The 71,216-nt window shown below is 42.2% G+C and overlaps 6 protein-coding genes across 7 annotated transcripts in view; 2 read left to right on the top strand and 4 right to left on the bottom strand.

Moving 5' to 3' along the window:
* jakmip1 (janus kinase and microtubule interacting protein 1) overlaps nt 1-1,517 on the bottom strand; it is a gene marked incomplete at both ends in the record, with an annotated part of 14,298 nt that extends 12,781 nt beyond the window's left edge. Inside the window, 3 exons of the mRNA XM_083891305.1 lie at nt 1-19; nt 583-915; nt 1,362-1,517. The exon at nt 1-19 is cut by the window's left edge and continues 143 nt beyond it. Of these exons, the coding sequence (XP_083747431.1) occupies nt 1-19; nt 583-915; nt 1,362-1,517 (508 nt within the window). The remainder of the gene's footprint in view (nt 20-582; nt 916-1,361) is intronic.
* Nucleotides 1,518-13,518: 12,001 nt separating this feature from the next.
* Nucleotides 13,519-21,144, top strand: wfs1b (Wolfram syndrome 1b (wolframin)). The gene is made up of 10 exons (XM_083891054.1): nt 13,519-13,664; nt 14,870-15,232; nt 16,866-16,942; nt 17,051-17,195; nt 17,287-17,460; nt 17,569-17,649; nt 17,746-17,906; nt 18,181-18,417; nt 18,505-18,623; nt 18,734-21,144. The coding sequence occupies exons 2-10, from the start codon at nt 14,872-14,874 to the stop codon at nt 20,277-20,279; spliced, it is 2,901 nt and encodes a 966-aa protein (XP_083747180.1). The 5' UTR covers nt 13,519-13,664; nt 14,870-14,871; the 3' UTR covers nt 20,280-21,144.
* Nucleotides 21,145-23,310: 2,166 nt separating this feature from the next.
* Nucleotides 23,311-42,752, bottom strand: LOC310929003 (serine/threonine-protein phosphatase 2A 55 kDa regulatory subunit B gamma isoform; the record flags this gene model as incomplete). 2 transcript variants are annotated; one of them, XM_083891696.1, is made up of 9 exons in its annotated part: nt 23,311-23,605; nt 24,806-24,897; nt 28,937-29,106; nt 30,819-30,983; nt 31,563-31,740; nt 32,491-32,603; nt 33,150-33,315; nt 33,529-33,626; nt 42,677-42,752. In XM_083891696.1, 9 exons carry the CDS (start codon nt 42,750-42,752, stop codon nt 23,311-23,313), a joined length of 1,353 nt encoding a protein of 450 aa, XP_083747822.1. The 2 variants fall into 2 exon arrangements, with proteins under 2 accessions (XP_083747822.1, XP_083747821.1); XM_083891695.1 differs by lacking the exon at nt 42,677-42,752 and adding an exon at nt 39,429-39,510.
* A 12,338-nt stretch (nt 42,753-55,090) lies between these two features.
* Nucleotides 55,091-60,270, bottom strand: LOC310928665 (zinc finger Y-chromosomal protein-like). The gene is made up of 5 exons (XM_083891299.1): nt 60,147-60,270; nt 58,788-59,159; nt 58,232-58,365; nt 57,258-57,318; nt 55,091-56,710 (listed from the first exon to the last, which is right to left on the bottom strand). Exons 2-5 carry the CDS (start codon nt 59,074-59,076, stop codon nt 55,467-55,469), a joined length of 1,728 nt encoding a protein of 575 aa, XP_083747425.1. The 5' UTR covers nt 59,077-59,159; nt 60,147-60,270; the 3' UTR covers nt 55,091-55,466.
* A 1,076-nt stretch (nt 60,271-61,346) lies between these two features.
* mif (macrophage migration inhibitory factor) lies at nt 61,347-63,285 on the bottom strand. The gene is made up of 3 exons (XM_083890618.1): nt 63,080-63,285; nt 61,643-61,815; nt 61,347-61,547 (listed from the first exon to the last, which is right to left on the bottom strand). The coding sequence occupies exons 1-3, from the start codon at nt 63,185-63,187 to the stop codon at nt 61,481-61,483; spliced, it is 348 nt and encodes a 115-aa protein (XP_083746744.1). The 5' UTR covers nt 63,188-63,285; the 3' UTR covers nt 61,347-61,480.
* A 909-nt stretch (nt 63,286-64,194) lies between these two features.
* LOC310929012 (uncharacterized protein) lies at nt 64,195-70,025 on the top strand. The gene is made up of 5 exons (XM_083891706.1): nt 64,195-64,344; nt 64,794-65,140; nt 66,345-66,640; nt 68,501-68,612; nt 68,695-70,025. Exons 2-5 carry the CDS (start codon nt 64,828-64,830, stop codon nt 69,723-69,725), a joined length of 1,752 nt encoding a protein of 583 aa, XP_083747832.1. The 5' UTR covers nt 64,195-64,344; nt 64,794-64,827; the 3' UTR covers nt 69,726-70,025.
* Nucleotides 70,026-71,216: the final 1,191 nt, after the last annotated feature.

Here is a 71,216-nt window from a genome sequence, read left to right as displayed (position 1 = left end):
CCGTCTTCTGTTCCTGGATCTAAAAACACCCCACACACACACACACACACACACACACACACACACACACACACACACACACACACACACACACACACACACACACACACACACACACACACACAGCAACAATATGAATACACAGAAAAACAACAAAGAGAGTGACACTTCATAAACACATGTTCTATCTCATTAAACAGTTGTGGTGATAGATGCTCCGTTTGTGCAGAGAACCACAACGAAACAATGGCTTGGCAACATGCTTTTCCACCCTACTTCCTGTTTTTCAGCAAGAACATTTCAAAGGTTTACCCAGTCTTGTATCTGCACAGACACACAATATACACAAACACAAAATGGCTTCCCTATTCTAAAGCTCCCAGTGGCCTCAGGACAATGGTCAACTTTTAGCACTCAATGAACACATGTTTTATGAGAGTATAACTTTAGAATAATAAAACCCAAAGGCAGCCAATGCAAATGAGAGTTAATGCAAATATTCAAGTTATTCCAATATTGAAGTGTGGCTACTGACACAGGCTGAGCTCTAATTTATGCAGTTGCAAAAATGCTACAACCTACCTCCTGCTGTAGCTTAATCCTCTCCCCATCGAATGCCCTCCTGGCCTCCTCCCGAGCTTCTAGAAGAAGAGCATTTTTCAGCTTGTCTGCAGCTCCGTCTCGCAGCGCGTTCACGAGCCCCTGAAGTCTCTGCACCTCCGTGTCTCGGATCTTGATGGCCCGCGCAAGCTCGACTTCGTGCTGCCGCGCCAGGGACTCGCGCGCGTTCCCTATCTCTCTGAGCTTTTCTTCGTGGAGTTTGGCGCGCAGGTCGGTGAGCGCCACTGCGTGTTTGTGCTGCTCGAGCTCCCGAGCCTGCCGCTGCTCCTGGAGACGCTCACGCAGCTTACACACCTGGAAAAAGAAGCAATACGTAAATCTACTCCTGTCGTACTGTCATCAGGGCAGGACAATCTGTTAATCCATTTGCCTAAAGTATGAAGTGCTCAGAAACTTTAACTCCTAACAGTCCAAAACAAACTACACAAAAAGCAAATAAGTGAAGATTTATTCTGGCTAATCTTTACTACATCTTACCTTGAATGTTTAAATGAACAGATGCTTTTACAAATTACAGTGCAAATATGTTCAGTTTTCCTCTGAAACAGTGAAACTTGATCCAGCTCTTGTGGCGTTACAGTGACGCGCTGACATGTTCATCATCATTATTTACACAGGAGGTAAATGATCTTGTTCCTCAGCCTCTATTGTAATGATTTACAGGTAACTTCCTCTCAAATTTCACTCCCATTATTTTTGTGCACAAAGCCTCCATCTCTTCTTTCTCCTCTGCCTCTCACCTTGCTCCGCTCCTGATGCAGCTCGATTTGGATGTCCATGATTTTGCTCCTCAGCTCCTCATTGGTGGTTTGCACCGACTCGGCCATCACCTCCGACTTCTCCGGCTTCCGTCCCTTCTTAAGGGGCGGGGCCGCAGGAGGTGTGGCTGATGACATAGCACTCTGGCCTCCCAATCAGGATGGACATAGAGTGCCAGGTGTGGAGAACTGGAAGAGTGTTAGGTCACTGGTCCCCCCTCCCTGCAAGACCCTGCATCACCATCACCATCAGTATGTGGTTGGCAAGTCTACATCATTGCTGGAGGATGCTGAGGGTTTCTGTTGGAGAGAGAAAGGGACACAAAGGTGAAGAAAAGATTAGAGATAGACCGATAGGGTTTTTCCAGGCCGATACCGATTATTAGTAGTCAAGGAGGCCGATAACCGCAATATTCGGAGCCGATATTCATTTTCAGTAAAAGTTAAAATATGGGCGTCAAAATGTTGAATAATACAAACACCTGCAATTAACTTTGTTTAAACGCCTTGAAGCATATGTTTATTAAACAGCTTTTCAGATTTGAAACACATTAAAGGTTTTTTTTTATATCTTAGACAATAGACATCTTTGTTTTAAAAAATGTGCAGGAAGCTCCCAGGACCAGCAGCATGTCTTATAAAGTTAAATGAAAACTTCAACAAATAAATAGCTCCCTAAAGTTTACTAATTTCAATATAAATGAAATGTTATTTTAGCTTTCACTTATCTTTGTTCAAACAAAAACAAAAAGGGAGGGAGTTCCCAGGGTTAGCAGGATCTATTATAAAGTTAACTGAAATGTTAAATAAATAAATTGATCTCTTATCAGCCATCGAATTTAAAAAAGGCCTATATATGTCAAAATGCCAAATATCGGCGCCGATAATAATCAGCCCCTGTCGATAATCGGTCTATCCCTAGAAAAGATGAAAAAAGTGGGTTACACTAAAGTACTTTGCAAAATACTCAGCCTGGGGAAAAACATACTATTTTTGGGTTTAACATTTACCCTCTCCTCTGTCACCCAATTCTTTCTCACATATACACGTGGTGGCTCATTTATCATTATCCTATTTCAGTCCCTGGGTTGTACCTTAAAGCTCCACAGTGCATGAAAATGTGCCTGACCTCCATCGTTGTGATCCCTGGCCTCTAACATCTCACTGGCCCATCTCTCACTCTGCATCCTTTTACTCTGATGCACCCTGACATCCCACAAACCCACAGATCCTAACGTGTCACTGTCCTGCTAAACATACAGAACACAGGGCGAGCATCAAATGTTCGACGGAACCACACACAAACCACGGCAAATAGGAGAGGATTTAACGTAATCGCTGCTGCTTTTGCGATGCAAAGCTGCGGTTTGTTAAAGCGGCGTCTTCAACTATTTCTATTGGCTGTGGTGGAACAGACACGTCGCTACAGTGACACACATTCACTCAGTTTGAAAGCAGATTCCTCTAATCTCTTCCTGGAATGAATTGTAACCCAATAACCTTCAATGCCTTTCGGCTGTTCATTAAATAAATAATGCAATGATGAGAGAGTTGAAGCATTTAGACTGCAGGCAGGCACCTCTCGTTTTTTCTACACACACACACACACACACATTATCGGCCATTCATACAACATACACAGATGGCAGCCATAGTTGCCAAGGCAACCCTTGCTCTCAAAAACTCTATTCCTCTTGTCGCAAAGGATGATGGGAAGGAGGAGCGTGATGCTGGATTTGAAACACACACACACAGACATGGCGTGCACATCGTAAAGAGAGGCTTCTCATGTATAAAGACATTTTTAAAAATGCTCATGAGTAGAACCTGCATGCACGACGCTGTTATCCAGTGTCATCTCTGAGACGAGGTTGACTGAGAGACAGAAATGCAACGATGCTGGGGGGCAACCAACCTTTCCTGCACACGGATATTCACAGCTAGAAAACCAGTGGAGACCGGAGAGAAAACAAATCAGACAGAGGAAATTAGCCCTTAAAGAGAAAAGAGTAACCGAGAGAATCAATGATTCCCACCCTCTCTAACCTCGGCACATTCCTTCACCCTCTCTTGCTGGCATGGTGATGTTAGCGAGCAGAAGCAATTGCTGATGTCACTGTCATTCATAGAGAAAGAGAGAGGAGGGGAAGGGGAGATTCACACTGAAAGCTCCGACACAAGCACATGTTCTCCGAGTCTTCCACAGACACAAACAGTAGATGCCAAAGCTGTCTTTGCTTCCAATAATAGATGAACGTGTTCATTTACAAGACGTCAATAAACCTATTGTGAAATCCCGGTACAGGGGGGTTTGCTTTGCACGTACATTAACAGGAACAAAATGTTTTCTGCACACTCTGCTCACCGTCACTGTTTCAGCGTGTTAATGCATGTCTGTGTCATTACCTGATACCAGGTGTACCCAAGCTGAAGTGTCTGACAGTCATGACAAATGGTTTCGCTCATTTTTCCTTCACAGGGGAAAGACAACGTCTGAATGCAACACAGTGACCAAAATCTGTCACATGATGCTTTTTTGTTCCTTTTCAGTGCAATAAGTCCAGAATTTGCCTACAATCGACATATGTTCAGCCTCAATCCCTAATTGCCATCTACCCCTACACAGTTCCCATGAAATGGAGCCACATGCTCCAAAGCTGCAGGGCAGGGAAGCTGATGCTTGACTTTTACGGCTCATGGAAAACCTGAAATGTTATACAGGAAACTGGAACCGTTTTATAGGGGCACCGAGAAGTTAACAAGCACCTTTGATGCTCGCAGAAGTAAATTTAAGCAAACAAAAGCGAGCACAAACCTTAAACTACTTAAACTGCCTTATCCACTACAAGCATAAACAGACAGTGCAGTCAAAAAAGGCTTAAAGTGCAAGTAAAATAGACAAACCTCTCAGCTATTGATCATTCCTGACATCGACCACATATACAACTCCACGTTGTATATAAATCATGACTCATTTAAATCAATCACAGGTAGAGCTAAACCATTTTACTACAAGACGGAAATGCTTAATAAATGCTCTAGCTGCAGAGAAGCTGCTTGAGAACTATTCTTCTTCTCCTTCAGCACCACTGTGTCATAATTATACATCGATCTAATATAACCAAGGCTCCTTAGGCCTGATCGTACTTTTCTTCTGTGAAAACAGACAACATAGAGTGACTCAGGAAGTCTGTTGTTCAGAATATTACACTGGTTGTTGGGTGTCTCAGTGTTTCCCTTTTAGTGGGTGGGTTTAAATGTGGAATATAAAACATTTTTTCTCATAATTTATGAAATAAATGTGGAAAACATGTGCACTGTAACACAAACAGCTGATGAATGATGCCCCCTGACTAAAAAAAATGCATACCACACACACACACACACAGCCATAAAACCTCATTGCCTTTTATTGTTTTTTGCACGTCTGAATTTAATTGTTTCTAGGACGTGTGGCGGCAGAGACAGGGAAAACTGGTGGCCTGTTTTTTTCAGCAGCCAAATACAGTATATACTACTATACTCCTAATATATATACTACTAAACTACTAATTGTGTAAGATGAGATATTCTTACGAAGACATTCTTATTAATGCAAAGCTGATTTATTGATTTATCAAATTATCATCTGATGCCCGTCTGTGATAATTAAAGTGTCACAAGTGCAATAATAAACCTGTTCTGTGTCTATAAACAGATACTGTGAATGTCCTTGTTTGAAATCACTGACATTGCGATAAACCATTCATACGGACTAATCCCTTCTGTATTGCGACTGCATCAGTAATGCAAAATATATAAATAATGTACTCGTTTTTAATTAGGTTATTGCAGGCTATAAATTAAATACTAAATAAAGTGATGGCTAGACAAAATACATGCCTGAACCCCCACATACACAGAGAGAGAGAGAGTGTTAACCATTAACTAGACACATTGACCCAATAAACACATAGCAGAGGTGCACATAGGAACTTAAACAAAGACTTCTCACTTCTCTGTGCAGGGTTGTAAATCAGCAGCGAGGGTGTGGACACAGGCAGACATCTACCTGTTTTTTATTGCACATGCTTGACACAGTTTTAACACAAAGTCAGGGACACATTATGAAACACACCTTATCAGAGGGAACTGGCCTGGCCACTCTTCAGACATCACTATACAAACACAGAGATACACTCAAGACACTGTAAAGATCCCTGGGTTATCCAGCCAAGTGTAACACAAGGAGAGTATATGACCTAAAATGTACTATGCCAGCAGAATGACTGCGAGTCAGTGACCCCGATGACTAGTCAACCCAGACAAATAAACAATAACACTCTATCTATCGCTCTATCTCACTGTGTGTAAGTGTGTTACACATAGCACTATTCATTTGTGCCGTTTACTTTACTGTAGCTTTAAAAATGAACCAAATTATATCTGAGTTTGTACATAATAAATGTGTGTATGCATGTATGCTTTTGTATGCATGGGTGCACTTCAGTGTGTGTGTGCAGTGATGGCTGCTCCCTTCTCTGAAGGACGTGATAGTACAGTGAGTAATGTGATTATCCTCATCGCTCTCTCTCTCTCTCCCTGTCCGACTACAGAAAACACCGGTCACTCACTCCTGGGTGGCTGCTATTTAACCCTCTTTACACCATAACCATCAATGCACTTGCTAAATCTGTTTGACTGCAGACTCGTCTCACCCCTCCCTCACACAAACCCCATCAGGAAACGTCAGTGGCTAACCAGAGAGGATGTTGTTTGCATAAGCTTCTGCTTCACATCGACGTTGTGTTGGCAGCACAAGATGGCAGCCTCCATGAAACAAGGTCTTTACCTAAAGTACAAGTAAAAGACTTATATTAAGGTGACAGAAACCAAACTATTTTATTTTAATGCAGTTATATAACTAACTTATGGGTAGCATATTCAATTTGTGTCAGTAACTCACCTAAATGTGAGCCACTGGACCTCTAAAAAAAAGATTTACCACACTGTTTTGCTACCAACCAAAGCAAAAGAGAGGAATGGGTTTAAGCCAGTGGGATCACACTGTCACTCAGTGCAGAATAAATTGGATACCTTACGTGAAAGATATGAGAGTGGTGAATGGCAGGGTAATGGAGGATGAACATGAACACATTAACTGGAGGGAACACAACATAACACTGAAATTTAAGGGGTGAGGACTAAGTGACAACCCGTCATAACGTCACTCACGGGATTATGAGGCCTCAATTTAGTTGCTGCCATGTTGACGTCCTGCAACCGGACGTTCACACTGGCATCACCTGCTGCAACCAGGCCGACTGTACGACAGCGGCTGTCAATCACGCTTAAATGTGCAAAAACGTTATTATCTATTTTCCACTAAACAAGGAACAAAATCAACAAACTTGACATTACAAAAACTGCAAATAGAGGAGCCCCTGGTTGCCGTCAAATTCTAACTTCCTATTTGGCTTCAGGAGGAACCCAGAGAAATATGTCCATATTTTATATAGGGATGGGAATCGGTATCAGTCAAAATGTAAAATCTGGTACAATCCAAAACTCCCGATATATATCACATGCTTCACTATACACAGACAGCAAAAGCATTTTAGCTGAGTCATGTTTGTTTATTTATTGACTTAACAGCTTCATAAATGGTCTTAAATCAGGCTAAAATCGGTATCGGTGGATACTCAAGTTTGTAATATCGGTATCGGACACACAAAAAAGTGGTATCGTCCCATCCCTAACTTTAAATACAGTCCGTAATGAGGATGAGGGGGACATTGAATGTAGTGAATGTAATTTAAGGCCATAATTAGTGGGGCTGATCAAACAGGAGCGTGCAGTGAAACACATGTTTGCTGTCCACTGGCTCACATTCATCAGTCTCCAGTGGCGCCTGCTTCAGAGCAGCAGAGCTGTGGTGACAGACAAGGAGTCTCTGCTCAGGAAGCGACACAGGAAGAGCATATAAGCTGGAGATATAAGGATGTGGCAATGAATGGGAGGTTAGAGGGTAGTAGACAGTGGTGGTGTCCGTCTGTCTGTCTGTCTGTCTGTCTGTCTGCCTGTCTGTCTGTCTGTCTGTCTGTCCAGTGTGCCAACCAACCACACCCCACGGCGACATGATATGTGTGGGGCCGCTGCAGCCGCATCACCATCATCATCAGCAGCATCATCATCATCATACTCCAGCCACAGAGGTCGGATGTCCTTGCATTCTGACGCTAATACTGTCACTATACAGCAGACGCTCCATGGTCACGGATGTCAAGCCTCCTAACGTAATGTAGGAGGTCGAGGAGCTCCTTGTGCATCCCACATGGATGTAGTCACATCTCAGTGTCGGTGGATGTGGGGCTCGGTGCCTGCTCACACACACAGGGAGCTTCTCGACTCTCGCCGAAAGCCCAGACATGATGAAGGCGGGTCGGTGGCTCGTTACTGCGCCTTTTTAACGCATGAAAACGGTTGTTTCACGCGTGCAGCGTTTAAATCCACATTAGAAGTTGCTCGAAAGAGGCGGGGGGGTGGGGGGGGGTGGACTTACCCGAAATGGATGCCCGGTCCGGTCTGGTCCGGTCCGGTGTGCTCGCACAACCGTTGCCGCTTCACATCCAGGAAGCTGCTCGAGCTTCAACCTTCTTCTGCGCGGAAAAGACGCAGCGCTACCGCTGACTTTGACAAACAGCGAGCCGCGAACAACTTTATCCGCCTTCAGTTCTCACCACAGCAGCTGGAGTTGTATTTCCCCCCCGCGTTAGCAGCGTGGTATTCTCCCGCTACACACACACACACACACACACACATACACGCAGCTCCAGGCTATCTTCTCCTCCGTCCGCCGCACGCTGACATTTTCCTCCACGCCCACACACACAAACGCACGCGCGCACACATACTGGAGTGCACGCGCGACGTCATCAGTTCCCTTACGTTTTCGTCCACAAAAAAAAACAAAAAGGTAAATAAATAAATAAATAAATAAATAAATAAATGAGCACCGAGCATCGACGGGCGGGACGGCGGGCGTCGCCGGTAGCGTGATAGAAGCGCGACACCTGACTGCGTGTTCAAGAATGACTCCGCGCGCGGTAAATGCGTGGACATCACGCACGCCGGCGAGAAAAAAAACGTGCAACGTCAGTGCGTGCGTAGAGTCAGAGTGGCACACACACACACACATACATGATGTCAACACAAATGTAGGACACACACATGTGTTTCTTATGTGAGGAGAGAGTCCCACTTTATGAACAAGAGAAAGGAAATAAGATAATTAAATTTAAATAACAACAACAATGCAATGATAATAATAGGTTCTAGCATTCTGAAGATTGATTATCAATGTATATGTTGCCATGTGATTACATCATTCTCTCACATCTTTACTTTTTATGTTGTTTTTAATTAGGTGCTTTATTAGTTAATTATTCTGAATAATTATTGAGATAATTCTATATCATAGTGCATAATATGTCTTAATGCTCTTTGGGTTGTTATTAAAGTAACATCACTACAGAAGAGAGAGAGTGGGGATATATGTACATTTATTTTATTTCAGCAAACCCATTTGTTAAATGAAGATAAAAACTATATATGAGCTTCTTCCAAAGAGAAAACAGAATCTGTTCACAACCAGAGAGAGTCAACATCAACTCAGACGAAATTAAACAGCATTTAGTTATAAACTGAATGTCAGTGAAGCGTGTGGATCTATGGAACAGCTGCACAGAGGAATTAAAGTCACCTATAACTTAACATTTAAAACCTTGACTATAAACAGGTAAATGAAGACAAGATACATGTGGTTGGGCTGCTATTTCACTTATTCTTATAAATGTGTTTAATATGTGCCAACACAAAAATGTATCTGCATTTATTTGTGTACCTGTGACCAAAATAAACTAACTAAATATAATTTCTCTTGATCTTGCTCTTGATGATGATAGTGGTGGTGCTGCGTTCTGTATTCGCAGGTACAGCAAAAGCAGGGGAATCGTCTGACAATATGAAAGTGGTGTGAAACCAGTTTGACCCAGATTCTGGGAGATGCAGTACTTAAACACATCTGTGTGTGTCCCTGACTCTGTCTGTCTGTGTGCCACTAACAAGATGCACTCTATCACCACAGCATATGCAGCACGTTGCCTTAGGGCTGGGTTTACATAAGTAAGGCGTGTGACAAGATGAGCTCACAGTCAGGGAGGTGAGACTCAATAAATCCAAATGATATCATGTTCAATGTCCACTCCTGCAGTGGTCGTTTACTCAAGCAGAGGTGGAGTCCCAGTTATTTACATGCACGGGACATTTCTGAGTGAGATAAAACAGACAAGCAGAGGGCTGAGTTTGTTTCGTATTCATTTGCAGATCCATTCGGTTTCCTGCCAAGGCCGGCAAGAGATGGAGTGATATTAAGTGAAAAATGTTGTGGCTGGAGATGGAGAGTGAGGGAGGGAGTGTGTCCTGTATTAGTTTCTCAAGAATTTACTCAGAGAGCGAATGTGTGTCAGGAATAAGAGAGTTGGGGTCATGAATGTTTCTGTTAAGGTGTTTCTTTTCTGTTCCAGCCTGTGTGGTGGTTTGTGAGTGGTTGCTTCTAAAATAAAAGTGGGACAACAGTTGATTTAATCGAAAACAAATAAAGAAAAGTGTTGCAACATTTTGCATCACAGTAACCTTGTGATCGGGCTTGTGATACCTCATGCACATAAAGGAACACCTCAGGATGTTATTGGATTCAGTGGAAAATAATCCTGTATTTTGTGTCAAAGACTTAGTTCACAGTTCTTCTCTATACGTTTGTATATCTCTGTTATTGTCTGTGCATAGTCAGCCTATACCAAATATTTTGCTAAGCTGTAAGATGCAAACGTATATGGAGTTTTTATTCACTTAACATAATCATCTTATGTTTTCAGCATTTCCATGCCAACGATCTGTAATAAGCTTAACATATTCATGATGGCTGGCAGTTTAAACTTGTTATATAGCTTTTAAAGGTAGCCTTTGGTATTCATGCCATTCACACAATGTGGAATGGCACATTTTAGGAAATTTCCAAACTGAGCTGTTTTCCAAAATGTAAAGCCGGGTTTAGGCTGGAGGCGTAATGACGTAATATTTTCATATGAGGATAATTAGGTTTCCTGGGACATTACTCACCACTATTACTCACTGAAAATTCTGAGTCTGATGTTCCATGTCCTTGACCAAACCCTCCATTCACAACAAGACCACAACCTCATGTGTAACAGTGGAAACTGGTCTTTTTGAAGCTGCATTGATTACTGAAGCACAGTCACATAAATCTGTCTCTGTTTCTGACTGAACAGACACACAGGAGGTATTTCATGTCAATTCACTGGTTCAACAGCAGTTGCACAGACAGTTTTCTGCCCACAACTAGAATAATGATACACTAAAAAAGAATAAAGACTGTTATGTCAGCATTGTTTCCAGCAGCTGAAAATGCAATCACAATTTGCAAACGGATCATATGGCATGATTTGATATTACAGTATATCTTATTTACACAACTTAAGTGAGCTTATGAACAATGGGGCTTTCCTGTCTACAGCTATGCTGCTCTTGTTGAATAACTTCATTTCTCTTTTCTCTGCACACTTTCCACAAAGATCTCAAAATAGCAGCAGATCAATACAAAGAGTGTTGGCAGCTGAAGAAGAGACAAACCCACAGAAGGAGCTGAGTTTTACTGTACCTGAAATTTAGAACAAGGTGCCATTCATTGATGTTCCAGATCAGCTATGACAGATTTATATTAAAATAGTTCATGTTCAGTAATTATGAGTTGCTGACTAAAAGCTGGCCACAGTTCATTCAGAAATAGTGGACCGATCAGGGATGGGCAGTATTTCTGGGATGATGAAAATGTACCAAAAGTATCAAAATACTTCAATGCTGCATATTATTTTTATTATAATGTGTACAATATTTTCTTCGACACAATATGATGACATCATAAGGACAAGAAACATGAGGTGCTGCTGCTGCTGCAGACTTGACTGCACGGTGCTTTCATTTGCCCGGACTTGTTAAAATCACACATATCAACACATTGACTAAGTCACAGCCACACTTGAGTTTGCCTATTTTTTAATTGATGTATTTTTTGTTCTCCATTTATTCACTGGAGTTATAATAATTCAATGTTCTCAATCCTTCAGCAAGATCACTTCCTACCTCAAAGTGTTTGTTGCGCATTTGTGACAAAAATACAGTATTTTATTTTGATACATGGTGTGGCTTCTGTATTAAGTATACTTTTGTGACATGTATTAGTTGGGTATTTGCTATTTTATATTAAAACTACATTTTTGGTAGGTCTGTTATATGGAGGACCAGACCTGACGTAACAATAAATAAATAAATAAATAAATGCATGAATAAATGTAGGTGAACAGAAATGTAGAAATAAATGTATAGCATTTATTTATTTATTTTTTTGTCAGATTTCGTCCTCCATACTGTATACAGCAGCTTTTAATTACAGGTAATGATGGGGAAGTGTTAACACATATAACAAAAAAGTAAAATTAGAAAAGATAAACAAAAGTCTCCATCACTTGAGTCTCAACTCGTGAATTCCAGAGACAAGAAACTGAGACTGAGTGATTAAAAAGTGATTCCAGATTTTGGAAGGGGAGGGGGGGGGGGCGCACAGCTCTAATCAAATCTTTGGATTTGCATAATCAAGAGCTTTGGACTCAAAACAAGCTCATTAAGTCAAATGACCTCGTATGACCTTGACCTTGCATAATTTAGAAGAAAATTGTATCTGAGAGAGCATGTGTGTCTGAATCCATTTGAAAGACAGAGCAGACATTGAACGTGTGCTCGTGAACCAGTAAAACCAGTAAAGCCGCCGTGCTTATCTTCACAACTCGATTGCACTAATCTACTTATCTTGGTGCCATTTACATAAGTGCTTCAATAAAACAGCAGTTAAGCAATTACTGACCCCATTTCCTTCTTTCCCACAATGTGCAAACTACAGTATATGCCCTCGTGCTTCTCTTTTTGGGTAATTTGTTGTCTGCTCTTTTTTATCATTATTTCTGGCCACCTCTTCAAAACTTTAAATACATATGGATATTTCACTTTATGTGTTTTTTTTTCTCCTGGTAATATAATCAAGCATGTTTATTTATTTGCGTAAAGATGTCATTTTACAACACAAAATGGATGAACTGCTTTCCAAACAAGGTACATAGATAGAGAATGTCAAATGTCAAAAATCCTAATAATGAAAATCATATGGAAATTTTAAGGAAATTGTAAGAAATCATGTGATTGTAAACAAGATCCTTTACTGACATCTGCTGGTGGAAAACTACTTTTACTCTATTGCAAACATAAACGTAGTGATCAAAGCAAATAAAGTGTAAAGATCAAGTATCTTTCCAGAAAATGACTTTGGTAGAAGTTGAAGTCACATTTTTTATAATATACTTCAAGTAAAAGTCAAAGTGTATGACATTTATGACATGTATCCAAACTAATATTCTGATATAAAATGTACTTAACATTAAGAAGTAAAAAATAAAAGTATTAAAAAGTGAGGAGCTATGATTGAGCCATGGGAGCTCAGTGGTAGGGCGAGTTGTCTTTCAAATTGAAGGTTGTGGGTTCAATTCCTGTGTCCTTGAGCAAGACACTTAACCCCATGTTGCAGCATGGGTGTTAAAGATGGACGAATGGGTACTACTATTATTACTGTTATTATTACTAGTTAGTAAAAGCTCTATATAAATACAGATCATTACCTCTAGCTCTTCTTCTTCAGAGTAACAAATATAGATAGATTAAATTAAAAAGTGAAGATTTGAATTTTGTACACAACAGTAACTAAGTATTTTATACTTTATTACATTACAACACTGATAGTAACTATTGTGTTGTAACACTTTGTGAAACGTGAAATCTTTTCGGTAGTCGATGTGTCATGACTGAGGACAATATGTTCACACGCTCGCCGTGACTCCAGCCAATCAAATCGGGTTTAGTAGAACGAGTCCTCCATCTTGTCCAATCACAGCACGTAAAACAGAAAGTGGGCGTGGCCCGCGGAGCAGCTGTCTCGCAGTGCATCAGTTGGTTTATGTTTGGAGTTTGACCGCAGGAAGAAAGAATTTGTCCAGGCTGACTCCGTCAAAGCGAAAGGAAAGAATGACTCGGGACAACGAATAATAAATAAACGGAGATTTTTTTCCCCGAAGACATTTTAAAGTGGAGGACACAAATGACTCTGGTGTTTTCGTGGTAGAGGTGAGTAAGCAGCGATGTTAGCTTTAGCAAAAAAACACCATTCTTTTAGCAGCCTCTTATGTCGGCTGCTGTTTACACACTGCGTTATTATTGTGGTATAAACTGTGGTTTAAATTCAATAACATCACAGTTATTTACATTATTTACATGTTCACTTACTCGGTTAAACTAGTGTCATTGGAGGCTCTTGAAGGTGCTGTGAGGGGGGTTTCCCTTCCTAAAATCTGCAACAGGACTAATCCAGTTTCCAGTGTCATTGGATATCACTCTCTCCATGTGGCCGCCGGCTCTCAATTAACAATATAGTGTGAAATAAGTTTAATATATTACACTAAACAATAATGAATCATACAAGTAGATGTGCAGCAGAGGCAGAGTAACGTGCTGTTTCAGCCTGGTTTTCAAACTACTTATCCATCATGTGTGTGATTGTTAGAATAAAAAGCAGCTGTGGTTGAATTATGACTATGAATTATGTTAATCCTCACTGTTTTTTTATTTTTAATGATAAAGGTTTTGTACTGTGGGTGTATACTTTAAGTATATCACAGTTTATTTTCTGTTCAGCAAGCTGACATTCCTTCTATCATAGGGTAAGGGTTACCCTAACCCTAGAGTTTAAAAATAACAGTTTATAAATGGACATTCATCACTACTTTGTAATTAATTGTTCATACACGATATTATGCTTATTTCACTACCTAACATTATTCTCTGGTCAGGTAGTGGACATGTGTTGAGAACTTTCACAATATCATAATCTTGATCACTTATGTCCCATAAGGAATGTCCCCTGTCTTCTATCCATTTTGCTTTTCACACACGTCCACCTGTTATTAGCACTGAACAATGCATTATTTTTTAAGTTGAAATTGCAGTTTGAAACAACACAAATCCTAATCCTAGTCCTTTTAATGGCTGAAACTTATTTACAAGTAGTTACACTATTACAAGTAACTCAGTTACTATTTTATAAACAAAAATAAATGTTGGAAACACATGATATCTTTAAGTTATCTTCCTTGCATTTTAGAGTAGCTCCATCTTGTTTTAAATCTGTAACAGCGACAGTTATATCGCGATTCAAATCACATTTGGATGTTTTTAATAGTTCAGCCAAATCTGTTACTTTGCTGACTCCCGTTCATAGATAGTAGTTTCTCTGACACATTCAATCCTGATTTCCTGTCTGATGTCGGTTGCAGCTATGGAACCATCGCTAACTGGCAACTTATCCAGCCCCTTGACTCCCGCCTCCCTCAGAGTGGCTCCCTCTTCATCCAGCTCTTCTGCTACCACTTCTACGTCAACCTCAGGCCGACCTCGGCATAAAGTCGCCATGCCAACCCCTCCGGGCACCCCCACATCTTTTCCCTCTGTCGCCTCCCCTCGGACACCTTCAGGTCTTTCCTCCCGCTCCTCTTCTCTGTCCACGCCACCTGCCTCACCGCTCCGCCAGCCCATCAGAACTCCCTCTCAGGTGGGGAGATCTCAGCTCAACGCAGCGTCTACAGCGTTTCCTCTAGCAGGATCCTCAGCTGCTCAGCCTCCTCCAACATCTGAACATGGTGAGTCAAACTCTGACCTTTGAGCGTTTACACTTTCAATCCGGAAAAAAATACTTCACAGTTTCACCTTCCTCTACTTCAGCAATCAGTGCAGCAAACACTCCCGGTGTTGCCGTGTGTATTATAATGTCTCCATGACAACTGTAGAAATTGACCACATCATGTAAAGCAGCCTCTCCCATTTTGCTGACCCGGGTAGAAAAGCCTGTCTCAGTCACCCCTGTCTTTCCTTACACTGCTCCAACTCAGCTGTTTAGTTTCCACTGACCAAATCCACTAAAGTCCAGATAATAAGAGCGCTCTTGTTCTCCTGGGGACATCAAGTGCTCAGTTATTGCATGGCTTTACAGTGATGTGACGTGATGTAACGTGTTAATATAGAGTATTACTGCAAAGTGTGACATCTTAGTCTTAGTCACACCACAGTTTAATAGAAGTTGTCTCCATGCACTTTGTGTCTGGTTCTCCAGAGCTGAACAGATAATCATGTAGCTCGTGTAGATACACGACAGTTTGTGTTATAATAGTGTAAGTTAACAGCTGCTGTTTACTGTGGTTCACATTTATTTTAGGACTAAGTGGTGCCTCTGACGGTATTTGCTGATTCAAACATTGAACAAAAAAAAAAAAAAAGTTTCCACATTTCGTTTCCTCTCTCCGTGTCTTTAGAAAGATGTGTCATTTATTTTAAGCGCAGCAGAAGTGACGGCTTCAGCTCTAAGTGAGGAACTGGGATTTGGGAGCAGCCAAAATTATCAGCTGAAGGGAGATGATAATTAAAGTGCTCGGGTTCAGTGGGACAGTCTTATCAGGACGGAAGCTGTTTATCTCACGTCACGTCACGTGAAGCTGGTCTGTTGCCACATGTATTTGTACACGTGTGGACTATGTATACAGAGTAAAAAAAAACAATATTGAGGAGAGAAAACCAAATATATTGTATTGATGAAATTATGACCCAATTTTTAAGTTGTTCAAATAAATATTCATAAATATTCTGTACCTACAGAGCCCCAGACATGACATGGGAAAAAATTTTGATTAGTTCCGATGAAATAGGAAAAACATGTGCACAAAGTACTAATTTGTTCCCACGAAGTAGGTATAATGTGCGCACAAACTAATAATAATATCATTCCTGGACAGCTGGGTAAGCAAATTGAGCGCACCTTCTCTAAGGTCTCAGGGAGAGGTAGAGGGGCTACAGTTACATGATGGAAAGGGAAAACGTTTGTGTGATTGAATTTTATTTTAGTCTGGGAATGAGCTCCAAAGATATTCTGAAAAGCCTGGCATTGCAAGGAACCATTATTACCAAGAGGCATTTAAACAGAATATTGAGAGCCAGGTTGTTTTACTGGCGGAGGTACGACTTGGACGCTATTGATTATTGGTGTTTCTGGAGAAGGTGCACTCCATTTGCTTACCCAGCTGTCCAGGAATTATATTAATATTATCAAGTGGTATTTCGTGCGCACATTATACCTACTTCGTGGCAACAAATTAGTATTTTGTGCGCACGTTGTACTTATTTTGTACTATTTTACTATTTTACACACATATTTGTTGCCTTAATATAATATATTCATTAAATGTACTGACTGCACTGCACATTTCTTTCTCTTTCATTTAGAGGAGCCAGAGGAGGAGGTGAGTTTTGAGGATTTTGAGGAGAGAGCAAAGTCGGGAGACCCTAAAGCACAGATCAAGGTCAGTGACAGTGAATACTCCACGCACAAACATGACACTGGTGACTTTAAGGGCCATATGGTGGACTAAAATACCCTGTATCAATGTCTTATTTGTCTGGGTGTCCAGATGGGGCGTTACTTTCTCGCCTTAGCGGAAGAAAGGGATGAAGAGCTGAATAATTGTACGGCGGTCACATGGTTGGTCCAGGCTGCAAAACAAGGTCGCAGGGATGCTGTCAAACTGCTGCAGCAGTGCTTCGCCTCCAGGAAAGGTATACACGTATGTGATGTAAACATTATGGCTTTCTGTTATTGAGGTATTGTTATCAACACATAATATTTGTCCTCTTTTTTGCTTTTCAGGCATCACTTCAGAAAACTGCGAGGAGGTCAAGAAGTTGTGTACGGAATCACGTTTCGAGAGAGGCGTCAGGAAAGCGGCTCTGCTCATGTACTGGAAGTTAAATCCAGAGAAGAAGAAGTCGGTGGCTATTTCTGAGATGCTAGAGAACGTTGAACATGTCCACACAGATCCAGGTAAACATGGAAATGCACTTTACGCACCAACATGCTACAGGTTCTATGGAACCTTTAGTATAGTATTGTAAGCTATACCATCTCATATGAGCTTTTCTCCATCTACAGGGAAACCGTTTTCTCCTGGCCCACTTAACAGTTCTGCCAAGAAACAAAGGAGAGTCCTGGAGACGATGGTCTCCAACGAGGGTACGCTTTTTGGTCCAAACATATTCTTTTTTTATCCCTTTAAACGTAATAAAGCTGAATAAAACTTACATTGTTTTGTGTCGTCTGTCTGTGTAGCCACTTCCCACGTGGGCCTCGACGATTTCGTGGAGATGACTAAGAAGTACGCTCAGGGCATCGCACCGTCACCCGTCATGGCCGCTGCGGGAGACGACGACGAAGACGAGATCGACGGTGTCGTGGTGAAGAATCCAGATGAGTTGCCCCTGCACCAAAAGGTGAGCGTCTCTCACCTCATGTCTCAAAGCTCCGGCAGCCACTGAAAAAACAAGCCACAGCATATTTTTTTTTTCAAATTAGAAAGAGGAAAAAGAGAAGAAAGCTTTTTGTTTATTGTGTTGAAACCAATGAATGTAAAGGAAATGGCTGTTTTTAAAACAATAGGCACCATGGACGCCATGCTATGTTTCACACAATAAAAATGTAAACAATGGAAGCTACTGCCTCAAAAAAATGCCTTAATAGTGATAAATTCTCTTATTTTTCCTGCAGCTACTGAAGTTCCCTCTGTACGCTCTGTTGGAGATCAAGGAGCACCTCATTGACTGGGCGTCCCGGGCCGGCATGCAGTGGCTCAGCGCTCTGATCCCCACCCACCACGTCAACGCGCTCGTCTTCTTCTTTATTATCTCCAACCTCACAATCGAGTTCTTCATCTTCCTCATCCCACTGCTGGTTTTCTACCTCTCCTTCTTTTCCATGGTCATCTGCACACTGCGCGTGTTTCAGGTTAGTGAATTACACTCTTTTGTTTTCCTCTGTTTCAGTCAGATTCAGGCAGCAGCAGAAAATGAATACAGCTCTCTCTTTGTGCAGAATTCCAAAGCTTGGGAAAACTTCCGGGCACTGACGGACTTGCTGGCTCACTTTGAACCTGGTCTTGATGTGGAGCAGGCTGAGACCAACTTTGGATGGACACACTTGGAGCCCTATCTGTGAGTTTCTTCACACAACTAACAACTAAGAGTTTATTCAGTTTAGCTTTGGGCAGGTTTGGCTGCAACGTTTCAGTTTAAGATTGAACTTAATCTTTTTGTGTCCGTAGGTACTTCCTCCTCTCTGTTGTCTTTGTGGTTTTCTCCTTCCCTGTGGCTGATAAGGCGTGGATCCCCTGCTCAGAGCTGGCTGCCATCGCTCTCTTCTTCACCGTCACCGCCATCCTCAGCCTTCACGCCTCTGCTCAGCTCTTTGCTCGTAAAGCCCTCCTCACAGAGTTCCTCTCTGGTGCCTGCTCCCTCACTCATCTCCTGCCAGACTCCCTGTGGTTCCTCAGGGTCTTTGGTGTGACTTTCTTCACTGTGCCTTTCGGCGACTTTTTCGTGTTAAACCTGGGGGTGCCGTGTCTGTTATATGGGCACCTTTTCTATCTCTTCTTCCGTATGGCACAGTTGAGAGGTTTCAAGGGAACCTACCTTTGCCTGGTGCCTTATCTAGTCTGCTTTACCTGGTGTGAGCTCTGCTTGGTGTTCCTCAATAACGCCACCGCGATTGGACTCATCCGCACCTGCGTGGGCTACTTCCTCTTCCTGTTTGCTCTTCCCGTTCTCTCACTGGGCCTGGCAGCAATGCTCATCATCCAGTTACTCCAGTGGTTCCTCGCTCTGGAGATGACCAAGATAGTCGTCACGTTGACGGTGTGCTTCGTGCCGGTCGTGTTGAGGCTCTGGACTCGCTTCAGCCTCAACCCCATTGTGGTTTTTCGCTCTGTGACACGGAGCAGTGTTGTCAAGCTCATCCTGGTGTGGCTCAGTGCCATGGTGCTTTTCTGCTGGATGTACGTGTACAGGTCCGAAGGCATGAAGGTTTATAACTCCACCCTGTCGTGGCCTGAGTACAGCAACATCTGTGGCCCTATGGCCTGGAGGGACTCTAACATGGCCCAGACTCAGATACTATGCTCTCATCTGGAAGGACACCGTGTCACCTGGACGGGGCGCTTCAAATACGTCCGAGTGACTGACATTGAGAATGGGCCACAGTCGGTTATCAACCTGCTACCCGTGTTTGTGGGGAACTGGATGCGTTGCCTGTACGGTGATCCATATCCTTCATGCGAGGAGGGTAAAAAGGCCACACAGGCGGAGCCTCAGCCCGCCCCGGCTCCTTCTCCAGAAGACCCTCTCTGTAAACTCAAAAAACTGGCCAAGCATGAATGCCACATCAAAAGATTTGATCGATACAAGTTTGAAGTGACGATGGGCATGCCGCTGGAGAGGAAGGCCAAGAACGGGACGATCGTCGAGGACGAGGACGCGACGAAGGACATCGTTCTGCGAGCGAGTAGCGAGTTCAAGTCCGTGCTGTTGCACTTGAACACGGGAAGTTTGCTGGAGTTCAGCACCATCCTGGAGGGCCGCTTGGGCTCCAAATGGCCAGTGTTCGAACTCAAAGCCATTCACTGCAAGTCGTGCGGCGGAGCCAGCATTCCCAGACGCAGGCAATACAAGATCGAACACGACTGGAGGCGCACGGCTCAGAGCGCCCTGCAGTTTGGCTTCGACTTCTTCTTCAACCCGTTCCTGACCGCTCAGCTGGAGCAACACACGGACGCAGAGACTGACGCAGAGAGCGTGACAGAGGAGAGCGGATAGATGACACACATACACTTGTGCACCTTTGGGAGAAAATGTAAAAATGACGTTACATATAATGAGAAATCTAACTACCTGTAGAAGAGAGATACTCAAATATTCACCATGTCTGAATGGAGTGTGTTTGCGTTTGCATCCTTAGCGTTTAAGCCAAAATGTGAGAATTTCCCTTTTTTGTAGTAAGTCGATGCTTAACACTAAAGTAAGAAAAACTGTTCAGATGGTGTCTGTCGTGCATTTCATAGCATTTAAGCTGCAGGTAATTGTTAATATGTTTTTATTTTGTTCGTATACTATAAAAAAAACACTCAGTCTGTTCTATGTCTCGTTGTTGAACTGAAAGTTATTTTTTTCAGCACCTTACTTTAACGAGAACACACTGAAATAATGTTAACCCTGTAAACTGCTAAAATCATCCGCATACAGTACATCTTTATTTATTACAGCACAAGTTACACGTGTGTTTTCTTCCCCTCCCTCGTTTGTGTCCATCTCTGCTGTGCAGCGATGACTTAAAACACAATGTCAGTGCTGTTTCATTCACTGTGATCCATAAATATGATGGAAAATGATTTGCTGCTCTGCTGTTTTCTTATCAATAATTGCATTTCTCAGTTAATAAGTGGCAACTAGAAAATGATACGAGTTCCTGAAAAAGCAGAGAAAAGTGGAAGCTTTTCTCCCTTTAATTTGTATGAAGACGTTGGTTTGGCGGCAGTAAGAGTTCTAAAACTAGAACCTTCTAGGTGTGTTCTTTTTCCAGGTTGAGTAGGGGAAAAAAAAAATGTTGCATGGCTCGAGAAAATTAACAAAATTAAAAGTAAACATACTGAGCCTCTTTGTGTGTCCCCAGGTACTTTCTGCTCTCTGTGATCTTTGTGCTTCTCGAGTCAAAGAACTGGAATCAAACCTGAAATAAACTGAAGGCAAAGGAAATAAGTATTATTATAGTATTATTAATACTAATGTGTGCTCCCCTCTAAAAAAAACAAACAACAACAACGTTTTCTGCCCATACAATTCTCACAAATGCCCCAAATTCAGAGCCAGTGTCTGGATTACAACTCAGGTTATCAAACATTATTGGCTACGCTGATATATAATATTTCACCTTTAAATTAGATATTTTAGTTAGGATGTATTATTCAAAATGTATTCTATTATTAAGAGATTTGTGAGCAGTTGAAAGTTTCAGCTTCCACATGGAGGTGTGGCAGGTAAAGGGATTGTGAAACCTGGAGTGTAATAAGTGTGTGAGTCCACTAGGTGGCGCCTGTGGCCACATTTCTATTACTGTCATAATGAGTCCTGATAGGCCCATATAAATCGCAGCTATAAAAGTGCAGCACATTGAGATAATGGCAATATGACCAACTCTAATTAAATAGCAATAAAACGCAGATGTACCCTCAGTGGATGCAAATTTGTTGAAATCTTTAATCAGAAAAAACATTAACAGTATAACTGTCCATTTAACAAGTTTGTCAACAACAACAAAAATATGTGAATTGACATTAGTTTGGTCGGAAACGTGGAGTAAAACTTAAAACGGTTCCCAAAATAAGAACTAAAAGAATAAAGTGTTCTCTAAAAAATAAAAGCTTCTGCAGGTCAGCAAAGTAATCAGTGAGGAAGGTCGAGGAGATCAAACCATCATCATCTCTCTCTTTCTCTGCTGTAGCTGTGGAGGCCATCATCGTTACAGATGACGGCGTCCGCAGTCTGTTTGTAGATTATTTAAAAAAGGAAAGAAAAGCAAAAACCTCATACATTATGTTCAAAAAAGAGCTGATATATACAGACACCGTGTAGGCCTTCTGATGTTCTTCTGGTTTTTCTGGTTAACGTCTTGCCTCCTCAGAAACTTGCGATTATTGGAACAGCTTCATTCAAAAATGCACACGTGTATGACCCGAACAAACTGGTAAACATGCTTCAGTGTCTGAAGACACAAATAAAGGTCGGAGAGCTCGGTCATCTGGTTTGCTCGTGCTGCACGGGAGCCCAGGAGCCCCCTGAAGCCTTTGTACAGCTGGGTCTAAAATGGTTAAGAAGGCAGCCAAGTCAGTCAGTCAGTCAATTTTATAAACACCTATAGGCTAAAATCTGTTTGACATGCAGCATCTTTTTTTTTCTTCTTTTTTTTTGCTTCGTAGTTTAAATAATTTTTTTTTTTCCTTTCTTTCTTTCGTTTTTGATTTGAGTTTTATTCAGCGGCAGCTTAGCACACGTGAGACACAGTCCTGGAGCAGAAGCAGAATCAACAATGAACTTGTTTTTTGATGATTGAAACACACTGTGTGGAGCAGCAGGTGTGAGTGTGTGTCCTTACGTTAGCCTGAATTCTGCTTCTCTCTGGAGGACCATGAGGGGTTTTTCAGAGACTTCTGGGTGCACTTAGGTTCAAATTCGTCCTATTACGTCGCACATATCCGATCAAATCGTCATTGTTATGACATCATTGAGCAAATTACAGGAACAAAAGTGTGTGTGTGTGTGGGGGTTACTGATCTGAAATCAAACAAACAACTGATTACATAAAGTAAAGGCCCCATTTTTCATCCACGCCGCTGGTAGACAACATAACAGTGGGCGAGGGATAAGAATAGGCTTCACTCAAGCACACAAATATAGAGAGGTGGAGGAGGAAGAGGAAGAAGAAGGAGGAAAAAAAAAAGGATAAACATGTAAACATCTCTCCAGTCTGAAGCTGATGTAGCAATCATCACGCCATCAAGCACAATCCAGAGCTTAACAATCAACAAATCCACAGTTTGGACATGTTTTTGTTCCAACCCATAATCCATCATGTAATCCAGCCTGTTCCCTTCTTAGCCCTCTCTAGGTCCTTTCAGTTCTGGGAGGCTGGACAGGAAGTGAACAAAGTGTGGTCACAGACATGTGTTTCGTGATTATATATGTGTGTGTGTGTGCGTGTGTGTGTGAGTTAGGCATATTCCTGGGTGTGTCATGTTCAAAGAGTACATTCTGGCATAGTTGTTGTGTTTCGGGCGTAAGCTCATCCCAGTTGTTAATGCATCTCAGAGTTGAGTTTGTCCTGGAAGATGTACAGGTTGTTGGTGGCCGCGATGGCTATGATGTTCTCGGTGGGGTGCCACGCCGTGTGGAGGATCTTCTTGGTGAAGTCCAGGCTGTCCACGCTGATGTCGTCCTTCCGGCGCTTCCCTCCGGCGGCGCAGACCCTCCGCGGCTTCAGCACGGCCCGGGGTTTGCTGCTCTCTCTGGACGCCTCCAGCGTCACGTCGCGCTTGGTGTTCCGGTCAAACATGCGGAAGAAGTTGTTGTAGGCGCCGGTCATGATCACGCTGGACAAAGAGAGGGAGAGAGAGAAGATGTTATATTCTTAATTTGTGTTCAAAACATGAAATATCCTGCACAACAGTACGGTCGACCAAATTCAACATTTAAAAAGACAAATTATTCAACTATGTAGCAATAAAGGTGCATTATGTAATAAATCTAAAGCAACTGGCCATAAAATCCTCCTTATATGTCACAGAGACTCAGGAATAATGTTCATATAACAAACTGAACTCGCCAACAACAACAGTACAGCCAAAATATTTGCATTAAAAAAATATTTTTTGCAAACTGTAAATCATGTTTTGGCATGTGGCGCCACCTACCGCCATCTACCAATCATTGCAGTTAGTAGAGTCTCAGTTACGTCTGAGCTACAACGGCGGAGAAACCCTAACCTAAAATGATCTCGGTATTTTGAATTTGAGTGTAGTAACCGTCTTTGGCCACATTCTTACATATGGCGCCTTTAAAAATAGTTTGGAAAAACAATTTTAAGCTAAGTCTTAAGTGTTTACGCTCAATAAAAACAGGGAAACCTAACATTATACACTACCAGTCAAACGTTTGGGGTCACTTTTTTTCAATGAATATAACTTTAAATGAATCAGAAATACACTATACATTGTTAATGTGGTAAACGACTATTCTAGCTGCGAACGTCTGTTTTTTTTATGTACATAGATGTATAGAGGCCCATTTCCAGTGTTCTAATGGTACATTGTGTTTGCTAATGGCGTTAGAAGGCTATTGGATGATTAGAAAACCCTTGTGCAATGATGTTAGCACAGCTGAAAACAGTTTTGCTGGTTCTTTGACGACCGCAAAAAAATATTATTTGGAATAAAAATCATTATTTCTAATCTTGTCAATGTCTTGACTATATTTTATATTTGTGTTGCAACTTTCTTGATGAATAAAAGTGTGACTTTTAATGGAAAACACAACAAAAATTGCATAGTGTAAATAGTCCTGAAAATAAAGAAAAAACATTAAAATGAGTCGGTGTGGCCAAACTTTTGACTGGTAGAGTCTGCTGAAACTATATCATCCCTAGTTGGAGCCTGGATTAAAAAAAAGTAAGTAATTTCTCTCTATTTCTCGTCTTTGTGAAGTTACCATAAACCATAAAGTGAACTGATCCTACAGAAAAAAAACATCACACATTTCTACACTGACGAAAAACAAGAAGACAAACACCGTACCTGTCCGAGCCGTTCCAGGCACACTCGAATTTATCAAAGATGCAGTCGTTTTCATAAAGGGAACACAACTTGCTGCGGAGGTAATCATGAACCTGGAGTGGAAAAAGAAAAACATGCATGCACAGATGTGATTAAACAGCTGCTCCGTTCCCAATGCAAACTGTAAATCCATGCATGTGCAGAAGGAAAAAAGGGGCACACGCGAGTACAAATCTCTGCGTCGACAAAACACATTATAATGTGGGCAAAACCTCCCTGAAGGAAACTCTAATGAGACGCAGCTCTCTGCAATATAGGAGCGAGGAGTATGTTTAAATCTAAGATCCTTCTGCATATCAGGATATTCATTAACATTCAGCTCCATTATTACACACACACACAGAGACAGATTCCCCCTAATAACTCTTTCTTTGGCACGGTCTGTGTCATCACTCAGTGATGCAAGGCTTTGAAATCTAAACCTTTGCATAAGTCCCCCTGTTATTTGTGGGTGTGTGTGTTTTTTTTTACATTCTGCATAAAGTCAGCAGTCAACAGCCGCCTCACAATCAATAAACGGTCAAGCTGAGGTCAGCACATGGTTGTACATCAAACCTGGTGACGTTTTTGTTTTTCCCCTATGGGTTCTCTCTGCATCAGGAGAAATGATACTGTGTCAGCTGTAGCTCCACATGCAGCCCTTTTCCCTCCCCAGTCTGTATGATTTAAAGCACAATATCACTCATCTCTCGTGGATTTATGCATATTTTTCCAGCTCGGGGAATAAGAGTCTACATTTACCTAATCAGTTGTTCAGTTTTGTACCGTATATCTTTTTTTAATAAAAGGCAGGATGGGATGGTGGTGTGTAGAATGAGTATGGAAACCAAAAATAGAGGAAGTGAGTGAAGGATTAAATGATGGAAGCTGGGAAAAAAGGAAGAATGTTGTGCAGAGTTAATAATTATAATAATAGACAGATCACAAAAGCTTTGGCACATTCATGCTGATTATTCTCTACAACCGTCTGCTGTTCCCTAGATTTTAATTTTCTGCCAATGTTACGTTGAAAACATGTATTACATCAGTTCTCTGCTGAGTAGTTTTACTTAAAGGTGCCATATGTAAGAATGTGGCCAAACATGGTTACTACATTCAAATTCAAAATACCAAGGTCTTATAGGTTTCGTTTACTGACGTAACTGGCAACCCTTGGTTGCTCAGCAGCTGAGACTCTACTAACTGCAATGATTGGTAGATGCCAAAACATGATTTCAAAACATAAACATGATTTGCGGTCTGCAAATATTTTGGCTGTACTGTTGTTGTTGGTGAGTTCAGTTTGTTCCTGAGTCTCTGTGAAATGTTAGGAGGATTTTATGGCCAGTTGCTTTAGATTTATTACATAATGCACCTTTAACAAGACATCGAGTAAATGAGCTCATTGTGGAAGTCATTGTATGTATAACATGTCGAGTTTCTCTGTCGAATCTTGGCGCGTTAATAAAAGGGAACGTGTGAGGCATCAGATAGATCAATGAACCAGGAGGTGTCTAAATTCAGCGATCCTGCTCTGTGCTGTAATCCTGTGAATTAACTCTAATTCTTACGGTTTGTGAAACCTGAGATGTTGCAGGTCAAAGCCAACATCGTGGTTATTACAGTAATTTCACTCGTGCTGTTGCAGGAAGCTGACGAATCAGCGTCTTTGACACCAGAGAGAAGAGAGTTGGAAAACACTCTCCGTTTTTGGACACTGAGACTTGACCAAATTAAATGTTATGTACTGTTCAAATTCATGTACTACTATAGCGGGTTTTCTTCATTTTAAATTGTTAATACACTATTTTAAAGCAGTACATTGTAAATAACTGACAGATATTGACATTTATTCTGGAAATGGGCAAAAACACATACTCACAGGGCATTTTCTGTCCCTGTTGTGGTTAAAATAAGCAAAACAAGGACATTTTGAGGCTAAGGTGTGATAACAAATTGCATCCCATCTTTTGCTATCCATCTCCATCATCAACAGTAATGAACGGATATAATGTGTCATGTGACTTGGACCTTTTCAGTTTGAGCCATTGTTTACTTAACCCTATAACGCCAAACGTATCATATGTGATACATGAGTTTTTGAGAACCTCCACATGAGCAGTGTGACAATTTTTTCCCCTGAAAAACCTGATGTATAAAATTATGGGAAACCCCACAGAGATGCAAACACTGCTAGGCTAATGTGTACTGTGAGAAATGCAGAGTGCATCTTTGTCTGAACAACTGTTTTCAAGCCTACCATCACTCTCAGATTTAAAAGGTTGTGAACTGCAAAATGAGTAAAAATAACTGAAATGTGATGTTCCATTGCTGCATTGTTTTTGTTGGATTTGTTTGTGTATTTTTTGAGAATCTTTGAGAATTGTGATCCGCTGTATCAAATATGATACAAATGAAAACTCCTATATGGAAATTGATATTTGATTTGTTTGTTTGTTTGTTTGTTCAGAATGACCAATAAAGGCTCCAGTTTCAAAGAATTGGTTTGGGCTTTACAGGGATAAAAAACAATCATGTGAAAATCAATGAACATGTGACATTCATTATGTGCTGCTGTTTGTACCAACTGTTTTCCAAGAAATGCACTTCCTGTTTTGCAAAACGCCAATTGATTTAAGAGAACGGACCACAGCGCTTTTAAGGATACCTGAACGCATGGAAACCGTGTTTCTCTCACTTTCACTTCGTTCACCCACAACGACTGCAATCTCACCCACATCCATCCCTCTATCCTCCCATTCACAAACTCTCCTCCTCTCTTCTTCCCGTCATCACACCATCCAAACACCACCTCCCACCAAACCAAACCACTCCTCTCCTCCTCCTCTCACTCCCTCCCTCCCTCCCTCCCTCTCCATGCTGCATTGCAGATCTAGGTGTCAGGGGCTGTGTAAGGTATCCCTCCTTCCCGCTTCAGTTTGTAAGTGGAGGCTCTGCAGCTTATAAATAGCTCCAGTGCGTCTTAGCCTCCCACTCCTGGTTGCCTCATAGTCCCCGACACGTCAGGAAGACAAACACAAACACACTTTTCCACCAAACACGCCCACGGTAGGAATATTAAACACACACCGAGAAAACACTGAACACTAAAAGCAAAGTCCATGATACAACGATAACACACACACACACACAGACGCGCATCCAGAGATAAAAATCCCCCAAAATTAAAAACTCAGCAAGACTCCCACTGATGAGGAGAGGTGCATTATCTGGCACGGAGTCAATCCAATTACCCTTAAAAGGTTTGGGGGAAATGTAATCATCAGTAAGTAGTGATACAGAGTCAACGCTGTCCCCGTGATTCATCTCCGTCTCTAATTGTGCACATTTTCCACCTCACAAAGTGGACAATCGGTGCATAAGATAATACGCGTCGAGGAAGAGTGAGAGACTTGCAGCTGAAATTCTACTTGAAGAAACGAAAAAAAGACGTTTTAGACGTGCATGTTTGAGAAATCAATGAACAAACCCAAGATGAATTGTCTAACTGAGATAAAATAAAGTATTTATATAGCACTTTTCTTAATGTTATAGTCAAATCGAACCTAATCAAATAATTCAAGGCAGAGAAAGAAAGAAACCAGGCAGATCACACAATGAGCGGAGAGAGGAAGAAATCTCTGACAGAACCAGACTCAAAGCCGACATTAATCTGCCACAAATGCAGATTAATGTCAGGTTACAAGGAAATTCTCCATTTGCCCTTTTTAATTTGGCCCTATTGTACCTGGCTAAGGTTTATCCAGCGCTCACTGAAATCTTTTAAAGGATAAGCAGCAGATAATGGATGGATGTTATGGGTGTATATGATGAAACGGTCAATGTATGAGTCAGTGATCATGAGCAAAGAACCCAACAGGAGAAGATGAGCATAGACGATCATATCTGCAAACTTCACACTGTATCGTCTTTGAACTCCAGCTGTGGCTGTTAATAATCCCTGCTCTCTGGGAGCAGAGTGGACTGATAAGAACGAAATTTAATACATTTTGATCGTTGCCTAAGGGAAGAATAAAATTATAGCAGAAGAGGCTTTGAGATTTCATTCAATCTGTTTTAAAACAGATTTTTCTCTCTCTCTCTGACACACACCTGATACGTCTCTAAGGGCTTGCTCTCCATGTTGAGGTCCCAGACTTTGGCGGTCAGGTAGTCTCTGGTGAGCAGGTAGCGACCGCTGTGGCTGAACTTGACGTCCGACACGGAGGAGATAATCTCAGAGAAGAAGGAGCGGGCGCTGGGGTCCTCGGGCTCCTCAAACACTGGAGAGGGTGAGGAGGACAAGAGTGTGAGTGGTGTTAAATTTAATTAAATAGTAGGGTGATGGTGTGTCTTTATCTTCTTTATAACGATACAGAAATAGGGCAACCAGAGAAATTCTCCTAATTTGTACTTGTGTAATGAGCATTCTCCGGTCTGTCCCCTGCTCTCAGGGCTAACCCGTTTCATCAGATAAAAATCTGCTCAAAGAGCTTTTTACACAACCTCAGACGACTACAACAACATACTAAGACTGGCCATCAACATCGTCTGTGATCCTAACAGTGAAATATATTATCATGAAAGCACAGCTACAGGGTCTGTGAGTTCAATCCATCATTTAACCTTAATGAAAAACTTAAAACAAGGCCAAATACACAGGAAAGTTTTACTCTCTTCGTTATCTCGTGCACTTTGTGTGACACTGCAAATGGAACTGCCATGGCAAAAAGATGCAACAAAAAATAGTCAGTTAGATGCATTTATTTAAAGGTGTCATATGTAAGAATGTGGCCAAAAACGGTTACTACATTCAAATTCAAAATACCGAGGTCTTTAAGGTTTCGTTTTCTGACGTAACTGGCAGTAACCGTGGTTGCTCGGCAGCTGAGACTCTACTGACTGCAATGAATGGTAGATGGCGGTAGGTGGCGCCACATGCCAAAACATGATTTCAAAACATAAACATGATTTGCAGTCTGCAAAATGTTTTTTTTAATGCAAATATTTTGGCTGTACTGTTGTTGTTGGTGAGTTCAGTTTGTTATATGAACATTATTCCTGAGTCTCTGTGACATATTAGGAGGATTTTATGGCCAGTTGCTTTAGATTTATTACATAATGCACCTTTAAAATAGGACTGTGCATATGAATTAACATATAAATATGAATATGCAAGATTAAAGCGAAAGCTAATTTCCATCTTCAGTCCCTCAGCAGATCATAACATAACACAATACAACAATAACACTAAGATTAAAGTGCAAAATAATATGAAACAATGTCCAACAGTGGCCAAGATGTTAAAGTACAGGAGTAATATTTTGCATGTATACATGTACGTACACATAAGTGTTTATCCTTATTATATTAAGTCTATTTTCAAAATGGCTTATGACATCTGGCGTCTATGATTCGGTCATGACTTCTGTGTTGAGCTGAAACAACTAATTGATTAATCGATTACTAAATTAATCGTCAACTATTTTGATAATAGATTAATCGGTTTGAAGCTTTTTTATTATTATTAAAACAAGATTTCCTGATTGTTTTAGCTTTTTGAATGTGAACATTTTCTTGGTTTCTTTGCTCCACACAACAAAGAAATCATTAAAACTGAATCATTTTGGAACAAGATCATCATTTCCAGGTTTGACAAACACTGATCAACATCTTTTTAACATTTCGAGAAAATAATCGACAGATAAAAGTTGCAGCTCTACGTCTGTGTGCGGCTGCGTAGAACATCTGTAAATTCAAAAAACTACTGAATAACTTCAGTGTTTTTAAAAAAAAAAAAAACTGCTGAGAACTCTCATTGACTAAAAAAAAAACCACGTTTGCTGAAAAACAAAAGCACCACACTATGTATTTTTCCTGTAATCTAGGGGAATATTCCTATAATAAAAAAAACCGGTGGGTGTGCGATACAAACAAATGTTGGTCAGCAGAGTTCCTCGTAGTAAACAAGTGGTAAAAATGTACACTGACTCACATTTGGAGTGTTGGTCACACAGCGCCGCTTCCCTCATGTCACAGAGGCGCAGCGTGCCTTTGCTGCTGCTGTACACAAACAGGTTGCAGTGGTGGGGGTGAAACTCGGCCGCCGTTATCACCTCCGTCAGATCCTCCATGTTGGCCGGTTTGATGTCCACGATGTCTAAGAGGAAGCGTTATTAAGGAAAAACAATGCAGAGAGAGAGTCGGGTTCCCACAGTGGAGAGTCGCACCGTGTGAGCACATTCATCTTCCTCTTATCACGTTCACTCAGTGACTCGGTGACAAACGTGACTAATTGATGTACATACAAGTGTGTGTGTGTGTGTGAATGAAGCCACAAGCAACACAATGTAAATAATTCATAACAGAAATAAAGCAAAGCAATATAAATATATCTTGAGGTGATCGTTGTGGGGAGGGAGGGAGAAAAGTAATTCCACATTCAAATAAATTGCTATATTATAAATCCTTTCTGGGTCGTGGATTGTGACTCTTCTGTTCAGGGCTGAAATATTTATGCAAGCTTTTGAATTATTCATGAAGCTGCATTTTCCCTCCTCAAAAATAATATTCCCCTCCCCCTACAGGAGATTTCTTTGTACAACAAAGTGGGATTAGCTATGTGTGTGCGTGTGTGTGTGTGTGTGAAGAGACTGCTGCATCTTTGTGTAAAAGTATTAATAAATACAATGAATACATTCTCTCCACACGCACACACCATCGCCCATGAAAAGGATACTGAAGCTGCGGTCAGTGATGTCCAGATGCCAGAGGTTGATCCTCAGGTCGTCGGCCGACATGTACGTCTCGTAGTCCGAGTTGACGGAGATGGAGTTGACGTGGTAGGTGTGGGCGTTTGCGAACACTCGGCGCGGGCTCACCTCCACCATCAGGTCCATGGGCTTCAACACGGGAACCTGGACAGAGACACAGAACAGAGTTTGCTGTGATGTCCGGATTTGGAGAGTGAGCGATGAAGAGGGCATTTGTGAACGCACCGAGTGTTAACCGATCATTAAGAACACAAATAGAAACACTGCTTCTGGCCAGTTTAAATGCCTTCATAATTCATATCTTTGTGATTAGCTCCAGCCTTACGTTCCCTCACTGTCACTAAGATATGCAGATCAGCTTCTCTTAGTTCAAGGCTGAAGCTTAGAGGGGGAGCGAGCTTTCTCTGATACTGGGCCCAACACTTATTGTTTTTAATCTCATTTTAAAAAAAAACAATTGTTTTTAACCCAGAGTGAGTTCTTTTATATTATTATTGTTTTTAAATGCTTCTTTTATGGTCCTTTAGCCCTCTTATTGTTGATTTGAACTGCCCTTTGGTCCACCCTGTGCTTTATAAATAAAATAGGATTGGATTCTCCTGCAGATTCAGTGCAGACGTTGCGCGGCTCTTCTCTGCCCACTGCCGCTGCTGCTGCTGCTGCAAACCGAGGATTTCTCCGTCTCGCATGTGCCTTTGTGCCAGTGACCCATTTTTGAACATGCAAACACATCTGCGCTCACTGACCCAGTTATGCTGAACAGCCTACTGCATTAATGAATGTGTAAGTGTGTGCGTGCACATGTGCAGACAGACAGACAGACGACATCTGACATCATTTTGTCTCCACTCCGAATGCATGTGGAAAAGGGGCTACACAGTGACAGACTGATACCTGTAGGGAGGTCACGGTGGAGATGTCCTTGATGCGACCCTCCTCATCCTTCAGGTTGTATCCCTCAGGCCGTTTGTCTCTCTCGCTCACCTTCCACAACTTAATGGTCTTATCTGGAAAGATTAAGCCATAATATCGGATTATAAACCAAATCATTTGGGAGCGAGACAAATGAATGAAAAGGTTGTTTGTGGATATGCTTTCAGATAATGTGTAGATCAGATGTAGAATTCGATCTAGTAAATCTAAATGACTTGAATGGAACAGAAACTCAAAGTATGATAGTGATAGACGTCTCAGCAGGTCTTACATCTTTCATATCTTCAGTCATAAATTATATAGTACTGAAATAAATCAATAACATAAAGACTCTTAGGGAAAATCTATACATGTTGCCTTATTGTCATAAACACAGAAAGTATAGTGGTGAATGGATATCTAAGCAAAGACACTATTACAAAACACAAACGTGATTCAATCGTCCAACACAAACAACCGCTATCTCTTAAGATAAGAAGGGAAAATCTCCTCTTTTCTTTATCACAAGACACAATTCAAAGTGCTTCATGTTAAATGTTTTCCACAAAATATTGACAAAACACATCACCGCCTCTAAATCTTCCTTCCTTTTCCTGTGCAGCGTGAGTGGTTTTTCTCACCGTTGGTGGAGAGGAGGAAGTGCGCGGCGTTCTGCTGAGGCAGCCATCGGATCTTATTGATCTTCTCCTCGATCTCCAGACTCTTAAGGTAGTCGAACTCGGGCTCGTGGCTCTGAAAGGTGCTGTAGACATTGTACTCTCCCTGGGAGAAAGGCTCAGTCTTGCTCTGTGGAAACACAAGAACGGACGATACGGAAGATCTCAAGGATTCTGCTCAGCTGTCATGATTCACTCGGACCGAGCAGGAGGAGCATGAAGTATTTATCGAGCAATGTGAATGTGTATCTTGGGAGTACCTGTTCATCTTACAGCTGAAATTGAATATTGGTGTATTATAGTATGTATTATAGTGCTGGTGTGTGTGTGTGTGTGTGTCTACCTCAGGTTCCCTCTGAAAGATGACCACTCGGCCCCCTTTGTCCCCTGTGGCCAGGAGCTCTCCAGTGTGGTTGAACTCAACAGTGGAGATGATATCAGCTGTAGAGAGAGAGAGAGAGAGAGAGAGAGAGAGAGAGAGAGAGGGAATAAAAGAAGAGGAAACGGGAGTTGCCATTAGCCAATTGACCACACATCATTATCATATTATTGTGTCTATTTATTCAGTATATAATCAGTTTACCTCTTTCAGTATCATCAGATCAAAACACATTAACACCAAGGTGAATTAGCTTATGCAAGTAGAACATTTCATAATAAACCTCAACCTCAACCTAATTCTAACTCTAAACCTAAATAAAAAACAGGTTTAAACCCATAAATTGTCATTTTAAATGAAAACAGTCCTCAAAGACACACACACATCCACACACACAGCTGTTTTACAGTGACACACAGGTGAGTGGATGTGTGCTTAGAAAGCATTTTCATTACCGACTTAAAAATAATTCATTCACGCGAGCACATTCTTTCGCATATTTTCCCGCAACAGCGTTCCCCGCCCTCGGCTCAGTGTCACCCGGAAAAACCCCACAACACAGCCTGACTCAGTGACAACTGTGTAATATGAGGAGTAAGCACGGTATTAACCACTGAGGATTTTACTGACTCAGAGCTTTGTAGCGCTCCTCCCTGCATCACACAGCACACACACACACACATTTAGAGTCTGGATTATGAAGCTCTCGGGTTATGCCGCCTAACGAAGGACACGCGAGGTCGACATCTGGAGCTTGAACAGGGTTTAACGTTGCATGTAATCTCCTCTGTCCTCCCTTCACTTCAGTGGTGGAGATGGTGACTAAATTGATGACAGAGTGGGGGAAATTATATGTATCTTTCATGTCAACTGTATGTTCATATAAAGGGATGAGGAGCTGATGATGGAACTACATTAGACAAAACCAGCAATAACACATTAGTCTGCTGCTGTGGTCATGAATGAGTGAATCTAAAAAGCAATCTCCACAGTTTGGTATGTTGTTTCTTTTTAATTACCATTGCCAATCATTCCAAATTCTAATTCCAATTTCTGAAATCACATTTAATCACATTTCTTGCGCGTTCTTATGCTCGGTTCTGACTTTTTCACTAGCGCTGCACGTTTCGCTTTCAGCATGGAGCGGTTATTTTGTTTTTCCATTAGCGAATGGTACTTTTTGAGCCTGGTACTTTTTTTTTTGTACCAGGTTCTAAGCGAGCCGAGTTGAAACTATGCGTAACATCGTCAGACTGCCGGCCACTGATTGGTCAGAGAGTCATGAGCGTAATGCCCAACACAAGATTCAAAGAGAACAATGTCGAAAATTGTAGATCTGTTAAAAAGACTTAAAGGTGCATTATGTAATAAATCTAAAGCAACTGGCCATAAAATCCTCCTAATATGTCACAGAGACTCAGGAATAACATTCATCAACACCAGTACAGCCAAAATATTTACATTAAAAAAAATATTTTGCAGACTGCAAATCATGTTTATGTTTTGAAACCATGTTTTGGCATGTGGCGCCACCTACCGCCGTCTACCAATCATTGCAGTCAGTAGAGTCTCAGCTGCCGAGCAACCACGGGTTGCCAGTTACATCAGAAAACAAAACCTAAAAGATGCTATTTTGAATTTGAATGTAGTAAGCGTTTTTGGCCACATTCTTACATATGGCACCTTTAAAAATCCTAAAAAACGTGGGTTAATCTCCAACAATTGCCAAGTAAATGTCTCAAATCTCAATATTTAACAGAGGAGTCTGGTGTATTTAGTGACAGCGCTGCTGAAAGCCTGCGATCGCGAGCGGCGAGCCACATCACAAACCCTGCTGCTGTTTTTCAGCTCAGTGACTGTGTCAGACGGAGTCTGTGCTCCGCTCATGCAGGAAGTACTGAACAAATCTTTTTAATGACCTGATTCTAATGACACTGAAAACAACTGCTTTACAAGTGACGGCAGTTTCATGCAGCCGTGCATGACTCCGCCCACGTTGAGGAGGTATTACATTGTAATGGAAAACCAACCTAAACCGTGTAGAGGCGAGGCAAGGCGAGAAAAACTGGGAGCATGGAGTGAAAACACGGCCTATGTGCCAATAAATGGAGTTGTTGTTTTATGACAGGGTGATGAGGCTTCTGGGTGAATAAAAATCACAAAAGAAGTGAACTGATTGTCCATCTTGGTTGTCCAAAACAATTGTTGTTTTTTTGTAAATTCAGGCCGTGTTATGGACAGAGAGATACGGGTGATGCTGATCTGTAACAAACAAACAAACACAGATCCTCAAGCTATTGTAGTGCACCACTGTTTTTCTGATAAAGTCATCCATTTACAGTGCTGCATTGACTATATGAAAATTCTAACCTTCAGGACAACTTTAAGTATAATTACTCACATATTCTTAGAATCGTGTACAATATTAAACAGCCATAACTTACGATAAGACACATACTAGGCACTTTTCAGGGTTCCCTCCCTAGATACTAAGGTGCCAGGCATCTGGACCTGATACACTCTCTCAAGGCTTAGTAACTGTATGTGTCAGACCTGGCACGCTGCTCGCCATGTCTCAGTTCTCCTCAGATCTGAGTTGTCTGCAATAAAATCTTTCAACTGAACTCATCACTGGCTCCAGAGGTTCCATATCATCGGTAATCTCATCTAAATCTCCGTAACAGTAGCCACCATAGCTACCGCATGGCACATACAACAAATAATATTTCAAACTAAATGTCAGAGAGACTACTTTCAGATGCTTTGTCGCATCACTCCTTCAACAAAAATCCTCCAGCGAGCTTCGTATTGTCAGGAAAAAGACCAGCTCCTCGATGAGCGTTGGTTGCAATAACAACGAGGGCTGTAGAGTGTATTTATCGAGTCGGGAGTGAATCAAATCTAAAGCCTTGTCTCTTTCAAGGCCTTTGCAGAAAGGACAGATGTTATGATGAAGAGGGGAAGGGATGGCTCTTCAGCCGACATGGCCTTATTCAACACTGCTCCACACACACACACACTTCATATCACTCAGTCATTGCACGACAACCTTTATTCATCACTTTCTTTCCTCTATTTCCCCCTCTAGTTCTTTTGTCACCTTTAATCTCATTCTCCAGTTTAATTTTTTTGCCCTCATTTCATTTACTTCTTGGTCGTCTTCCCCACATTCATCTCCAGCTCTTCCTCTCATCCCCCGTGACACTCAGCTGCCTGGCTGTATGTTAGTGTGTATGATGTGCTAGTGATGCTGGTGGTAGTAGAACGGGAAAAGATGGAAAAGAGAAGTGGAAAGGAGGAGCTGGGCGGAGGAGGGGGTTCTCTGGTGAGGAGGGGGGTGGTGGTGGGGGGGGGGGGTTGCCATAGTAACACACCGAGCCAACCAGTAGCAGTGGTACTTGTAACGGTTAGTCATATATGGCAGTCCTGATGAAGGAGGAAGGAGTATTCATCAATCCAATTCTCACAGGAGGAAGAAGAAGAAGAAGCAATGAAATAGTTGTGGTGTTGCACTTTTGCCCAGGAACAAATAGAACATTTCTGAATTAATATCGAGAGGACGGGCGTGATGAACTGCAAATGTGTGCGACACAGTAGGATGTAACATAGAAAGAGCTACGCTAAAACCACACATGCAGGACACAATGTGGCTTAATAAAATATGGAGGCACAGACTTCTCCTCCCCTCCTCCACAGAAAAATCACCCGAGAATACAAAAAAAACACCACTGCAGGCACAAGGATCACCATTATGAATGCTGTGGCTTTGCTGGCCGATGTACTAATATAACGTGTGTGTGTGTGTGTGTGTGTGTAGTAATACATACATATTTTCAGGACCATAAAACTTATAAACCACAGGAAGTGAGGAAAATTTGGAATTTGGCTGGTCCTCACATTAAGCCACAAAATGCTTTTTGAAGGCTAAGACCTGGTTTTAGGGTCAGGTGATAGGTTTATGGTCCGGGGCCTGGGGATGCATTAGGTCTGTGAGTGTCCTCACTAACACTGCTGTACAAGAATGAGCGTGTGTAAGTGTGTGTAAGTGTGTGTACGTGTTGCTTTAGGGCAACTCGCGGTGTCTGTCTCTCACAGACAGTCCATTAGCATCAGCAGCCTCATCTGACTCATCACTACACTGCATGAGCTGTAGTATGGGGGGGGGGGGTGATACACACTGCCACTGCATGTGAATGTGCAAACACACACACACACACATTAAACAAAGACACACAAACACAAACAGAGAGGCATAAAAGCACACACACACACACAAGTGAGAATCACCATACCAACACAGAAAAACTCTCTCTTAACTTCTGTTTGCACATCTGACATTATTTGTGGACATAGAGGTGTTTTTAGGGCAGAAATTTAATGAATTAAGTGTTTATTTGCTGTTAAACAAGAATAAGAATTAGAATTAGAATTAGCCTTTTATATGTACTTTAGGGTTAGGGAGTGGAGGCTTTACTACTCAAACAAAGAAAAATGACAACCAGAGTCAACTGAAAGCGGCTGGACAAATATAAGGGATTTAAAAGATGTCATTTGAGGCTGAAAATAGTGTTTTTCTTTTTGCAATTTCATGGCATTGTATTAAACGAGAGGAATGACCAATTAAGTGATAAATATGAGGCTACTTAACTGATTTTTGCTCAAATCATTGGCTGAATTATGCACATTAGGATTAGTGCTCACGTGGGTATAGAATTAAACAAAGTAGACAAGGAGGAGAGGAGAGGAGAGGAAAGGAAAGGAAAGGAGAGGAGAGGAGGGTAAGTGCTCCATATTTTATGGATGAGGGTGGAGGGCTGGATTTTGTTGAGGGTATGGGGACAAAGAGGGGGGGAGCAGGCATCCTACAGTCCCCCAATTATAGATATCTAGGGTCTGTGTAAATGTGAACCATTAAAGCTGAGCCAAAAACACACACCCCTTAAAAGCAAAGACAAGCCACCACACAGCGGGAGACGTGTGTGTGTGCGTGTTTGTGCTGGAGCTCAGGCACCCTACATTTCCTGTGTACGTGTGCACAAGTGTGTGTGCTCCAATTATGGTCGAACAGAGAAAGAGAAGAAAAGACTGGCTGAAGGAAATGAGGGGAGACTCTGCTGGAAGGAAAGGTTAAATAGATCCATATACTGCAGTTTTGGAGTAATCTAGGGGGGGGAAAGGGGGACATGTGTGTGTGGCGGAGGAGCAGTTTTAGTCCATCTCTGCAGGGGGAATCTGACATGTCCTCAAACATAGCGTGGAGTCTAATGTGTGAGGCTGATGCTTGTAGACACAAACAATTACGAGTAAAAGCCAAGCTTTTGCACGTGTGACATACATTTGCAATTCACTTTTTCCAGCTCATCTCTGTCTGCATGTGATCGCTGTTATGTTTGATCAAGGAATCAAACAACAGAACATTAATCTAGAAAAAAAGATCTCCTCTTCTCATATTTGAGGTTTCAACAGTGTCTGTGTGTATTAACTATGTGCATGGATGTGTGTGTGTGTCTTCCTTTCTGTGTTAGACAGAAATAGATGAGAAAACTATGCTTTGAAGGAGACCAGGTATCAGCCTGTCCAACACTTACACACAGTAACACACAGTAACACACACACCAGCACACACACTTTAGATTGAAGTAGGCAGACTAAGACAAAAAATAAATCAGGCAGGTGCAAAAATAGAGACACATGAAAAGGATGAAACAGACATAGACAGCGATGTTTAACATATTTATAGCACTCACACATCCACCTGATTCAAACCACACACACACACACACTCAAGCTCTCGTCTGGGGTCAGGTGGTGCACGTCTGCGACACAGATTTGACCTTCGGGATAGAAAAGGATCGAGCACACACCTTCAGTGTAAGAGGCAAACGGCTCAGGCTCCAGAGAAAGGGTAGTGATGTCGGAGCACAGGACCTGGATGGGGCTCAACATCCTGGGGGAGGAGTCCAGGGTGGAGAGGGGTGGACAGGATGGGCGGAGCTCTTCAGGCTATAGCCAGGAGCAGCCCTGCAAGAGGAGCAAGGATGGTAGGAGGGAAGGGGAAGGAGGTAGGGAGGGAGGAAGGAAGGGCCGGGCAGGTGAGGGGGGTGGGGGTCAAGGTTGGGACTGAGTTACTACATCAATATTTCACATGTTGGGTTTTGCTGGAGGATGAACAGAGATGAACAGAGATAAACAACTAAACGGGACAGAGGGTCGGCGTGTCTCGTTAAGCCTAGCTCTTCTATAAAAATCAGTTCCACAGGTGATGTATGTATGAGAGCATTACAGAAAGACCTGATATTCTAACACCTAATATTATATTCAGAATAAAAGTCAAAGAAACCTGCTGCAGAATAATGGTTATATTTTTCTTGGCTTTTGACTCAGTATGAGACGTTGGATTTTTATTTTATTGTATGACCTGTTTATTTATGTTCTTTATATTTTCTACAGTATTTCATTGTTTTATTGCATGTTTTACCGTTTGTTCTTAGGTCTATTAGGTCACACATTATGTTTTATTTATTTATCTCTGATGTACAGCGCTTTGTTTCAGTTGTTGTTTTTCAAAGTCATTTATGAATAAAATTGGATTGTGTTTTCATTTCATCTTCAAAAAGGTGAATTGAAAATCTAGCTCCAGATGCATTTTTGTGTCTTGTATACTGTCAACAACACTGTTTTAAATTAAAGAGCGTATACCACTCACTTGTGTTTCACATTCTGGTCACATGGTGTTGCTGTGTGTGTGTGTCTGTAAGCAGACTGAAATCTCTAAATGATATACTTAAGGGTTTAGGGGTCGTATTAAGGTTCTAGCAAAGGGGGCGAGAGGAGAGAAATATGGGAGAGGAGGTATGGCGAGGTAGAGGGAGGTCAAGTACACCGCCTCTCCAAAAAAAAAAAAATAAAGGAGTTAAAGGGCAGGGGCATCCCCACAGGAAGATCTACAGACAAACCCTAATATATGCACATTCACACACACACACACACCCTGCAGACACACACACACACACATACATATACATCCACAGATCCGAGCAAACAAAAAGACTAACTGTATGCATGAATGGATGAAACACAAGGAAGAAAGAAAGACTGGAGACACAGGAAATAACTAACATAAAATAACATGCACTCTGTCTCCACCACCCTCTGTCTTTCTTTTGACGCACACACACACACATTGTGTTTGAGCAGCCTGTTGGATAATAGTTTGGCAGATGCACCACTTCAGCAGTGAGTTACATTAGAGGTCTGATGGGGGGAGGAGGAGGTGGAAAATGGGAGTATGGAAAGGGTGGGGGGTGAATATGAGGGAAAAGGTGGAGTGGGTTGGAGTGGGTGGAGGGGAAAGAGACAGGTGATGAATCGCTTTGTTTGTTTGGGGGGGGATTTCTGTGAGACTGATTTTCACGGAACAATATTTGATTATTCTAATTTCCTCACTTCCCCGTGTGTTGCACGGCTGTTTCGGCACAATAGTGCACAGTGGTGTGCGTCAATTTTGGTGACGGCTAATCAGCAATTCACCGCGTGTCTGCCTGAGATGTGTGGAATAATTAAACCTGCCATTATTGGTGGGTGGAGACGACCTGTCAGTCATATATTGGGCCAGGCATGAAAAGCAGCATGTTCACAATCATTGACTGTTGCTATGGCAATAATGGTTGGATGGTGATGGACGCAGATAAAGCAGATTTTCTGCCACTCTGTCACTCATCTCTCTCTCTCTCTCTCTCTCTCTCTCTCAAATGGACACAGACAAATATCCCATGTGGAGACAAACACACAAACACAAAGACACAATCCTCTCAGTAAGTCTTGGATGCACACACACGATCAACAGGCGGTACTACAGGTCTCCCCTGACGACACTGCGAGCGAGTGGAATTGTATTACAGCACAGGCACAGGAAGCATAACCCCGGCTCTGTGCACCAAGATCACAAATGAGCTCGCAGCACATTGGTGATTCCTGAACGATAATCATCTCTGTTCTGGCCAGAGAAAGTGTGTCGTGAACAATGAGCGGAGTGTTCGGGGACAGACGGACGAGGGAAGGTCGTGTGCAGGTGAGATTAGTGGAGTAATTGAGATTAGCACGCAAGGAGGACAGGGTGTTGGAGGAATTCAGTACAGCTATACACGTGGGACGACGTACAGTGAAATGATAACGTTGGTCGTCTGTAAGAAACCCCAGAGCTCCCCCTCTCTGTCACACAGACACACATTCACACACATAGCAGATCGATTCTTTCCTGCAGTGTTGCACAAGGTAAAAAAAAAAAGATTACCAAGGCACAAACAAACAAAGAGAAATGCAAATGTGCACACAGAAGAGTATTAGGACCACTTATATATATGTATGAATTTTGAGATTAAAGTGAGAATACTGAGAAAAAAAGTCATAATACCGAGATTAAAGTCAAAGAAATCTGAGATTAAAGTCAGAATACTGTGAAAAAAAAGTCATAATACCGAGATTAAAGTCAAAGAAATCTGAGATTAAAGTCAGAATACTGTGAAAAAAAAGTCAGGATTCCAATATTAAAGTCAGAAAGTTGGAATTCCGCGATAAATTTCCGAATGAGAAAAGTCAGAAATCTGAGAAAAGAAGTCAAAGAATTCCGAGATTAAAGTCAGAATAATGGGGGAATGGGAATTCTGGGATTACAGTCAGAAAGTTTAAATTCTGAGATAAAATTCAGAATGAGAAAAGTCAGAATTTTCCGAGAAATGTCATTATTCTGAGAAATAAAATAAAAAAAATTCTGAGATAGAGTCATAATTCTGAGAAAAAAGTCAAATAATTCTGTCTTTTTTTCTTACATGGGGTCCTAATTCTCTTCTGTAGATATAGATATGTGCACCTGAAAAAGAGGAAAGCTTATTTTGATGTTTTAATATTTATAGATGAGCATTTGCTCCACATGTCTCAACACTGACTGACATGGAGATTACAGAGGATTAGAAAGCTGTTCTGTCTGAATACACACACACACACACAGAGAATTCTGATGCGTAAAAGCACGTTCACATGAGGACACAGTAAATGTAGAACGACACACACGCACACACACACACACACACCTCTTCCCCTGTCACGGTCTTACCTTCAGTCACATAGTTGTGGTCGGGGAGGAAGCCGCGGTGGTCGAGTGCTGGGGTGGCGTCAGTGTCTTCGCCCATCAGCGGGGCTTGGGGGAGCGCCCGTGTCAGTGGGGCAGCGTGATGGTGGCAGATCGGTGGTGGTGGAGGAGGAGGGGGTGGTAGTGGTGGTGGTGGTGGTGGGGATGCTGGCCGGCGCAGCGCCCATACTGCTGCCCGCCGCCGCCTCCTCAGCACAGGGACGCAGACGCAGACCCAGGCATCCTTTCGTTAAATGAGCACGAGGGGCAGGTAGATCGGGTCGGGATAGGTCCGGTCCAGTCCTGGAGAGGCGTGAGTGTGTGCGTGTGTGTGTGCAGGAGTCCACACAGCTGCTTCAGAGAGCCAGATGCACACCTGCAGGAGGAGGGTGAGTCTAGTCAGTAACAGTTTAGGGGTGAGCTCGATTCACATCACTTGTGAGGCAAAAAAAAAAAAAAATCAAGCGCACTTGTTTCCTGCAGCTGCTGAGTCAGGTGTGGCCATACATATTAGTCTCTCACAAATTCACACACACACAGTCCCACATAAATGTGTAAAGTCCACACTTGTTAATAAATGCTCCAGAAGAAGAGGAGGAGAGGAAGAGGAGGAGAGTGGGGGAGGGGAGAGAGGGATGAGCAGGGCTTCTGGACAGTGCATCTGCAGTGCTTCTTCTTCTTCTTCTTCTTCTGCAGTGGACTCACACATTCATTCAGACACACACACACACACACACACACACACACACACACACAGTAACACAAACACTCACCTCCTCACTGTGCAGCTTGAGGGTCAAGTTCTCCTCAGTGAATCCTCCAGGAATAACATGTCTCTCCTCCTTCTCCTCCTCTTCCTCTTCCTCAGCAGGTGACAGTCTCTGGTTTCACTGCTGCTCCACAATGATGGGGGAAATCCTGCTGGTCCTGCATTCTGCTGCAGTCTGCGCTCTGGCGTATCTATGGAAGGCAGAGAGACACCGAGAGAGAGAGGGAGAGAGAGAGAGAGAGGATCTGTCCCACTGCGCTGGTACGTGTATGCTGCGTGAGAACAGGCCACGCCCACTCAGTGGTGCAGCCAATCACGGCAGGGATGAGATCTGCCTGACCACTGACTGCAGGTGATTAAATATGATAAAGAAGCAGAGGGATGGAGGAGTGTGTGTGTGTGTGTGTGTGTGTGTGTGTGTGTGTGTGTATGTGTGTGTGTGTGTGTGTGTGTGTGTGTGTGTGTGTGTGTGTGTGTGTGTGTGTGACAGAGCGGAAGTGGATGACTGTCTTAAAAGGTTGTGATTAATGAGGGAGAAACCAGAGCGAGAGAGAGAGAGAAATGAGGGTTTCACTCCACTGAGTGCTGAATATGAGCCACAGTCCAGTGACCGTGAGAGGATTCACCTGGAGACATGATTCAATTAACACACAGTGATGATGATGATGATGATGATGATGATGATGATGATGATGATGCGCCAATGACTGACACACACTGTGAGAACATTGACTCTCATTCATTAGGACAGCCTGATGAAAAACACTTATCCCTAACCGTAACCATCCTTAACCTATACTCTAACCAGAGCCTCAGAAATGAGGTACTGGCTCAATAGGACCAGGTTTTGGTCACAACAGAGAGGTAATAAATACCAGTACATACACATGAGGTCATTCAGGTTTTGGGAAAACATACTTTTTTCTGTTTTCTTGCTTAGAGTTAAAGAAGTCACCATTATCAGTCATTTATCTTAGATTAGCCATCTTGATTCTGTATAAAGAATAATCAAAACTGACATTATTATTTCCATTTTTGACTGTAGACATCAAATGACTGTATCATTTGTTGCACAAAATAACATTTGGCTGCAAAATTTTGATCCAACACCAATAAAACCAGAGCCAAACCCACTAACATCAATACTGATGATAGGGTTGTTGATTTATTGATTTATCATTCAGTGTAAAAAAAAATGTCAAACATATACACAAATATATTCACTATATACAGTCACGTACGAATCAGTTCAAAAATCATGAAGAACTGCTCATGTTGAGTTTGCCGATACGTTATATTTGTGACGATGCATCCATTCACCACCGTGTGATCAGTATGAGTAAATTGACGTGTTCTCTACACAGAGACAAATATATTTCCAGTGTCCGTATTCTACGTCACTGAGAGAAGAGCGACCAGAGATAACTGCGAGAGAAACACTTCAAGTCACGCTCCATCACACAGAGAGCATTCAGTCAGCGTGTGGAAGCAGAGAGTGACAGTGACAGTTGGTGCCATCACTGGAACTGGCTGTCTGCCACCAGGCTTTACCCCCCCCCAACACACACACACACACACTGCACAGCAGGGAATGAGAAGAGCTGCTCATCTGACTTACTCCGTCCAGGTCTGCCAGCACGACCCCCTCCCCCACTCACCCACTACTTGCCAATGATGGGCAATGCTCCACATCCACCACTGCTGTCCTTCTAACTGCCCCCCACCAGCCTAACATTCACCACAAAGCTCTCCCTATAAGCCCACCCACTGTTTCACATCCACAGCGACTGTTCTATACCTGTCCCCACATGCTCACCTCCCAACAGTAAGCTGCCAAAACCTGTTTGTTTTTGGAGTGTGTATGGTAGCTTCTTTGGCTCCATCACTGTAAGATCTGACCTACAGAGGCAAGAAAATGAGAAATACTACATACATGTTTACAGTTTCTCAGTATTATGATCGAACTGTTCCATGACATTCTAAAATTCTAACTTTACAGGACCCAACATTCTGGAACTGGGACGTAATAATTCAGAATTCTAGCTTCACGTGACACAAGATTCTGGAAGTGTCATGCTACATTCCAGATTTTCTTCAGATCATGAAGAGAATCCAGGATAAGAAAAAGATGGAGGAGGAGTCAGTAAAACATCATTACAGTATGTCACAGTAACCCTTTAGCACTTTGCATTACCGTAATTACACAACAGTTTGGAAACAATCGGAAACATTTCAGCGATTTCTGAGAAGCTGAGACGTTGCACGTCAAAACCAATGAGTGGTTATTACGGTAATTTACTGTAACTCACGCTGTTGCAGGAAGCTGGCGAATCAGCTTCTTTGTTGGAAAAACACCCTTTGGGTCTGTTTTTGCACATTGAGACAAAAACAAACAATTATTTATTTAAATATGTTTTATAGTGTTCAAATTTCGAATTGTACAACTACAGTGGCTGTCTTTACATATATATATATATATACATACATACATACATACATATACATACATATATGTGTATATATACATAAATATATAAAATGTTTAGTTTTTCTTCATTTTAAATTGTTAATACACTATTTTAACATGCAGTAAATTGTAAAAAACTGCCAAATATTCAGTTATTATGGAAAATGGGCAAATTCACTGACTCACAGGACATTTTCTGCCCCTTTTATGGTTAAAATAAGCAACAACAAAAAAGTCCAGATGTACATTTTGAGGCTTAGGGCTTAAAGGGTTAAGGTATATGCAGTGCTTTACATAACAGAATGTGGAATTATAACCGTACGTGACCCAGCATAACAAATCTTTACACACCTGCGATGTAACATCCTCGAATTCCAATCTTACTTTCTCGGATTAAATCTTCAAAATGTCAAAGCAGCCCAACATTCTGGCACTTTAATATGACATTTTAGAATGCAAACATCATGGTAAACCAACATAAACCTCATGACTGTTTCTCCAAACGCAGGCAAGAAAATCTAAGGTTTCTAAGGAAGGTTTGCTTTCTCGTTCTTTAAGTATTTAAGACCAAATACATCATGTGCATTTCAACTCATGTAAGAAAATAAACTGGATGCCAGAGACTGAAGCACACACAAACTCTGTGTCACTGTAAAATCCCCATCTTCACTGTAATCAACAGAAAACTGCCATGGCCATCATCAACCACACACACGTGACAGGTCAGTCCAGTCCAGTCTGTTCTTGTTAACCTGCCACTCCTGACCCTTGGCCGTGTGACAACAGCCTCCAATCTGTCTCCCATACAGCACCATTCAGCTGTGAAGGCTTGGCCTTGGTTACCTTGGTGACAGTGCAGTTCCTGTCACTTGGACCCATTTGCCCTGGAGTGAATAGATTATGGGAGCTGCACTATGTCCTCTCATCATCTCCAGAGGCAGAGACGGCGAGTACATTGGTCTTTTTTTTTTATATATGCTTCACCAGAAAGGTGTCGTTGCTGGGGTCTGGGTTTTCCGTGACGGAACATTTAAAAGGCAAATAAACGAAACAACAACAACAAAAAACAGCCACTTGCAGCTGGTGTGTTGAATCATGGGTGACTCATGTTTAGTTCAGTGTAGTCATCGTGTCAACACAAACACACACAGCGTGATCTGAGATGAATGATTTAAAATGGAATAAAATAATTTACCTGTATTGGAAATTGAAGTCACCTCATCGACACTGGACAGCAGGAGGATTCCCTTTGTAGAGTGGTTATGGTTTAACAACGAGGTTTCAGTTCTTGGATCCATCTTTGGAAACAACACGGGATCCCTGTATGTCAGTCGAGTCAGATTGATCATGAAGTATTATTCATTCAGTTTTTCTTTACTTCCCAGAAGCCTCCTTCTCTTGCATACCTTACCTATGTGCCCTTAATCAAGTCTCTGTGGAGAAGTACCGTTATTTTACATAAAACAGTTTATTAGGTACGCCTCCTGAAGTTCAAACCAAGCATCAGAATGGTGGAAAGAAGGTGATTAACGTGACTTTGAATGCGTCAGATGGGCTGATCGGAGTATTTCAGAAGCTGCTGATGTACAGGGATTTTCCACATATAACTATGTCTAGGGTTTACAGAGAATAATCTGAAAATCTAGGTGAAAATACCTTGTTGCTGACAGGGGTGAAGGAGAATGGACACACAGACAAGAGTAACTCAAAAAATAAGCGGTTACAACCAAGGTATGCAGAAATACCATCTCTGAACACGTCGGCAGAAGATTACAGCGGTCGCTTTATTAGGTACACATTATACCTGCCACCTGATTGTTTTTGTATTTCACAGCGACCTTTGGTTTCGAGAAAAGCGCTACAGGAACTGAGATTATTATTATTATGATGATAATATCTAACAGAAGACTTCCCACTTTTTTTTCTTCCTCTAATTTCTCATAAAAGTGAAAACACAAATGTGTGTTTCAATGCTGGTAAGTAATGGAGCTACGTATATTAACTTCAACTTAAAACTGTAACTGTATTGTGCTGAATGAATGAATGCAGACACATTTTTTTCATCTTTTTTTTCATACACGTAGTAGTTTGAGAGAAAGCCAGAGTCTTTGTCGAGGGAGGGAGTTCAGGCTTGCAGCCAGTCTTTACACACGATAATAATCAGCATCATTCATCAGGAGCACCGATGTGTCCAATCAGACACGCCAATGCTTGCGAGTGTCTGTCTCTGCTGACCTGGTGCTTCTCTCTCCCTTTTCCACCCCCACTCCATTGCACAGACACTGGGTTGCTTAGCAACCCAGGAGCAGCCTATGGAGAACACATTCTCATTCATGCACACACACACACACTCTCACACACACACACAGAAGGAAAACCCAGGAACTCTGAAGGAGGACGATAATCTACGCCCACTCCAGCCTGCCATCATGCTCTGTGACCCCCGAAATGTGAAGAGAAGCAGCCAATGCCACTGACTGGTGGAGATTCAAGCGAGTAACTGTTCTTCAGAGCCTTGGATTCTCACACACACACACACACACACACACACATATATATAAACGTGTGCACAGCGAGTCCAGGGCCTGATTGTTTGTCCCTGCAATCAACTGTTGGCATCACAGACGACAGCTGATAGTGAACTAATCCAATCAGCATCTTTAATGAAATCACATCATATCCACGTGCACAACCTCCTGTTTATATGTTGCGATTGTGGCAGATTACCAACCTGACGTGAAAACCTGCCTTTTCCACACACAAAGAGCTTTTAGAAACGAAAATTAAAAGCTCTGCAGCGTCTCTCTCTCTCTCCCCGAGTCCAACACTATTAGCACATTAAGTGAGTGTTTAAATACAGTCAGCAGACGATGGATCAACTCACCGCCTTGAGCGGCGGCAAAGAGCACTGTAATATCCAAAAAAAAGGGGTTTCACTACAGTAAATGGCAACCCTGGTGAAAGTGCAGCCTCTGGGGAAGAGTGGGACTAGGTAGATTATAACAACCCTTAGAGCAATGCTAAACTCCTTACGCACACACACACACGGAGAGTGATAAGTGTGCCCATTACAGACATGACATGCATGAAAAAGTAAATGTAATGTTAGAAAGGTGTCGGAGCATAAAAATAAATGCACACGTTCCTCAGTGGGGGTAAGTACACGGGTGTAGAAACTCACGGGGACCATTTAACTCATGGGGGACTACAGCAGGGTGATGGAATGACTCCTCGGGCCTGGGGCAAGGAGGCAGCAGGAGGCAAGAGGGCGTGTGAGTTGTTTATTTATTTAAGACAATTTATTTAATTAAAGCAGCAGCCTCTGGGGCAGGAAGGGGCAAAAAAAAGAAAGAAAAATGGTGATATTAAAACAGGCAAAGAGAACATTACACCCTAATCCCAGCTGGTGATCAACACAACTGAGGACATGGTTAGTTGTGTGGGGAAAAAAAGCAGACTGGGGCAATTTCCCAGAGCGGGTTTGTGGGATCTTTTCAATAAGTTTGATGCATTTTCCCCATCTTTTTAATCAATATTTATTGAATAATGCATGCTTACGAAGAAAATGTGATTCACTAATCGCATATGTCTTTTGGAAATGACTTCAAAATAAAAGTTTGCTCATGATTTATGTTGTGAATTGGGTTGCAATCATTTGTCTTCTTTAATAATTGGGTCTACATGTAAAAAGATTTAGAAACACCACTGTATAGGAACGCCCCACAGAGCTTTTCAGACTTTTATCAGCGCTAAAGCGAAAACTGTTGATAAAACCCTGGACTACAGCTGTTTTGAGACTCAAATATCTACAGCCTACCTTTGTGCAATGCTCTTCTTGCGTTATGTCAGAGCAGGGTGTATAATCCCTCCAGCCGGGTCAGCTGTTCATTTGTAGGCTTATCTGCATGGGGGCAAAGCTGCTTAGGGCATAAAGGAGACAACACATAAGCAAACACACAGACAGGGAAAAACAACAGCTCACGCCAATGTGAGCTGGGCTTATGAAACACACACACGGTTATTTTTAGACTCAAATCTGCCTACAGATCTGGTTTGATGCGATGTTTTCCTCTCCCATAAATACCACACTTACATGGTGTGTTCACCTGAAGCCAGCTTTACCGAGTTAACACACTTTGCCCCAGACATTACAAATCCAAACTAAAATTTTACATACACATAAAACCATTCCTTCCTCTCCCTGTCCTGTGTCCCGTACTGGCTTGATTGTGCACTCTTACAACTTTGATTTTAATAACTATGAAATGAACACCCAGGGGGGAGAGACGAGGTCAGTGGCAGCGGTCAGGTGATGTAATCTCTAGGAGCAAACCAAGGTGTCAGCAGCTGAGGGAATAGGCATAAACAGCATGGTCCAGCCTCGCTCAGCAGCTGAGACTGTGTGTAGACACAGAAGGACTCATCACAAGCTGAAGGAGACGGTCAAGAACAGAATCCTGCTACGGCACATCCTACCATTATGCATTTTCTTTTCTTTTTTAAATTCAGCCCATGTTCTTTTGAAGCTTCCGCTGTCCATTTTCTATTTCCAGTCAATTACAAAGAAATCACATTAGTCATGTTTAAGGCCTGACTTGGAGGAGAGGGAGCAGCTTTATACGCAGTTTATGGCTGAGATTAGTGATTCGATGTACAAATCGGCATCGTTTTATGAGACACCTCGGAAACATTATGTCATTTGGAGGATGAAAATGACTAAATTGAGTATACACGCTTGAATTAAAAGCACAGGGCATACACTGGACTTTGTACTTCTAACCTTCAGAATACATTCAATTGTTTTGGAACTTTGTCATCTCAGCCAGGTATATTTGTCTCTTTAACCTTTAAATACATGTTTAATAAATAAGTACAAGAGTGATACAAGACGACATTGGTGCATTTACTTGGTCAAAAAAAAAAACTAAAATCATAAGAAAATATAGGGCACATGGTGAAGAAAGAAATGCTTCGATCAATGACATCCCCAAAATGATTTCTGCAAATCTCTTGCATGATCACACTGCCCCCTAGTGTCCAATAAGCAAAAGTTACCATGGAGTTAGTGAGTCCATATGTATGTTTCAAGCTGAAAAGCTCAAGTAAATAGAATGTGCAAGTATATTATTTTATGTAATTTTTATGTAATCTGGCAAAAAAACAAAAACATGATGGAAATAAAAGCACCTTTAACAACACAGTTATATACCTTTCGTAATCACATTTCTATCTTAAGAGCACAGTATAAATTAGCTGGATTAGTTGGGGGGTAGAAAAGCACACTTTCGCTGTGTCTGCCTGTCACATTTAATCTAATAATTAGAGCTCATTTATTAACTTAAAAAAAGAAACGCTATAATAATGAAATAATGAATAAACTTAAAATCCTGAAAGACGTTTTACAACAGCCAATATTTCTTATTTGTTGCTATAGAGTTCACTCTTTTGAGCATTGATTTTGACACAGAAGCATAATTAAAAGAAGTCACAAATTCACTTTTATCTTTCCTTAAAACATGTGATGTAGGTACATTAAATGGTTGTCATACATGAAATTGTTCTCAGGAGTGCAGATATAACTGAAATATGCATCGCCAGACAATTTAAAGTGCAAAAATCATTATTATAAGATTATGGGATTAATCACATGGGATTAGGGACTAGGTCAGGCTCCTGCTGATCTTCCATGTAGTATGGATCTCCTTGGTGGACCCTGTGATTGTGAACCCTCAGGTTCCCTCTGTGAGCAAATCTCTTGCCACACTCTGTGCAAGCAAAGGGCCTCTTGCCCATGTGAACATCCCGTTGGTGGGCTCTCAAGTTCCCGCTGCGGGCAAAACGTTTGCCACACTGAGCGCAGCCAAAAGGGCGCTCTCCTGTGTGTGTGCGAGTATGCACCGTCAGCTCCGACGGAGTGAGGAAGCTCTTGTCACAAAACTGACAGGGATGCAGTCGGACTCCCGTGTGGCGCAGAAGGTGTCTGCGCTGGTGGGAGGGGTAAGTGAAACACTTGGTACAATACGGGCAGCTGTAAGGTCGTACATTCCCTCCACCAGGAGCTGGAGGGTGACCGAGGGCATTGGTGTGTCGCAGCGTAAGTGACTGTGAATTTGACTGTGGTCTGAGAGGGTCTCTGATGCCCAGGGTTGTGACACGCCGTGTGAGACTGATATTGATCCTCCCACCCCTGTCTTCTCTGGGTCTCCATGGCGATTCACCAGAGGGAGCTTGTGGCTGATCCTCCCGAGCCTCCGTGTGTCCTACGCCCTGGCCCTGTGCTGAGTTCTGATTGGAGTTGTGGTTCTCATGCTCCTGGTCCAAGAAAGGGTAGGAGCCATCATTGCTTTCGTTGCTGGCCTCGTCAGGGCCAAAACCAGGTCTGAAGCAGGGTGCGTCTGTGCCAACACTACTGCTCGCTGGCACAGAGCAGCTGGTGCCATCTGCCTGCAGATTCTCCAGATCTCGGGTGGCATCCAACCGCGGTAACCACTCCCCTGGTTGGGTTAAGCCTGGCTCAGACCTGGGTGAACAACATCCACTCTGGGAGATGGAGAGAAAAGGGGTGGAGGCTTGATCCTGGAGGGGTCTGTGGTCTGCACCGTGAGGGTCCTGAACCCAGTGAGACACTGCAGACAGAAGAGGGGGGGTGGAGAAAAACTCAGTGGTCTGGACCCTGGACAAAGGGCAAGGATTGCCATATAACCACTTATAAATGCACATTCATACATAAACGCCATTCTCTGAGAGAACTTTTTCTGTGACAGGGGAAACGTGGACTTGGATCGACATGCTCGACATAAATTTAAATGAAGCTGAAGCAACAACTGGCCCTGAACAGCCACTTTTATTTTGGTAGTATTCCTAATGGAAACACAAAAAAATACATGCTGTACTATACCAAACCGTACCAATCAGTGGAAACAGGGCTTTAGAAAAGCAACAATGCGCAAGAGAACTGAATCAAGGTCTGACAAGGTGCTCTCTGGCTAATTTATTAACTTACTTTTAGCCTTGGCTTGCGTGACAGACAGGGTATCTATCGGTCTCTGGTCCCCATCGGTAAGAGTTCCTTCTTCAGCTTGGACTGCAACAGACCCCAGAGTCGGCTGTGATCCTGCACACTGTGAAGAAAAGGTAAATATATACCTATCTTGTTAAACCAACGGTCAATATTCACTTCACATCAGTAAAAAGGAAAAACACAACACACGTGTCATACATTTTTAAAATGGCAGAAAAGGGTCAGACCTCATGTTTTACTGAAGCTGCATCATGGCCTGTGACCTCCTCTTTCAGTGCGCTGAGGCTGTGGCTGAGCCCTTCTATTGGGTCTTGGTGAGAAGATGCATCATTTCCAACCTTCGCTACTGTGAAAGAAGCATGAAGGAGTCAGTTTATCAGTAAAGTTTCTAATGCTCGTCAGAATTTATCTTCAAACACAAGGTTAATATGAAGTGAAACGGTGCTGAAAAAGGACAAATAACACACATGAATAGAGAATATAAGAATAGAATTACATCTTTGATTACAATCATAAACACACTTTAAAAAATAGTTTTCATAGATTACTAGACATGTAACCTGATTTTGACAAATCAGAAGTCCAGTTACACCCATCTCTAATCTAAATTGATTTGAAGATACCTATAGATACGTACAACTAGATGACAACTATGAATATCAATACATAATTCCAGCTCCTGAGATGTGTCCAAGTTAAATGTGATAATAAACATGAAGAATGTCATTGTGGCTATCTGATACGATAACTAAGTATAAATCACATGAATTGAAATGACGTGAGCAGTAATACCTGATCCTGTCAGTATCAAACTGCCGTCTCTCTCTCCTGGTGGCACATCTCCATCCTCACAGCCCCCGCTCTTCGTCTTCTGCCTCCTCTCCAGCTTGTCACGGAGGAGGTGAATCTCCTCTGTCTTCTGCACCAGCTCCGCCTGCTGCTCACACAGGCTGCTCTCGAAGATCTTGGCGATCTCGCACACAGCGGCTGCCAGCAGCGAGTCCATGACGGTGGCCAGCTGAGCGTGGAAAGCGCTCCTGGCAGACTCCATTGTCCGGAGTTTTAGTGACTGTGTCTTTATGTCAACGATCGACTCGCTCTGTTTTCTTCTATGTCTGGCCTCCAGGTGCAGCTGGGGAGCAAAGTGGCTACCACTGCACACTCCTCTGCCCAGAGCTGCTGCCATGCTAAACGGCTACGCCATCTCTACACCTTATCACAGCGGTTAGCTTTAAAAACACTGGTGGTTAAATACGCGAGTTTGGCACGTACAATATTTTGTAAAACGTGTGCACAGTTCACATATTTAGACAATGTCTACAAACAGTCATTTAAACGGAGTCAAGTTGTAAACAATCAGTCAGTGCTGAACGTGTGCTAGCTAGCATTACCTTTGGCTAACGTGTAAACATAGACCCAATGAGGCGAGGTCAGTTTTATCCAGCGTGTTTCGGGTCGAAAAAAAGCCCGCCGTGAATAATGCAGCGTAAACGGCAAACGTCGCGAACAGTAAATGGCTGAATATCGGCGCAGTTCTACAACAAATTAACGAAAACACGTACACATTCTCTTCGTCCTCTAACTAGCAGGTTGGTGTCTGTGGCGTGATCGCGTTGCAAGTCTCGCGATATGACAACTTATCGTCGGCAGAGCGCAGACAAAATTACAGAACCATAAATGTCTGAACATAAATTATGTAAAAACGGAGTTTAATTGGCCGTAAATGATGAAATTGTTTCTTCATCCCTTTCAGAAAAAATAGAGTTTTTTAAGAGACCATCAACCTGCTACAAGCTACTTCTACTACTGGAAATATACAAAAATATACAAAAAAATGTTGATGAATTACTAACATTGAAATATCATTTTTTGGATGTAGTCATTTCTTGTACAGAAAACTGAACATTTTATGTAGATTTTTGCAAGGACTCTATTGAATGTAACCCAATACAGTAGTAGGTCACATAGTAGGTCTGCTATGTATAAATAAAAAATGGTACATTACTTTCCAAACACACATCTGTATTCAAACTACTTTTTATTGTGACAATTTCCCGAATGTTTAGTAAGTATCAAAATATAGCGCAACAACAACAACTGGTAGAACAGTAGCACCTGGTGGTGGACGCAGAACATGAACAGACATGTTTTCATTTTATAATTAACTTACTCTTGGCTCATCAAACTGGACTGAAGTCATACTCAAACATTAGCAGCATTCTTTCCTGTTCCATAGTGCTGCGCATGCATTAAACACACAAAAACCTTGTCATGTAAACATGTAATCTTTCACCCAAATTAGATCTTGCTCATTTCAGTATATTTTATTGTATCACGGTAATATACAGTGATATTCAAGAGAAATGGGGGTATACTGATATGAACATAGTATTTAACTAACACGATCACTCATAAAAAGTACAAACAAACAGTTGAACTTAATCTGGCCAACAGCAGTCATGTTCACATACATGTGAATGTCTAGTCTTACTTGCCGATGGGGGACGTGGACGGTGACTTATGTGTGGCAACCCACCATGTGAGTCAAGAGGCAACGTTGAAGTTTGAAGCCTTTTCCGCAATCCTTGCAGAGAAAAGGCTTTTCAATCAAGCATTTGGACGCATGCCAATTCAATCTTGATTTTGATGAGAACCGCTTCATGCACTTCCCACACTGCGACAGCCCAGTCACGGCATGGCATCTTTTTCGGTGCACGCAACGCTGTTGACAAGAACGAAACGTTGCTGGACAATCGCGACATTTTAACGGCCTCTCTCCCGTGTGGATACGATAGTGTTCTTTCAAAGTAATTCTGCTTTTTAACAACTTCTGACAAACGGAGCAGACGTAACCACTGGATTTGCGTACACCCATGGTTTGCCATGCAGGTCTTTTGTCTGGACTGTGTTCTCTCTGGACGTTGTTATGGCTGATTGCTGGATGTGCGTCTTTGCTGGACAAAATCAAATTCTCAGTTGTTTCCGTGTCTTCTAGCGGCACAGTCCAAGCAAGGTCTCTGTGAAGCTCACTGGGATTCATTTGGTCACGGTGTATTGTCTTTAAGTGCGTTTTGAGTGACGACTTTAGGGTGAATTTTTTTGGGCACATACTGCACTGAAATGGTTTTTCACAAGTATGAACACGCATGTGGTTCCTGAGCTTGGTCATCCTTAAGAACGTCTTGGTGCAGTAAACACAGGGGTGTTTCTCGCCAGGTCCAACTTTCTGAACTGACGGCTCACTATGGTGGCCAGAAGGTGGTGAGCTTTCCTTCTTTAAAATCACCTGCTCTCTGCTTTGTGACGTCGGTTTAGTGCTAGACGCTTTCTTTGCCAACAATTTCTTCAATCGTTTGCAATTTTGTTGATGACATCCAAGACTACTTGGAAAGGGAAACACTCTTTTGCAACCTTGACACCTCTTGTGCCATTGTGTGTGTTTGTAAAGGCCAAACTCTGTATCAAATGCTTTCTCACAAAAACTGCAGGAATACTTTTTATCATTATTTTCCACCGTCTCCTCTGTAGACTTAGTGGCTGGAACCTCACGCTTTTCCCTTCTGCTCTTCACTTTCACTTTTGTTATTCCACGTTTCTGTCTTAATCTAAGACCTATACTGTCTGTCTTTTGAGTATTTTCCTCTCTGATGTCTTTGAGTAATTGTTTTATGTCGCCTCTCATGGATTTACTTGGACTCCCTGGGCCATACTTTAGTATGGTTTTGTCTTGAGTGCGCTCACTCTTCTCATTTAATGTGGAACCTGTAAGAGAAACATTTTAACAATGACTTAGTGAAATATCACAGTTGACACAAAAACTATTTCATTTAATGGAATGAGAGAAATGTGGTTTTGGGGCAGTCACTTTTTATTTTCTAATTTAGGTCAATAAAACTAAGGGTCACTATTAATGTGTTGAAATCCCAGTGTAAGAAAGTGACCCAGAGAGAGAGAGCGGATTTACTTTCCAGTCTTCATCGTAGTTGTAACCTTCTTTATCCTCCCTCAAACAACTAAAGCTTTATGCATCTGCAAGAACAATTGTGGCTGTATCTTTACACCAATATTACAAAAAACTGATCACCACCTCAACAGCAGCAATGCAGTTATTCTACTTTACACAATGAAACCAGCTCAACATTTTCAAGACTTTGTGATGTCAATCAGACAATACTTAACCATCCAGGTACAGTACACCTTTTGTAATTTAAGGTTGACAACCCTTAACTTAATTAACAATGCTAAATATTTACAAAACAATGTATAATGTAAAACAATGAATAATGAATGAAAATGCGAAGTAACTCACATCTTGTGGATCTCCTGGCACCCGCTGTTTGCGGTTGAGAGTCAATGTCATGGCTGATCACCTTTAAGAGACAGACATTATTGATTAAATGGTATCTCTAAGGATGAACAATGCAGTGGCAAGAAAGAAACTTAATTAATTATTAAGTATAATATAATAATTATAGACTCATTTTCTGGATGTTTTCAGACTTAGTAAAACTGAACAAAATGCAACCTGGCTTTCTTTATTTATTTTATGATTCAACACATTTGTTACCGGCCCCCGTGTGTGAAATCTCTAATGACAGTTGGATGGAGTTTCCTGTAGTCAGATGTGAATTAAGTTGAAAAGCTTTATTGGTAGCAGCTATGATCTGATGAGAACTGAGACAATGCCGAACATAAACAAGTATGTTAACAGTTATGCATCCTCTGTCAGTCTGTCTGTGAGTTCCAGAGTTAGGACACTTAAAGGTGCTTTCTCTGCTGATACATGGAGCTGACCTTGGAGAGGACTGCGCAGTAGCGTTATCAGTCGTCTCCCCCAGTCCGGTTAGGCTCAGTGAAAATATGAAGAGACGAATTCTATAAACAGACTGGTGCCAGTTTGCAGATGGTAACGACAGGCATCGTCCCGAGTTGTTTAGGCTTGTGCTTAGGACTGGGAGCTAATAACTTTAAAAAAGGCAGAATAATACGTTTTTCCCTTACAAACTCCTAATCACATTATCTGGGTGTTAGTCAGACTTTGAGAAATTCTATGTAGTATAATCGCTGTCAGACTAACAAATTGACAATTCTAGTTTTACTCAGAGTGACATTTTTTCAAATGTCATGTGAATTTGCTGATTGGCTCCGCCTGGTGAAAGATTGTGGGACCGATCGCTAGATAGTACATCATGTAGTGTGGGATGCACACAGCGATTGTTTGATTCTGAAAGTCAAGTGGTGTGTACTACTTGGCTTTATGGGATCAAACTGTAATTTACACACCTCCTGCTTGATGATTGGAATGCGGTGCAGAGGAATTATCAGTGGCCGAAGTCTTATACTGGGACACACGATGTCATCTTGCTTGGTTGTTGTTGTTGTTTCATCAGCCATGGGAGCGCACCAGTCATCAGGCACTAGAAGTGAAACACACATGATCAAGTTACACAAGAAAGGGGTTTAAGAGTGTCATTCCTTTTATTTTGATCTATGTCATAGTAATAAATATACATGCATGCACACACTATAAAAATGTGTTTTCTTCGTCACTAATAATGGTTAATGTACTTTAAGCAATATGGAACTATAATTATAAGTTATGTAACACTCAGCATCACACACTCATTAAACACTGCAACATTACCCTTTAATGATCATTTTTTTTGTCAGTGTCAAAAAGATTACTAACACACATAATTTCCCCCCTTGCTGTAAAGTAACAAAACATGAACAAATACTAAAATCATATTTTACAGTTAAGTCGGGTAACAAACTTGTGACAATGAGATTGCGTTCACAAAACGGCGTTCACCGAGGAAAGCAGCATATTGTAATATACCTTCAAAGTCAATCTCAGGAACAGGCTGTCTTTGAGTTTCACTGATCGGAGTTTTACTCTTCTCTGCTCCTTGGGCAAGCTTAAACTCCCAGTCTCTCAGCTTGAGCTCTGCAGTCTGCAACTTCACTTTAAGATGTGCAACCTCTTCGCCTTTCTGTACCAACTCCAATTGATGGTTATGTAGGCTGTTCTCAAAGATCCTCATTATGTCACACACAGATTTTCTCAGAGTTGCCTCCATGTTGAGGGTCAGCTGGGCCTGAAAACCTCTCGTCAGAAAGTCGCACATCTTTGATTATGGCTGTTTACCAGCTTACAGATGTGCTTAATCAGAGTGTGAATGCAGTGGCCCTTTTGCAAATAACCTTCACCCTAAACACAAAGATAAGAGGTCAGATTATGGTTAGCTACAATAGCAGGTTATCATTACATCAAGAATAGCTTTAAACCCAAATCTCTTTTCCCACACATCTGCCAGGCCCAGAATGTTCCTATAGAAGTGGGCTATATTTGAAATGTTTTTTTTGCCCACATTACAAAACAAGGACAAAACAGCAAGGCATCACAAAGTACCTAATCAAGCGAGAATTGAGAAAATACTACCAGTATAAGGATTTGCTTTTGATGGTGTCATCAAGCCCATTTATTTACACTAAATGCAACTTCCAGCCACAGAGGAAGAAGAAAATAAAAAAGCAAAAAAAATCTCCGTTTAGATTGTCAGTGAATAGTTTAATACAATCAGTGAGCTATAAGTTATTTATGACAACATTTTGTTGTTTATGGTCAAGTGCTTTTAAGGCAGACATATTATACATGAATGCTTTGAGTGCTGTCTCTGTAAATGTTACAACACATTTGGCAGTAACCATAATCCTGATGGATCTGGTGGTCTGCAGCTGTATATTTTCACCTCTGGTGTTATGTTTTTCTGCTGGTTTTGTCACCTCGACCTGGAAACCCTGCTCACTAGTCCCTGCGTGAAAGCATGCAGAACCCAGGTAGAGCTGGTAAACATGTACACAGACAAGAACTGTGCTTCCTTAAAACACTACACTTATTGAGAGTATGTGTTTATTGTTTGTTAGACTGTATAGACTAATAGCCTAGACGACATTAGCCGATAATGTTGGTTCATATGCTAGTCCGGACCTTTTTTTTTTTACATGAATCACGTGTTCTTTGATGATTCATAGACACAGTCATTAACGATGCTTATGTTTCTCTAAAGCACATATTATCAGCTACTGATACGCACACATAATGCTGTTACACCATGACACGAAGTAATGAGAGAAACGGCAGAAGACGCATGCTAAAACACTGAGATGATGTTGTACATGCTAGGTACTTACTGACCGTTGAGCAGGTGTGTTTTTACTTTGCTAACGTCACCAAGTGGTCCGCAGCTTCGTCTGGAATCCGGGAACAAGTCACACGAACAGTGTACATCTAACTATTAAAACAACTTCTTTAATTTCTTACTTTACACAACGTGTAATGACAGCAGTAGACCGCCAGTCAGCCATTTTTCAATGCTGTCCAGAAGCGAGGGAACATGTAATGTACGTCACTGCAACGTCATCCGCCGCCATTTCCGCTTCCTGTTACTCTGTTGTTGTTAGATTCATAGACGTAGAATAATTGTATAAAATATAATATAACATAACATAATATGATCAACCAATGTTAATTGTTATTCATATATTTTTATTATTTAAAAAAACAGCATCAGACAACATATTCACGTGTTATTTGTATACTTCAGTGCTGTATTTCATAATCTGGGCCATTAGTTTTGCTGAGTTTTACAGGACCTCAGACCACGGTTCTGTGTACCACTAGTGGTACATGAGCTTCCTCTGGTGGTACTTAGAGGAAAATCAGAAATACTGTTCTGCTGTATATGTACCAGGGTAGAATAGAGTTTCACAGAAAATTAAACAAATAACAAAAAAATAATATGAAATAATAATTTGTCACCTTATCATTTGCTCCATCTAAATCTTTTTTACTATACTATTGCTTGTATAATACGTATTATATTTATCCTATTATACATATATGTAAATAAGAGGAGGAGTATGAGAGAGTAAATGATCTTATTGAGAATAAATCTGACTCCTGTGAAAAGTCCATAGCTGACTTTACATTTAGTTTCTTCCTGGATGACCTACAAAAAAGTGAAGTGCAATTTGAACATTAATTTCCTTTTGTTTTTCTTATATAAAGTTCAGATAGTTAGCAGTGACATGTCACAACAGTAGTGACATAAAACTGTCAGGCTAAACAGATATGCTGTATGTTGGATAATTCAGTGTCCTGGTATTTTACATGCTGATTCACTGTCACACTGACATGGGGTAATGAGGCACTTAAACAGAAAAAAACACTGTTAATAAAAAGTTATAAATATTGTATTTTAAAGGATGTTTTTCATGGTTAAAATGTAATGTTTGTGGGGCTAGACAATCAAGGAAATGACCAAATCATTTATTTTTACAGGGTTTGCTTTATTACATTTAAAATAGTCAAGAATCAGTGCAAAGCTTAGGGGTCATGCCAAGTGCTTTTAAAGACAGTTGTACAGTATTTGCCAATGGACTATCAGGTGTCTCTTTTTTTGTTATCTGTACATAATCATTTTACACAATACTGGAATGATTTACTAATGCAGTGTTTTTAACTTCTTCTCAGCCGAAGGTTGAGTTATTCCAGGCCACATTGGCTGCGTCCATGTCGAAAAAGTTTATATAAATCCTGAAACGGATACAAATAAAAACAGGAGTGAGTGTGCCTGCATTTTGTTATCAAACTGTCAGCAGTGACTGTACGGGTTGATGTGTGTTTGCTACCTGTCAGGAGAGACGCCCAGGTGTTTGTTGAGGAGTCCACACAGGAGTTCAGAGTATTTCTTGTTGTGAGCGCCACTGATTTTGCCAATACTGTGGAGGGAGCAGAGTGCACAGGGATCTCCTTTTCCTCCAAACATCATCATTTGGTCAGGATTGATCTGCACAGCGATGTACTGATATGCAAAAGACAGATACGAACAAAAGAGACTTCAGCATACACTGGATGGATCAACAGAAATGTCATATTTCACAGACTTTTTAATACTGTGAAAAGTGACATTTCTGCAACATGAGGGCAGGCACATCAGAATCCCCACACTCACAGACATTCTTAGATCACCAATTTACCAACAATGATGTGAATCAAGAACATTATTTGTAGTAAATTGGTCTGCACTGGTAGAAACATTGCTAAAGTAAGTTAAGTCTCTCCCTTCTTTATGATGTGCAGAATGTGAGAGGAATATTCTTTTAGTCTACTTGATAGCATGACTTAACAACCAGTTCAGATGCCAATACTGGTGCAAGCATCATTTCAACCATGTATTATTTCAGTAAAGGAAGAGGCATATTTATCATATTAAGATAGGCAATATACTTTTTTTTTAATACAAGACATACATTATCAGTCTCAGTAGAGTTAAAAATATATATATATTTAAATGCTCAACATTTTTATGGTATTATATAATCCAGTTAATGTGATTTGCTCAACCTTTGGGTTTAGTGAGTTGATCAATGATCAACCCGTGATAATATTCTTGAAATAACAGTCTCTGTTTGCATGATTGCACAAGGCTCTTCTTATGTTTTTTTCTGTTTTTTTTACAATGGTTACTTGTTAACCTGTATTTGACTGCAGAGCTTAACAATTTGAGGGTATTCTTCCAAATATAGCATTTTATAACTGCTTTGCAATATTAATGTCCTACTTTGGTTCAAAATCAGATGTGTTTTTTATAGAAAAAAACTGTGCACTGCACACTACCACACAGTATATGACACCATCAAAATAGCAGCCACTCTACAGTATATTCTCACCCAATGATGCAGTAGTATGCATTACATGAGTCACTGGCCACTTTATTAGGTACACCTGTTTCATTTGATACTGTAGCTTTTCCATCATGTCAGACCATATCTGCCATCAACAAGGCATGTTCTCAACAACAAACATGCCACGTTGTTTTCGACCTTCAGCATATGTTTACATCCCTGAATGCACTTGGCTGATTATATATATGCAACATCACGCAGCTCAGGTCAAATGTATTCTAGAATTCTCTAAATTACAGCCTTTGCGATTTGCTAATTATGCTTTTCAAATTGAAATTTCCACATGAAAACGAGTCATTCACTATTCGGCTGTGCTCCGCTGCTGACATTCAAATTGATTGAGCTTCAAGGACAGAGGTAGATTTTGGTTAACCGGTCTACCTGTGCAGGTTTGCCCATAGCTTTAGCTAGCTTCTCCGTGGCCTCAGACAGCAGGTCCGCCGGCACTTCACTCTTCGCCACGTTCGTATTCACCACAAACATCGGCATGATTGCAGATTTTTAGTGCTGCTCCCCGCGTTTTCTTTAGAAATAAACGTTTTTATTATAATTTTAATTCACAGTTTTCCTCACAAACCCGTGCGACGAAGTCCGGGAAGTAAAGAGGACAACTCTTCTTACTTCTTCTGATGGGTTCTGATTGACGCTCGGCAACTCGCGTTGCGGTGTATTACCGCCACCTACTGGAGGGTGGATTAGATAACTACTTCCTCTACTGCTGCTGCTGATGCTACTGTTAATACTACCACTACTACTATTACTACGATAACTAATAACAATAATAATAATGATAATAATGTCAAATGTGTTTTAAACTATTTTATTGTCGAGATACATTTGCAGATCATAATCTTCCTAAATGGTTCACTTATTAATATACATCGTCATTTAGTGGTGTCAAATTATAAAATAGTTGTTTTTCTCCCTTCACCTTTGTGAAAACTATTCCACTATAAAATGTTTCAACATAAATATAAAGATGCCTTAAAATCATCTGCTAACTACTTTTCAGATTCATTCCTTTTCATGTATTATTGTTGTACTATTGTTGTCTGTGTCTGTGTGTACAGACACATACTTTCAATTTGCATATCCATGTATTATTATTATTTTCTGTTTTTGTAAACAATTGAGGCGATGCATATTGTCTTATTTATCTTATTCAGTGAAGTTGTATATCATGTAATACATACATGTAATTTACTTTCTCCCTTTATCTGTACTGTATGTATGCTAGTTATCTTTGTTATTTTGTGCATTTTCTTGTGCAATATTAATACAAATTTAGAGAGAAAAAAACAGTAGTAATAAAGATTGTAATGTAATTTATTGTTAATGGCAACGTTAATATGATAAAGGGGATGAAACACATTGCTTTGAGGCTGCCCTGGGTTTGGGTTTTTACGGTAATTACGGTAACCCGCATGCGCAGTAGGGACAGGCATCATAACGCGGTGCTGAAGGAGGTGAGGAGGAAAACAGAGGGGAGAGAGAGAGCGAGGGAGAGGGTCGGAAGTTGGATGGTGCTTTCCTTTGTCGCCGCGTCTCTGCGCTCACGAACAACGAGCGGGTTCATCCGTGATCCGTGGACTCGCACCGCCTGCCGCCGTTTGGCGCCCACTCCTCCTGCCCTCGTCTCACACACGGTGCGTATTCTAAGCTAAATTAGCCAGGCTGCTAACACAGTGACTTAAAAAGCCGAGGGAGGCGTCTGCTCCTGCTCGACTTGGTGTCTGTCGATCCACAATACAAGTTTACCAACAAGCTAACCCGCCGCTTGTTGTGTCTTTGGGTGCTTTTTAAACCACAACACCGCTTTTTTTACTTTTTAATGCACCTCAATGTGTAGTGTTTAATTACACGATAACATATATGGTATAACCATTGTGTTACAGTGGGATTCACTGAGCCCGACGCACGTTATCGTCGAGATTTCCAGCAACTGTCGCCAAATAAAGTTGATTTTTCTACCTGACATCGATTACATGGGTCTGGATGGTGGATCCACCTCCTTTATAACGTGAAACTTTGTAAAACCGTGTTAAATGCTGTTAATAACGTGAACCTGTCTCTGGACCATCGTCATCATCACCAGGTCCGCTCCCGCTGCGAGCCGTCGCTCGGCCACGATGATGGAGGAGTCGGTGACCGCGTTCGAGACCCATCTGACGGCTGTCATGGACAGTCTGATCCGAGCCTCGGTCTGCGAGATCACCAAACTCTTCCAGGAGACGGTCAACGACTACCTGGTGGAGCTGTCCCTCAACAGGAAGGAGAACGAGGGTCTCAAGCTGCGGCTGCGGCTCACGGAGAGCAAGCTGAGGACCGAGCGCATGTACGGGGTGGGCTGGGCTTCCAATCGCCGCAACGCCGGGCTGGCAGCGCAGGAGGAGGAGAGGGGAGCTGGAGGAGGGCGCCAGAAACGGAAAGTTGAGGGGAGCCGTAAGTATTTTTACTGAAAGCGTTTGCTACCGTTCTACAGCACCTTTATTACATGATTGTGTGTGTGTGTAGAGCTGCTGTTCCAGATGCAGAATGACTGAACACATCCTCCACATGCTTCACTGTGACTGTGTCAGTTTGAGAATCAGCCTCTTTCTCGCTGTGTAGTCAGTCAGGGCTTATATGTGAAGACGCACTTGTTTTGTTGGAAACCATCTGGCAAGAGCTGATCTCCCCCTCCCTCCCTCCTTTCCTCCTCCTCCTCCTCCTCCTCCTTTCCTCCTCCGCCTCCTCTTCATGATCTCTCCCTCTGTCCTTCACCTCCCCCTCTCTTCTCCTTCTCTCTCTCTCTCTGGTTGGATTCTGTCCCTCCCACTCTGCTGTGCTTCTGCACACCCTATGCCTCCCTCCTTCTCTCTCCCTCCTTCCCTCCCTCCCTCCCTTCCTGCCTTGCTCCTCTCCCTCCCCCACCTCCTTCACTTCTCTCTGGCTCTCTCCAACTCCTCCTCCTCCCCTTCCCACTCCTCTCTCCTCCTTTCCTTTCCTTTCCTCCCCGCCTCCTCCTGCTCTGTTCTCTCCTTCATCACGTTGCACACACACACACACCCGCCTCCTTCCCTCCCTCCCTCCCTCCCCCACCTCCACTCCTCTTCCGCTCCTCTCCACCACTGCCATAATTACACATTCTCTCTCTCCTTTCCTACTCCTCCTCTCTCTGTCTATCTCTCTCTCTTCAGCTCTTCATCACCCACTCACCGCCCTCTCCTCCTCCTCCTCTGGGTCTTGCTAACTCCACTTCTCCCTCTCTTTTCTCTCTCTCTCTGACTCCTCTTTTTTCCTGTCACATATTTCTCTCTCTTCTGCTTTCTTGTGTCCTTCCATGCCCCTTCTCTCCTCACTCATTCATCACACTCACTTCGACTCCCCCTGCTCCCCGTCCCCTCGTCCTTACCCCCAACCTCCTTCCTCCTTCTGATCTCCTCTGCCTCTTGAATACTCCTCATCTCCCCTTTCTCCACCCTCTTCTCTCCTTCATCTTTCCTGGCTTTCCAATCATCTCCTCCCACTTATCTTACTCCCCCTCATATGTCATTCTCTCTCCTTCCTGTCTCCTTGTGCCCTCCCCTTCTCCTCCTCCCCCCCTTTCTCCTTCCACTCTCAACCCGTCTTCCACCCTTCCTTAATTTTTCTCTCCTCTACACAGGAGGCAAGTCAAAGAAGGGCCCGGCAGCAGCCTGTGGCAAAGGCTGGCCTGGAGGTGTGTGGGAGGAAGAAAGAGGTGGAGGTGGCAACAGCAATGGCAGTGGTGGTGGGGGCGGCGGAGGAGGAGGAGGAAGTGGAGGAGCGTTGGCAGGAGGAAGAGGAGGGAAGGAGGCGAGGGAGATGTACCTCATCCAGTACCCCGGGGATGACGAGGATGAGGGAGGAATGGCGGAGGACGAGGCAGGGGAGGGCAGCCTCAGCGGTGAGGGGGAGGAGACGGCCAACATCAAAGAGGAGGTAAGGGAGACTGGCTTTCTCTGAGGAGGAGGAGTAGGAGGAGAAAGTGGTTCAGCGTCTCTGCACTGCTCAGCTGCTTCGTGCAGAAGGAGAAACGACGTAGACAAGAAAACAGAGTAATAATATAGAGAGTTGTGTTATTAGCTGTCAAATCATCACAGAGAGATCTAGAGGATGCAAGGACGGCGACTGATGTGACGTTAACCTCACACAGGGTCTGCTGGAGTACGACTCTATCTCTGCAGCTCAAGTGCAGCCAGCATTTAGGTAGAAAAATACTCCTGGTAGAGATGAGAAACCTGTTTGCTGTTCCACCACATGAACAAGAGGCAGAGCACCAGTTGCTGATTAAGGCGGTCATGGACGGCAAGGCTCCAGAAAAAAAAGCCATATTGCCATAAGTAAAAGTGTGCAAGGAATATTATATAGCACACACGGACATATTTAAAGTTGCTGGCAGATAAGTCCTTAATGAGTCTGGTATAAACACTTTGCACAGGGAAAAATCGCTGTAAATGTACATTTAAGCAGGTGATTCAGTCTGTTTTGGCCTGGTTTTGGATCCCACTCCTGCTAGCAAAGTCAAACTGTCAGGGTGATAGAATTAAGAAATAAATAAATAAGACAATATGTTTCTACTGTATACTAAAACTTTGGTGCTGATGCAGTTTGTATTGTGATTTCTACAAGTATATTGGACCGTGGTACATAAAATGTAGAATAGGTGTAGATGTTTGTAATTTAACTGCCATATTTACCTGCCCCTGCTAATAAAATAAGTAAATAAATACCGTCAAGCCAAGTAGAAAAGCGTTTCTCGAGCTTTGCCCACTCAAGTGTTCGCTGAGCGAGACCCAAAAAAAATGAACAGCCTCTCAAAACATGATGCAGCACAAATGTGAGCCTTCAGCTTAACACGCTTCAAATGGACCTGATGTGAACGTCTGTTGCGACGATAAACACAACGTACGAAATAAAGAGGCATTAATATCACATTTGATTTTTAAAATCATCACTTATCAATATTTAGATTTTTGTGTCCACAAATTAGAGCTGAAACAATTCATCGATTATTAATCGATTACTAAATGAATCGTCAACTATTTTGATACTCGGTTAATTGGTTTGAAGGTTTTTTCATGATTAAAACCAGATTTCTGATTGTTTTAGCTTCTTAAATGTAAATCATGTAAATCGGAAATGGCAGAATTGGCTCAGCCTAATCTCTCATGTTCATGTTCAGGGTTCATGTATTTTATTTTATTTTTTGTATTACGCTCCGTTGTCATCACATTGGCCGATCACATGATCCTCAGATGAACAGCCTGTATGAAATGCCTGTGAAAGTGTTGCAGTGAGATGATCATGGTTTGCGATGTGTGGTCGTCGACAGCCTCGCTGGCGTTGTTGCTACGACTACAGCTGCTGTCTGTCACCTACGTATCCTGGTGCTGTTGTGTCAGCCGTAATAATCTGAGCGTCTACCTGTGGTTTGAATCTAGTAAACGGTAAAATCCAAGGCCTGAGACTGCAGCCTAGATTCCAGCATGTGCATAAGTCTACGTCTGCAGGGCACAGATCTGCTCTTCACTTCTCTGTGCGTGATTATTCAAAGTGTGCCGAATGTGCCGTTAGCTTCCCCCGTGAAGCCTTTTAAGGTGTTTTCATGCCTACTCAGACGCACAAAGCTCTAATCCCAGGTGCTTTGAAAACATATTAATTAGCAGGATTGTCGCATATGGTTATGATGAGCAGTTCAGTCGAGGTTAACGAACCACTTAATACGTTTGACATTAAAAAAAGCATATTCTGCCTAGTTCCAGTTGTTCCTCCCATAACTCTCTGTATGTATTAATGCAGTTTGCTCAAACAGAAGGCTATCAACCTGCCTCTCTGCGGCTTATAAAGGAGGCGTTGAAGATGGACCTGTCCAACCAGAACTTCCACATGAGCTCCAGAGCCGAAAGCGAAGGTAATAAGCCCAGGAAAGCCAAGATAAAGTTTGTGAAATGTTTGGAAAACATCTCTCCATCTTTTACTCATGTTTCACTCAGGCGACTTATCAGATCGTCCCCCGAGCCTTCACCCAGGAAAGAGAGAGGAGGACGACTGGGAAGTGGGTTCACAATCGGAGCCATCAGAGAGCGGCATGACCATGGAAGAGTTAAGAGGTCTAGAGTCTGCACTGAGGGCAGAAAGGGGGCGCGAGCAGGCTGCCATGATGGCGTCCCAGCCTGTCAGCCCTGCAGCGCGGAGGAGCGAAGTCAAACTCGCACCCAAGTACATCGGCCTTGATGGTATGGAGCAAGACTCAGAGCAGGAGTCCGAGCCACCCACTCTGCAGAGAGAGGACCCTATAGGGCAAGGAAGGGGGAAGGACACGACGAGGCCTGGAGGAGAGCTTATGTCAGGCTGGTCAAAGAAGTCGAAAGACAGCGACTTGGGAACGGTTATAAGTGAAGATGACGCGGCGGAGAAGGGAGAGGGCGAACATCTGCCCCACTCTTCTGCTTCCGGCAGCATCGGCGAGAGCGGAGGGGAAGAGGAGGGCGGTGGAGACCTGCTCCACTTCTGCCCACAGTGTGGAGGAGGCTTCACCTCAGAGTCCGAGCTGGATGAACACCCGTGTCCACTAGGAGGCGCCCATTTACAGAACAGCAGCGGAGAGGAAGGCCTTTTCCCCTGTGCCCACTGTGGGAACACATTCAGCCACGCCTGGGCACTCAAGAACCACGAGTGTGCCTGCGCCGCCGAGCGGCCGCACTGCTGCGAGATCTGCGGGAAACGATTCACGCACTCGCGTTCGCTGGAGCGACATCATCTGGTGCACACGGGCGAGAGGCCTCACCGGTGTCCGCAATGTGGACGCAGCTTCAGCCGCCTCGGCAACCTGGAACGGCACCTGCGGATCCACACGGGCGAACGTCCGTACGGGTGTGAGGCGTGTGGGAAGCGCTTTAGTCGTGTGGAGTACTTAAAGAGACACCAACTCATTCACAACAGTGAAAAGGCCACACTGCAGTGCTCCAACTGTGGAAGAGGCTTCAGTGACGTGGAGCAACTGAAAAACCACCAGTGTTTTTAAGAGACGTCCGGCAAAAACACTGAAAAAAATGGATGATGTTGAATTGAATGTGGCTGGTTTGTGCTTATTTTGTTCTCGGTGACTTTGGCAGTATGTGAAGTGGATAAGACGTGTGTTTTCTCTGTAGGAGGAGAAATCAAATCAACCGTTTGCATTGGAAGTGTCCTCATTTGTATGTAAACAGCTTTTACTTATTTATGATGATGATGATCAATAAATCGTACAGTTTTTTCAACAACAACAAAAAAAACTTTCTATCTGTACTTCACTCGTGTTATTAAGTCCTAGCAAAGGCCTTGTTTTCCTCTGACCGTATCACTGACCGGTGTTTTTGTATGTGCTGGTGATCATATCAACAAAAATAAATATGTCGATTAATAAGATGACTGCACACATTTAGTCTTTATTTAGCAGACGGCGGCAAAGTTAGTGAACATGTGACACAGTGGCATTTATCTTTTTCATCAACATAGTTCAACAAACATCAGCAAGTACTGCAGCGATGGAGTTACTTATTGATTTGGTGTATGCGTGTATCTTGTTTATCACTGGACTCCTTTAAGAACCTGGGCTATAATCAACTGAGCAGGTAAGATAATAAGTGACCGATACTAAAGCTGTGTTACTATTTATTACTTCAAGCAAAGAAAAGAAATACATTTTAAGTCATAATCATCTCTCAGTCAGTAATTAAAGGAAGGAACAAAGTAAAAGCTTGCTGGAGCTGCAGCATCGTAAAAAATCATTACATTAAGCATTAAGAAAGTTTTTATGGAATTACTCATCAATCCTTCCCACTGCACCTTTAACTGACCAGGGGTCTGCAACCTGTGGCTCTTCAACCCCTCTGCAGTGGCTAAAAGATAAGATAGCGTAAAGGCGTAAATGAAAGTATCCAAAGTCTACGCCAAATGCAATATTGAAAAACCTCCCCGAGAGCCATTAAATTAAAGTAATGAAGTACACATTTGTCCATTTTTAGATCAGTTATTTATGCCAGGCAGGTTTTCTCAGGTGTAAACTACAGTTATGAAATGTCAACATTTTTCTCCCACTGTATTTCTTTAAATATAGTATATATTATATGTATAAACATTCATTTTCAACAAGGTCAAATTGTTTTTTTTGCAGCTCAAGATTAATTTTATTCGAGGGGAAAAGTGACAAAAATGCTTGCAACTGTTGGACCAGAGAGTGAAAAGCATCATATTTTTTTTAATCACTGACACTGCCCAGCAAACAGGCTGATGGGCATGTCCAGCCTTTGTCTCAGGATGCCCTCCAGAGCCTCTAAAGTCATACGTCTCACATCGTAGCCTCGCACTGAGGCCTTCGCCTTGAAATGAACCGGAACAATCTCCGTCCCACTGTTGCGATCGTTTCGACCAACGGCAGCGTATGTGGGGAAAAATGGCCGCACATCCTCGGGTAGGTCGGCTTTGTAGGATGGGCAACAGTACGCAGACCACATGTACTCAGGCACAGACACTC

Source organism: Microchirus variegatus (genome assembly GCF_963457635.1).
Source record: "Microchirus variegatus genome assembly, chromosome: 6".
In the NCBI taxonomy this organism is placed as follows: domain Eukaryota; kingdom Metazoa; phylum Chordata; class Actinopteri; order Pleuronectiformes; family Soleidae; genus Microchirus; species Microchirus variegatus.
This window is presented reverse-complemented; position numbering and strand designations above follow the sequence as displayed.

Bases quoted from the DNA above. Each gene is read 5' to 3' on its own strand.
- wfs1b (XM_083891054.1), top strand. From the start codon at position 14,872: ATGGAACCATCGCTAACTGGCAACTTATCCAGCCCCTTGACTCCCGCC. The intron at 15,233-16,865 runs GTGAGTCAAACT...TCTTTCATTTAG, and splicing joins TCCTCCAACATCTGAACATG to AGGAGCCAGAGGAGGAGGTG. The intron at 17,650-17,745 runs GTACGCTTTTTG...CTGTCTGTGTAG, and splicing joins GACGATGGTCTCCAACGAGG to CCACTTCCCACGTGGGCCTC.
- LOC310928665 (XM_083891299.1), bottom strand. From the start codon at position 59,076: ATGTGCGACTTTCTGACGAGAGGTTTTCAGGCCCAGCTGACCCTCAAC. The intron at 58,366-58,787 runs GTATATTACAAT...TTTCACTTCTAG, and splicing joins TCCTGAGATTGACTTTGAAG to TGCCTGATGACTGGTGCGCT. The intron at 57,319-58,231 runs GTGTGTAAATTA...TGTCTCTTAAAG, and splicing joins TTCCAATCATCAAGCAGGAG to GTGATCAGCCATGACATTGA.
- mif (XM_083890618.1), bottom strand. From the start codon at position 63,187: ATGCCGATGTTTGTGGTGAATACGAACGTGGCGAAGAGTGAAGTGCCG. The intron at 61,816-63,079 runs GTAGACCGGTTA...TTTGCATATCAG, and splicing joins CTATGGGCAAACCTGCACAG to TACATCGCTGTGCAGATCAA. The intron at 61,548-61,642 runs GTAGCAAACACA...TATCCGTTTCAG, and splicing joins CTGGGCGTCTCTCCTGACAG to GATTTATATAAACTTTTTCG.
- LOC310929012 (XM_083891706.1), top strand. From the start codon at position 64,828: ATGATGGAGGAGTCGGTGACCGCGTTCGAGACCCATCTGACGGCTGTC. The intron at 65,141-66,344 runs GTAAGTATTTTT...TCCTCTACACAG, and splicing joins ACGGAAAGTTGAGGGGAGCC to GAGGCAAGTCAAAGAAGGGC. The intron at 66,641-68,500 runs GTAAGGGAGACT...GTATTAATGCAG, and splicing joins CGGCCAACATCAAAGAGGAG to TTTGCTCAAACAGAAGGCTA.